At 36.7% G+C, this 72,089-nt stretch overlaps 3 protein-coding genes and 1 long non-coding RNA gene across 4 annotated transcripts in view; 3 read left to right on the top strand and 1 right to left on the bottom strand.

Moving 5' to 3' along the window:
* The first annotated feature begins 17,361 nt into the window (after window positions 1-17,361).
* Window positions 17,362-34,278, top strand: LOC140167374 (probable tubulin polyglutamylase ttll-15). The gene is made up of 12 exons (XM_072190681.1): window positions 17,362-17,547; window positions 18,722-18,901; window positions 19,930-20,055; window positions 24,479-24,569; window positions 24,906-25,141; window positions 25,318-25,399; window positions 25,941-26,064; window positions 27,780-27,849; window positions 28,872-28,990; window positions 29,323-29,395; window positions 31,964-32,083; window positions 33,382-34,278. Exons 1-12 carry the CDS (start codon window positions 17,365-17,367, stop codon window positions 33,499-33,501), a joined length of 1,524 nt encoding a protein of 507 aa, XP_072046782.1. The 5' UTR covers window positions 17,362-17,364; the 3' UTR covers window positions 33,502-34,278.
* A 6,705-nt stretch (window positions 34,279-40,983) lies between these two features.
* On the top strand, window positions 40,984-47,287 carry LOC140167865 (probable tubulin polyglutamylase ttll-15). Its single transcript, XM_072191156.1, has 6 exons — window positions 40,984-41,170; window positions 42,927-43,106; window positions 43,510-43,635; window positions 45,003-45,090; window positions 45,807-46,042; window positions 47,276-47,287. Exons 1-6 carry the CDS (start codon window positions 40,988-40,990, stop codon window positions 47,285-47,287), a joined length of 825 nt encoding a protein of 274 aa, XP_072047257.1. The 5' UTR covers window positions 40,984-40,987.
* A 926-nt stretch (window positions 47,288-48,213) lies between these two features.
* On the top strand, window positions 48,214-51,222 carry LOC140167373 (uncharacterized). The gene is made up of 3 exons (XR_011861053.1): window positions 48,214-48,289; window positions 49,354-49,453; window positions 51,152-51,222. It is a non-coding gene; the product is annotated as an uncharacterized lncRNA (long non-coding RNA).
* Window positions 51,223-64,824: 13,602 nt separating this feature from the next.
* LOC140168674 (carboxypeptidase B-like) overlaps window positions 64,825-72,089 on the bottom strand; it is a 15,620-nt gene continuing 8,355 nt past the window's right edge. Inside the window, exons 7-10 of the mRNA XM_072192086.1 lie at window positions 71,738-71,837; window positions 69,417-69,718; window positions 68,165-68,249; window positions 64,825-67,314 (exon numbers count right to left, since the gene is read on the bottom strand). Of these exons, the coding sequence (XP_072048187.1) occupies window positions 67,109-67,314; window positions 68,165-68,249; window positions 69,417-69,718; window positions 71,738-71,837 (693 nt within the window). The 3' untranslated portion in view covers window positions 64,825-67,108. The remainder of the gene's footprint in view (window positions 67,315-68,164; window positions 68,250-69,416; window positions 69,719-71,737; window positions 71,838-72,089) is intronic.

The following is a 72,089-nucleotide window of genomic DNA, read 5'->3' as shown; positions in this document are numbered from 1 at the left end:
ATCTTCTCGTTCTATTGGTGGCATCAGTATCAATGTAGCTTACATGCTTTTAAAGGTAGAAGCCAAAAGGTGGTACATCACTGATGTTTAAATTCACTTCATTTTGGAAAGCTTACTATCAACGGATTTCGTTAAAATTTTGGATTTGTGTTGCTAACACATTAGGGAAATAAAGTTGATGTAAAATGGGAATAAGTGGTTCCTGATTTCTTTTATGACTTCATGAACTTGGTGCTCCACACCTATCAAAAAACAAACTGGTTAAAATGCTTCTATTTTCAATGTTGAGCTATATTTTGTATTTTTAACTTACGACATTATTTCACTGAAAGTTAATTAAGCCATAGGTAACATGTTACCACATCCACACTACAGCAATGTTGAAAAAAATTGTATTTCTTGTCACCTATACCACCATATTAGGTAGTTTTCCGTAAGCTTCAGTTTTGTGATTTTGGTAACTATTTTATATTTATTTAAAAGACAAAATATCAAAATTGATGCCTCATTATGATATCACAGACTATCACATGTATTCAAAATGGATGCCTAAATTTGACCTGAACCAAGTGACCTATGATGACCTATAACCTTTTAAAATCCTAACAACAAATGATAGAAGGTACATATTATTAAATTGACTAATGCATCTATTGTTGAAGAGTTTATTTAATTTATTCAGTGTTATTATAGCATGTACCGCTGAATAAATTTTCTATAGAGAGTATAACAAAGGATTTATTGTATTCTATTCATGTACTCTATTTGAACATGTTGAATAGAATAAATCATGGTTTGTTATGAAACACACATCTGAGTAAACAAAAAATATATAGGGCTAAAAATGTTGTTACAAAATTTACAAAAATTGTTTTAAAGCACTTTATATGTAGAGATATTTTATAAGTTAAGGACATGAGGTGATGAACATATTTATGTACTTAAAATTTACAACAAAAAATAGAAGAGGGGTACTGATGAAAATCAGGGTATTATACCCCCTTAAAAGCACTTATAATTTCTTCGTAAATCACACTTTTATATGCAATCAGGGATTAACAGCTAAAATGTTATACTAATTCAGATTAATTGTGCATTTTTTGGAACAAACATATTACTGAACGCTACTGAAGATAGAATAAACGTTTGTGTCATGATGGTATGAATTTTCCCTCTTGAATAACTTTAGGTCAATAGGATTTATGTTTTTCTCACCCTAAAGTGAGCTGGTTGTTTATGACAAGTAGTCATGTATCATGAATCTTTTTATTGATAGGCAGATTTTCTTAACTTCTACACATAGGGTTCAGATTGTTATGCAAATGAGTTGGTTCCTTGTTCAGGAGTGGGAGATATCTGGTCTGGGCATTCAAATACAAGACAGAGGAGGGTTGACACCTAACTTGTACTCCATGTTAATGCGCTAAATGCATGTGCAGCAATAGTATAGACAGGGCTGCATTATTACATTTCTTTGTAGAAGTTAAAACAGAACCTTCTCAACAGTTGCGCTGCCTCGCCAGTGTAACTTGTTGAAGCCGAATACTTTGCCAGGATAGTGGTGCTGTTGCATAGTCAAACACAGCCATCTATCGGTATAAACGATGCACACCGACATCGCCTGGCTAATAATTATTTGGTGCAGCAGAGACATTAAAATGAATACACGGGATCGATACACGTGAATTGCTATGCACGATTTTGATATCAGACGAAAATCTTCGGATACTGGGTTAGAAAATGATGAATATCTCACGCAAATGTTTTTTTCTCAAGAAACCAGATGTGGTCTCATACACTTGAAAACACGTGTTGAACAGATATGATAGTCGTTAGCGTGCGCTTTGAAAATTGGCCGTGCGCTTTGAACTCAAAATTTGACCAAAACTCTAATTTTATATTGCGTTGGTCCTGTATGGACTACAGCGCGCAGCAGGCTATAGCGGCACTCACTCAATTAGAGACAGTATAACCATTGACCGCAATGTCGTATACAAGCTTACTCACACAGCGAGAAATCAATTACCCCGTCTATTGTCAGTAGCCTTAGTCAGGTCACTTCGCTAATTATGCATCTCATAAGGTCCGAATAAAATGGCCATGGGTGGCTGTGGATTCAACCTACCATGGCGATTTCTACCATGAAGATATCGGGGCGATGTCACTGTGCGATGTACATCTAATTGCCTTCAATCCATAGTTAGTGGTCGCTTATGATTACAACCGCGTAGAACCTTTTGTTACTTTAGGAAAGTGCTTTATATGCCTATGTGATTGATTGCAAATCGATAAATCGCAGCTTGGCGACTGATTGTAGATCACTATGAGCCTTTTGTAAGCTATTTGATACCGATCTTATTGTTAGAATACGTTTCTATATCAGGCCAAAAGGATGTATGCTTTGTGTCAGATGTATATATGTACTGTACTTTTGTTGTGGTACGAAATTAGAGACCAAAAGTCCCGAAGCTTTATTTTTTAAAGTACAGATAAAACGCATTCTTCTTTTAAATTTTTTTAAAGGGAAATTTAGTTTGGCAGAGGTGGGGCTCGAACTCACGTCGCACCGCTGTCGTGAATTCTGAATGAGCCTAGCGCCTTAGACCGCTCGGCCACATGACTTGTTGGTATCCATTTTGCATGTCTTGAAACTTTTTTTGAACATATAATCGCAACTTCAACATAGGCTTACCACGTGACAAGCAAAGACAGAAAATGTACCATATTTTGGAATTTTATTTGCTTAAAAAAATTAATGTGTATTAATAGCGCTCAATTGTTAATAACTGCGTGTTCTACATACAGAAATCCGACAATAGATGGGTCTCTCATACATGCACATTGCACAATACATTATTTCGATTTTGACTCGCCGCGCGGCTGCATGTGCTACTCCTATATACACGTGTCAGTATAATGGAGCCTACCATTTTTCGTGTATAAACGGTCTCGATTTTTGCAATTTAAAGGAGAATTCCACGTAGGTCCCCAAAAGTTTCGTCCAGATATTGGAGATTAGATTCCCATTGGGTATCACGAATCATCATATATGATTTACAGTTAATATCTAAATATTTTTTATACATTATGATGCTTCAGTTTTTACACAAAATATATTTCATTGAAAACCCTCCCACTCGGCTATTTTAAAAAAGGTAATCAGGCTTCCTCAGCATGTGCAAGAAAATAGCATAAAAAGTTTTCTTATTCTAGCAGCCTTTTAGAAATACTGGTGAACGGCGTCCACTGCTGTACATGGAGGCTATGGCTTTGTTTGCTAGTAACCAATGACAGAGCCGCTACGATATTAAATTGAAAACAGGTCACCGCTAGAGGCACTGCATTTAAGACGCGGCCTAAAAAGTTTATTACGGGACAAAATAAAGTCTGCACAAAAAGTAACTCAGCTGTTATAGGCGTATTTATAACAGCTGAGTTACTTTTTGTGCAGACTTTAGATGTGGCGTATGCTCTGCATGCAAATACGACGGCGATTTAGTACACTGATAATGCACGCAATTCAGTTTTCTGCAAAAGTGATTGAGTATAAATGCATCGGCGATTGTGTGTTCTCAAGTACACCACATTTCGCCATACTGCATTTTAGAAACGCTTGCTGTTAGAATAAGAAAATGTTTAATGCTAATTTATTGTACATTCTAGGGAAGCGTGGTTACCGTTTTGAAATAACTGAGTGAGAGGGTTTTCAAGAAAATATTTTCCTGTCAAAACTGAAGCATCCTCTGTATAAAAAAAAAAATATGAATATTAACTGCACATCATATATAATGATTTTTTTTAAATTTCATATTATATTAGGGACATGTGGCTGGGAGAATGTATGTATGGCGAAGAGTGGTGTGGTTCTTAAGTGGGTTTTATCATGTTTATTAGCGACCTGACACACATTTGCATAGAGGCCTTGCATGTGACGTATCATCCCGTAAATATGGCGGACTACTCAAATGCATTCAACAAAAGCATGATTGCAATCTACCGTGACAGTTCGTCTCACACACGTAACCCTGCACTACGATCAAATAGGTTGATAACAACATTTGATTGAATGGATTGCACTCCGCCATAACTACGGTGAAGGACATCGGTTTTAATCCTTTGTTTGGAGCCAATCGATAAAAGAATGCAGGGCCTCTATTGGTTCGATCAAGCATTTAAATGCTTCCAACTTTTGTACTAGATCGTTCAAGCATGGTCAACAAATTTTTCAATGTAAGTGCCTCTGGCCCTAGTAGAAGCATAGAAGAACTCCTAGAAGCGGCAGCTTTAATTAGCATGAGGCGAAGAATGGCTGCATATGCCGGGCATCATCAAATTATTGCTGAGTGAAGGCTGATAATCACCTTTCTGTAATAAGCTAGTATATTTCGTGTACCAGTTGGTTATAACAAAAAATTAGTATCATATTAAATATATTAAGTGTATAAACTTTGAAATTTACATACATTTGAAGAGCAGAGCTTCGAAATCTAGCTAAGTCAGGTGGTGTGACATTCTGCTGCGTGACCCCCTCTGCGTGGTAGGATTATATTCATAAAACATTGAATTTAACAGATATCATGGGCAGCCAACCACGATTTATCAGCATTTAAAATATATGTTAATTAGCAAAGATAAATAATAAAGAGTACAAATGGCAATTAACTGGTAAACAAGCCTAAAATCTTAAAATGTTGCCACGTGATTTCCCGAACACATCATATGTCAACATGTGACCACTATTCAGATTTACCGTAAATATTTGGAGTATTGTTGCACGGCTTGCACATACACTGTGCATTTCTTTACCTCCGTATAAAATCAATAATTCATGCTGGGAGCCAAGTAACATTCTGTCTGCTTAGTGCAGATTGGTATCTTATTTTACTTGAGAGCATAATAGAAATACATAAGACGAATAAGGCGCCATGATGGAAGGTCAGGTCGGGTATCAAAGGTTATTGTAACTTCTAATACTACTTGTATTTCACACCTTGCCTCTGTCACATATTTTCTTCATATTATTGACAGCAAGTCCTAATTTTGACTTTGCTATTGCAAAATGTCATTTCATATCAAATTAGTAGACTTTCTTTGAAAAAACATATCACTGGTGCCTGATGGGAATACCCGTCCGCCATTTCATTAAACTGGATCGTTTTCGCCTGGTTTGTGCCCAGATGTATTGGGGCGCGCTATACTCTCATTGAACAGGCAAAGTTCGCAAAACTAACAACGTTGTTATTTGCCAATATCAATTAACATGATCCAAGGGGTCGAACATGAATTATTCATAACGGATCGATAACTGGCCTCACTTTCTAGCTAGTAAACCAGCGGAATTTTTCATAGGTTTTGCGTTGCTAATAGAACAACCGTGAATTTAGTGTCACCCCCTTGGTAGAAGTGAAAACGGATACAGCTCAACTTACCGTACCTTGCCTAACCAGACAGTCCATGCCAAAATTGTTACTACACCTTTACATTTCATCGAATCTCTTTTTGATGTCTGTCATTTTGAACATCATACTTGAAAGATGTATGCTATGTAGAAACTTTATTTTGCAATTTCATAATCTGCATATTATTAGCATATTTGCAAGAAAAAACATGAAAATTAATAAATACCTATATTTTTCACAATTTCAATCTTTTATTAGAAATTAAGCATGTAGGCCGTTTGTTATGACTTGATGAATGAAACTGTTAGACAGATTTTGATATTTTTGCTTATTTTTCCTTTTTTGCCCCCAAAATGTGTAAAAATCACAATTTTTGGATGACCTATATTTTCTTTGAATATTTATCAAATTTCTTAATTTAGGTATAATACAGTGCAGAAAAAGATGTCAAAAAATCTGTTAAAACAGATTTCCAATAAATTGTTCCATTTTCATTTTTGGGTTAAATACTCAATTTTCATGCGCGGGATATTTGAAACATAAAATGAAAACATGTCCATTGCACTTTTTCCTCGAGATGTACTATAATATCAAGGTTACGGATATATTATAATCCCTTCTTATCTTCACTGATCCATCAGATACCTATCGTTATAAAATGATCAATGAAAAGGTTCAGAACTGGGCTACTAATGGTCTTGTCAAGTATCTATAGTTATTTTCATGACTGTGTCAACTCAAAAATCATGCAAGGTCGAATGTAGGAAAAGTATGATCAGTTGAGCTGTACCAAGGGGGTGACACTAAATTCACGGTTGTTCTATTAGCAACGCAAAATCTATGAAAAATTCAGCTGGTTTACTAGCTAGAAAGTGAGGCCAGTTATCGATCCGTTATAGCTCGTTATGAATAATTCATGTTCGACCCCATTGATCATGTTAATTGAGTTTGGCAAATAACAACGTTGTTAGTTTTGTGAACTTTGCCTGTTCAATGAGAGTATAGCGCGCACCCAATACATCTGGGCACAAATCACGCGAAAACGATCCAGTTTAATGAAATGGCGGACGGGTATTCCCATCAGGCACCAGTGATATGTTTTTTTCAAAGAAAGTCTACTAATTTGACATGAAATGACATTTTGCAATAGCAAAGTCAAAATTATGACTTGCTGTCAATAATATGAAGGAAATATGTGACAGAGGCAAGGTGGGAAATACAAGTAGTATTTAAGTTATAATAACCTTTGATACCCGACCTGACCTTCCACCATGGCGCCATGATTCGTCTTGTGTATTTCTATTATGCTCTCAAGTAAAATAAAATACAAATCTCCACTGAGCAGACAATGTTACTTGGCTTCCAGCATGAATTATTGATTTTATACGGAGGTAAAGAAATGCACAGTGTATATGCATGATGTGCAAGCATATACTCCAAATATGTACGGTAAATCTGAATAGTAGTCACATGTTGCACATATCATGTATTCGGTAAAACACGTGGCAACATTTTAAGATTTCAGGCTTGTTTACTAGTTAATTGCTATTTGTACTCTTTATTATTTATCTTTGTTAATTAACATATATTTTAAATGCTGATAAATCGTGGTTGGATGCCCATGATATCTGTTAAATTCAATGTTTTATGAATATAATTCTACCACGCAGAGGGGGTCACGCAGCAGAATTTCACATCACCTGACTTAGCTAGATTTCGAAGCTCTGCTCTTCAAATTCATGTAACTTTCAAAGTTTATACATTTAATATATTTAATATGATACTAATTTTTTGTTATAACCAACTGGTACACGGAATATACTAGTTTATTGCCTATACAGAAAGGTGATTATCAGCCTTCACTCAGCAAATTGACATGGCCGGCATATGCAGCCATTCTCCGTCTGGATAACATGACTCTTGCCCTCAATACGTCTGGGCGCAAATTTAAATAACAATAGGCTATTTACATATCAATGCGGCCTCATGCTAATTAAAGCTGCCCCATCCAGGAGTTCATCTATGGCTGTACTATGGCCAGAGTTCTAGGGCAAAGGGCACCTGTATCATCATATCACTCTAATACGTCTTAGAAAGTGACAGAGGTGTCATCGAGGTTGGAACAGATAATAATAATTTTCATTCATACACTCTAGATAGTGAGAATAAACCAGAGCAAACGTTAGTAAATTACTAGCCGTGTATAAATATTGTATAATTGCATGGGCGTGCACTCCGCGTAGTGCGCGCAGTGTTTTTTTATTAAATGTTGAATGCTGCACTCCCTTGGTTGTTCATTGCTTTGTCTCTTCTGCGACGAATCCATATTCAACCTCAGTCACATTTATGACCATTTGATCCTGAACAATTCTAGAAACACTACATATTCTAGAAACACCACCAATGTCGCTGGATCAAGTCATCACTCATGACTAGGAAACCAGACAAGTAAGTTTCGAAACGTCGAGTCTCTATAAAATGTGAGTACTTTGTACATGGATATGTTTTGTAGAACTTAGCTACAAATTAAACTATTTTTATGGAAATGTCACAATATTGCTTTAAATGCAGTACGCTTATTATTAAACATAGTATGATGCGCAAAGAAAAATTGTAACACATGGATATCAAAACAATTCCGATGGATTAAAATGTATACTATACTGCGCCAAGAAAGTATCATTACACTTGGAAAAATAATCACAATTTCAAAACTGAACCATATTGGGGTAAATTGGTTTTTGTAATAGATGCACGATATAATCCTGCACATCATGACACCACATTGAATCCAATGTGACCTCAAGAAGTAATGTTACAAGCAATTAAATAGACGAATGTCCAGTTTTAAAAGTGACAAATATTATTGGTCTATACAAGGCGCAAAAAGATTCCAACATGCGCAACAAAGGAACTACACAGTTTTTTCCAATGAAACTTTATTTAAAGCAGTATTTATTTCAGATTTCATAACTTGCATTTTATTTTTCAGCTCTTTTGTTTCAGTTTTCTTTTGTTCCTTTTGTTTTAAATTAAAGGCACACACAAATTAGCCATTTACCACTCTCAAACCAAATGTCCGTGGAGCTTTGAATAGGCTAGTGTGTCACTTTTAAAACTGGACCTTCGTCTAATCAAATGCTTGTAAACTTTGCTTCTTGAAGTCACATTGGAATCAATGGGGTGTCAAAATGTGCAGGATTAGATAGACAAGTGCATCTATTAAAAAAAATTTACCCCAATATGGTTCAGTTTTGAAATTGTAATTATTTTTCCAAGTGTAAGGCTACTTTCTTGGAGCAGTATAGTATGACAAATGTAATGACGGTTTAGAATTTATGTATTTATACAGTTATTATACTCTATTTATGATAACAAATCCATTTCTGTAACTAATACCATGACAACAAAATAAATTTTATTGGAAAAATTGGAAAAACAATTAAAGTGCATGTAACAATTAGCCATTCAATGTCATTGGGAAACTAGTGCATATAACAATAAGCCATTCAATTTAATTATTTGTCATTTCAAATTAAAATTGATACGGGTCATTTAACATATTATTTATGCTTAATCACTCGCTGTAGGTGAGTGTATGGTGTGCTTAAACGATAGTTACTTATAGTCCGGGGTTCAGCCAATGACACACTTTTTATCCGAGTCACTATTTTTTGCGCCCAATAACTCTTGTTTTCGACCATCTACCACCCAATTGCAATTTCTTCCGACACAAAAATATACACCCCCGAAAATTGCAATAACTGATTTCCTCTAAATATGCCCTGGACATTGTTTACAATTATGCATGTTTGCTGATTGAAATGAAAAGTAAAATGGAAGCTATTAAAATTACATAAACAAAGACAATAAAAAAACATATTGAAGACATTACCAGCGCCCCAAACAAGGTGGGTTAAGTCCGGAAATACTACATTTTCATAGCAATGGCTTTTAATTGAGCGAAGTCGAATTAAAACTAATTAAATTGTTATTGGTGATAAAAATGTCTGGCCTTGTTAAGTTATGTTTTTATACCCTTGCTTCCCTTGGCTGCACACCACAGTGACTTAAGATGTGCGTTCACGTGTTAACGCAAGTGGCTGTTAAAAATAATGGCTTGGGTAATTTGTTTTTGTCGTTGATATGGAATCAAAGCACACCACTCTTCGCCATACATACATTCTCCCAGCCACATTTCCCTAACATAAAAATTATGAAATTAAATAAAAAATTCCCTTTAAAAGGGAAAGCCAGCCTCAATGTAGAAGAGGTCTTGTAATTAGTTTTGGTCAATGTGAAAGGCATTGTTAGGATCACGGCTTAGGCCTACTACATCCATGTTACATGACAGTCCACCAAACCATCAACGGTGAGAAGATGTACACTGAAACTGCAGAAAACATTAACTCCTAATCTCCTGTCAACTCTTTAATTCATTATTGTTCATTATTATTAATTCATTATTGTTCTCTAAATTGTTCTGTTCTGGTTTTATTTGTCTTTTCAGCTTTAAAAATTATGAAATTAAAAAAAAGAAGGAAATTTAATTAGGCAGAGGCGGGGCTCGAACCCACGCTGCACTCCTCCGCTATCACGTATACCATATGACCAGCGCCTTAGACCGCTCGACCACGAAGGAGAAGGACTTGTCATCGTGAAAATTGAAACATATATAATATTAATAGATCACAACTTCATTACTACATCATATTTTGGAATTTTAATGTGTATTTATAAAGCTACCATTATTTATATTGTTGAATTCTCAAGCGCATAGATTAATACGAGGGTCCTATGAATAGGCCTACATACACAATACATAAAATCGATTTTGATATGGCGGCCACGTGCTCTGCTGTGCATGTGGTTTCCCGCAAATAGCGGAAGTTGTATTACGAAGTGCATCCGAGCTCCATTTTGAAGCAAATGCTTTTGACAAGGCATTGGATTGTTCCAGTTTGCATCCTAAATCCACATTAGACCCCTAATTTTATTTACGAAATCTAAAGATTAGATTATCAAAACAACAAAACGGTAATCTTTTGTTGGGTCTAATGTGAAAATTACATTAAAAAATTACAGCTTTTACAGAATTAATTTTCACTTAATTCCCCCCAAAAAAATGGCGTATATAAGATTGAAATTAATTCTCTATCTTCTATACTAGATTAATTGTGACGCAAGTTGTTATCAAAAATTGTTATGATAGATGTACAGTTAATATTCATATATTCCATTACCTATCTGATGGTACAGTTTTTACACAGAAAATATTTATTTGAAAAACCTGCCACTCGGCTTTTTCCGGAAAGGTCACAGGGTTGCCGTGACCTGTGCAATAATTACAATTAAAATTTTTCTTATTCTAACAGCAAGCGTTTCTGAAATGCAGTATGGCGAAATGTGGTGTAGAATCACAGATTGTTATGTTATGAAAAGCTAAAGATGTGTATTCGGGGTTCATTAAACTTCATTTTATGTTTGACCACCACCGATAGACCATGCGTATTAAACCCACCCTCCGCACGCAATGAATGTAATTGCTGAAAAAGAAAAAGTAATAGCTGAACATGTTTAAGGGTAGAGAAAATAGAAATTTTTACCAAAGGAACATATTCTTGTTTATACCATGATATTGTTGTATCTCAATACTATCACAACTTCAGCTGTGTAACTTACCTAAAAAGTGGTTCTTTTAATTAAAAATGCAATAAATAAAATCACTCTGCGCTTTTTAGTACTGACCAGACTATAGTAATATTTTTAAATCACTCTGCGCTTTTAGTACTGACCAGACTATATTTGTTCCGATAGAAAACGCTTTACAATGTTATGCAATACTAGCAGCTATTAATCATGCTTCAGTGGGCAAGTACCTCTAGCTTTAAATGGTATTGAAATTTGTCTTGTCCGGGGGGACTTCCATAATAGCTCAGTGGCGTTATTTTCTAGGATGGCGAATGTGACTGATGCGTAGTAGGCATATGTAGGGCTGTAAAAAGCCTGTTCAGTGATTTCATCCGGAGAATGTAGAAATCCATGAATCAGCAAAATTTAGATTTTAGCACCTTGCCCAGTACCTTTGTTAGTTTCGATGTGCAAACATTAAGCCCTGTATTAAAGACAAAATAAGTTATTTTACATGAATCTGTAATTTCTCTACGTAGTAGAGAAATCAGATATTATTATTATTATCGGTATTTTATTTTTCACATATCGTGGCCAAACGGCCAAATTACATGTAAAATTACTAATTTGAACATACATATAAATATTAAAAATATTAAACACTTTAAGAACTTTTAAAATACATCAAAAATTGCATCTATAGGGAAAAAGTATTAGATCCGAAAAGCACCATATTGCACGCAAATTTTAATTTGACCAAAATACTATTGCACTATGGAAAACATCAAAATATACTAAAATCCAAAATATGTCAAACATATTATAACAGTTGAACCAGACTATAAAAAGCAATCATGGCATTGGCAATGAAGAACAATCCCAAGAGGAGATAACTGATTTAAAAGATTAACAAAATATAGGACAGGGCTCAGCATTTGAACGGGGCTTAAACTTTATCAATACTGCTGCTTTCCTCGGTTCTTGCCAAAACGTTTTAAAATATCTAATGACAATTTTAGTGATTTATCCTTCACTTTTAGGCATTTTATATACAATTTAAATTTGTTTTACCATTTTATACTTTCGCTGGGATCACTGAATTAAGACCCCCCCCCTTTCGCTATCACCCAGATCACATGGTTTGTCATCCACCACCCTGCCACACCCCCCACCCACCCACACAGACTTGTTTCCCATTGGATCTATCGTCATCCTGATTCAGACGCTTTTATTGTTTCATTTACAACTTTTATTATATTTATCACTGATTATGTTGCCGAATAGTCTTTTGACATTAGTAGGCGTCATTAGTAGATCTCATATAATTGAAGTCTTATGCTTAGTTTTGACATGTAAGAATACAAAATGATTTCCTGAGTTCTTAATGGGGAGTTATAAGCTCCATTGCAAAGTGAAAGCAGAGCGAGGTGTGAGGATGTGAGGGGCATGTGTTGTGTTTATGGCCCGGGGTTTATGGGGGAGGGGTGGGTTAGGCAATTAACAGCTGCCTGGTATCATTCAACATTTCTGATACTGTTACGGCTTGAAATTTGAAGGCAGCGGGACTTAAGATGCTCTCAGGAACAACTTTTACCACCTGATGAACAATCTCAAATGCTCTACTTTGCACCAACATGACAGTATAGATTAGGCCCATGAAAGTCAATTCCGAGTTTATCGTCCCTTTTTTTCCAGGTTGGTGAGGTGACTTTTTCATTTTTCATTATTTCATCAGATTTCATTATTGATCTAAAATGCGTATTGATTTAAAGCCAAACTCATACATGTGATTTATAAGCATGTTTTTATATGGGTAAGGACTAGGAAAGTTAGAAAATAGCCTGGTTTTGCTTCCAAGTTATGAATATATGTTTTACAAACAAAAATATATGTTTCCAATTGCTAAAACTGGTGAAAACACTGATACTTTGGAAATAATGAATTATTTTGGAATTTTTGAAAATTTGACGCGGGTATTTTTGGTTTCCAAAAAGTGACGCGGGCGGGGGACGATAAACTCGGAATCGACTTTCACGCGCCTTATAGGAAATATATTCCATAAGTTAATGGTTTTATAGTTTATTATTTCGGTTTACCAAAAGTGAAGAAATAATATCAGTAATAACTGTAAAAAATGGTTTATGTCCATTTGAAGCCAAAATAATAGGATGAATTAAAAAAATATATATACTATATTTTGGAGCTGTGCATAGCTATAAACTAAACCAACAAACCTATATAGTACTCACGATAATAAACTCTCTTTATTTCCCATTCATTTATCTAATGTAAATAACAAAGATACGCTTATTATACGCCAGACTGAGCACAGCTGTTGCACAATTGATCAAGATCCAACAACTTCTGAACACATTACTGTAGGATCAAGGACATTGGTTCGAATCAATTGTATAAAATCAATCAATATAGGAAAGAATCTGAATTCCAATACGCTTACGGCATTCTGTCAAAATCGGAAAGGACAACCTATGACACGTTGTAACTGGGTGTTAAAGTATCGCTGGTGGAGTGCTCAGTTTTGCAATATTTTCGCCATTTTACAAAATACAAATATGCTCATAAGTTTGTCTGGAATAAGTCATAGTCGAACCGGAATATATTTGCCAACTATGTTCTACGTTGGAGGTAAGTTCATAATGTTCTTCATAGCAAGAACAGAAAAAACACTGGCAAAAATGCAACTTTTACTAAAACGCCATATTCCGCGATAGTCCATATTTACATGACTTTGGCGAACACTTTTACCGATAGCACAGTTGATCTAATGTTATCTGCGGTTAGAGGACAGTTTCGAGAACTCTTTTGGCTGGTTGTTTGGTTAAAAAAAACCATAATTTTTAAAATATCGGGATTCAAGCAGGTGACTTGCATGGTGTGCAAAAGATGTTGCAAATTGTCAATGAAAGAGCTTATAAATTAAAATCACGGACATTAAGCTCCACAATAGGCATCTACATTTCAAGCGGAAACGCTTTTCAGAAACATACCCATCTTTTTTTAGCAATCGCTGAAACCTAAATATGCAATTCCAGACGATTAGAAAAAAATAGCGTCAGCATATTTGACTATGAACTTGGGACATCGAAACAAATGCTTGCATTGGTCCCAGACCTATTATAATGATACGATAATTAGGCCCCCAATAATGGCTTTCATTTTAACTGTTATTTATTAAACTGAGATTTTTACTTTTTGAGAAATCAATGAATTTATAGAAAAACTTTTCGGAGATCATCACCTTAGTTGCTCCACCCCTTAAGCTAATATTTCGCAAGAGATAAACGCGGTTGATATTGTTCCTGACTCCGTCAAGTCAGGTATTTTAATATTATGGAGTCAAATACATAAGAGAAGAATTCCATAGGGAATATACTTTATGAATAAAACCAAATGATCTCTCGGTTGGTATAAAACGTGACCACCATTTATTGATTGTCTCCCACGTTTGTTTTTCTTTTAATCCATTAACAATTGGAAATATGATAAGTAGATACTGTCACTTCCAGATTTAATATTCCTTGCAACAGCACAAGGCATATCACACGTAGCATTGACCTGGACCTTCACCAAACTCAGAGCATTGTATTGACCAAACAATGACCAATCATGCATCACTAGTTCGGTCAACATGTACAAAGATTTATTAATAGTGACAGAATATATTTGCATTGTGACTGCCGGTGAGTACTAATTATATTATCTATATTTTGTTTTTCATGTAATATTTGTTTGTGTATAATCCAGGCTATAACCATCGAAATTATACATTCAAATTGTTGTCTCAAAGTTTAAAAAAAGAAAAGAAGAAGCACAGTGACATAATATTTTCTTTGTCAAACAAGTAATGTCTGCGATACCAGAGGCACTTACTGGTTTTTTCCAATGCTAAAAAAAGTATATCCGATTAACTATTGAACGGTTTTGATTACTTCATTCACGCTTGCCGGGTCAAGCGTTTGCATTATTTGGTTCAGGTAAGTCGTGTTCACACAATCGGACATAAGTGAGTTTTTACCGGTAAAAAGCGACTTATAACCGGTATTAGTGACTTATTGCCAGTATTAAGTGACTTAAAAGAAAGTCCACTAATTTGATATGAAATGACATTTTTGCAATAGCAAAGTCAAAATTAGGACTTGCTGTCAATAATATGAAGGAAATATGTGACAGAGGCAAGGTGTGAAATACAAGTAGTATTTGAAGTTACAATAACCTTTGATACCCGACCTGACCTTTCCATCATGGCGACTTATTCGTCTTATGTATTTCTATTATGCTCTCAAGTAAAATAAAATACCAATCTGCACTAAGCAGACAGAATGTTACTTGGCTCCCAGCATGAATTATTGATTTAAATACGGAGGTAAAGAAATGCACAGTTGACTATACGACTATGCAAGCCGTGCAACAATACTCCAAATATTTGCGGTAAATCTGAATAGTGGTCACATGTTGACATATCATGTGTTCGGGAAATCACGTGGCAACATTTATAAGATTTCAGGCTTGTTTACTGGTTAATTGCCATTTGTACTCTTTATTATCTTTGTTAATTAACATATATTTTAAATGCTGATAAATCGTGGTTGGCTGCCCATGATATCTGTTCAATTCAATGTTTTATGAATATAATTCTACCACGCAGAGGGGGTCACACAGCATAATTTCACACCACCTGACTTAGCTAGATTTCGAAGCTCTGCTCTTCAAGTTCATGTAAATTTCAAAGTTTATACACTTAATATATTTAATATGATACTAATTTTTTGTTATAACCAACTGGTAAACGAAATATACTAGCTTATTACCTATACAGAAAGGTGATTATCAGCCTTCACTCAGCAATTTGACATGCCCGGCATATGTAACCATTCTCCGTCTGGATAACATGACTGTCGCCCTCAATACGTCTGGGCACAAATTTAAATAACAATACGCTATTTACATATCAATGCGCCTCATGCTAATGAGTTGGGCCCTCTCCAGGAATTTACTCTATGGTACAACTACAAGCAGGTTTCACTAATCGCATGTGTATGTCTGCAATCATTGATTGGATACAATACCGCTTTTTTCAAAGAAATGAGATATTAATCGTTCTATTCGTCGGCGAAGTGACGTAATAATGTGAAAATCATTTTTGATTATACGCCGTTATAGAAGTGACGTAGTAGGTATCGATGCATTGAACCATAGATGTCAAAGAAATGCTAATCACTTGCACCTGTAAGATTAGTCTCTTTGAAAAGAGCGGTATTGTATTCAATCTATTATATGATTGAAGACAGGTGATGAGTGCAACCTGCTGCAGTGCAGCGCGGTATATTCAAAAATTTGATTCATCTATTGCTATGGTAGTTAATCCGATTATGACGTCACTTTTACGGCGTATAGACGAATCTCACGAGCCATGTCATGGTCAGGATTTGGTCAGCCATTCTGGGTCCCCGCTGCACCAAACTGGTGTTTAGACCGCCAAATTGTGCGAATAAAAGCCGCCTAACGCACAGAGAAGATGCAAGGACGAGGAGGGTTATTAATGGTATACATGGTATACGAGGTATTGTTGGTCCAAGCAGCCAAAATAGATTTTCATTATCTGAATCAATATATTATTGAAAAATAATACTTTGGTATTTTGCAAAAGTTCATTCTACAAATCATATACTTTGAAAACTTGCTTAATTTATTGTTGTTAATGAGTTATGTACGTTTTACAAAAGTGTTGTTGTTTCAGCCCTCTTTACAACATAATATAACTCAAGAACCACAGGACCTATAAAAGTAATGCATCAACACGCAAGAAAATTCAAGGGGTTCGAAATAGTCCTAAATCTTAAACATCATTTTCCGAGTCGTGGAAGTACACCAAATTGGTGTCGGGTGACCTTTGACATTCTTTTGTGGCGAGTGACATGGTCTTTCAATTCACGCCGAGTGTCCTTGACAGGCTTGACTATGCTTCAGTGGTCATCATCAGTGAAATAATTCAAAAGATAACCTCTGCCCCAATAATCCCAAGCTATTGTCTGAAACTGCACCTCGGAAGATGTATGGTAAGAACTCAGTCCTCAAATGATAGTCATATAACGAACAAAAGATAAGTGACTGACTATCATTGAGGACTGAGTTCCGCAGTCTAGGTTCGAAAGAACTGCGCGTAGAACGCGCAGTGTGCACCCGTGCATTTAGACACAATCAATGCATGGTTTCCATTTTTCTAACGCTTGGTCTGATTAGTTATCGCTATCTAATAGTGTATAAAGATAATTTATTTGTTTTATTTATTGATCATTATTGCCAGATTAACAAGATGAAGTTTAAGAGGACTCGACAAGGTGTCATTTGTACACTTGCAATAGCTATTTCCATGCAGGTGTACTTGTTGTATCGCCTGGAATCAGAGGAGAATCACTGCGTGGTTGTTCACTCAATATTCTCGTGTACTGTGCCTCGTCGACCAATAGTAATAATAGCAATGTCACGGAATGACGAGGTATGTGTGAAGGATGCACCTCGCTAAATAATAAGTTTATTTCTAGTAGCAGGTCTGAAAAAAGCAATGCACAATGCACAATGCGGTTTTTTATTTTCATTTTAAATACAAAAACCCCAATTCGAAAAATGTGATATGCGCACCCCCCCAATGAACAAAAACGGCCTCCTGATGCCAATGCGCGCGGGCTTCTAGATATAAACTTGTTTCTTTTTCTGTTGGTCTAAAGTCGTCAATGCCTGATCTTGTCAAAATGTCTTCACCTATGCAGGGTGTCCCATTAAAAATTACCGGATGAATGAATTTGAACATAAATCGAGAAATATATATATAAATCAAAACTTTAAAATGTAGTGCGTAGCTCATTTTTTCGTGCATCTGTTTGATTCGGTTGACTGGTTGCGAAAAATCAACGCAGTTCATTCCAAGTTTGATCTACAGGGACTTTTTACATACTCGCTCACCCCTTCTTAAAGTTTGTGTTCCTCATTTAATTTAGTCCTCTTTATCTATTCTATAATCCGGCGGTGTTATGTTATGCATGCTTTCACTGAAGATGAACAACAGTTTGTCCTAGAAAACTTTGATTTCTGCTATTGGAAGTTTCCAAGCTTTAATTCTTCAAGTTGTGCAAATATGATATTTTAATATCGTGCAGTTTTGCAAAAAAACACCCAAAAAAACATATTGTTTAAAAAGGACGAAAATGTTACGCCCCCATTGGTTGACATTGGTTAAATAAGCTGTATTTTTGCTTGAAATGTGCCGCTTTTTGTCCGCCATTTTTATTTTCAGACGACTTGACATTGTTATGTCATTTAGTAGACTTGCTTACCAGTCGTTTTTATTATCCTAACTACAGTTCATACATTGACATATGAACTCCGACGTAGGTTGTGAGAAAATTCTTTTGGGTTGATTGATATTCATGTTTCAGTATATGTATCACCACTTCCAGTTGTTATTTAATGTCCTTGTTTAGGTCACTCTTGCAGTGCAAAATTAAAATTTGCGCGTCACTGTGTGCGCCTTGAATTTATACGCACACACAATATTTACGCAAACAGAAAATACGCCATTGTAATTTTATTTTATTTGTAATGTAATTTTATTATTCGCATCTGACGATACAAATAATTGCAGTAATGCCAAAAAATAACCTTTCCTTTAACAGAATAGATATCGAGGCGGCATTCAAATAGCTATGGATACGTTTTCAAGACTGGGTTTTGGTATACATATATCATACGAAGAGACTAAACCAGACCATTGTGATATTCTGTGGTCTCATACTTACCCCTTTCAGCATGACAAAATAGTGCAACTCTTCACCAATCCGAAACACAATGTAAAGGTATGCATTAAACATACAAGCAAAATCAGTCGGAACACGGAAATTAAATGTTCAGTTTCTTATAGCATAGTAAAAACATATTACAAAGCTGCAGTTTGCTAAAACCCTATTGAAATTGAACAACCAGTTCCAAAGATATGAGCAATTAAAGACTTTCCAAAACAAGGGAAAACATAGGGAAATATTTGCTTTGTTTGGCTATAACTCAAAATCAATATTTCCGAGTTACGACTGATTTTGCTGTGTGCAATTTGTGTTCATTTTTATGGAGAGGATTTTAAGATATCACCTTGTGAAAAATTATAAGTTTCTTTTTGAGGCCAGTTTACTTACCGGGCAAAAATTCAAAGTTGATTTGCACAAAACATTACTTTACCTGGGCACGTGCATTATGGCAATAGTTAAGCGTTATTAAGAAAATATTTGTGTTCAGGGAAGTGGGATGGCTGTATCGATATTTTTCAAGCTTGAGCCATTAGATTAGACACAGATTGCTAGTTCTTGTTTCTTTAGAGAATGACAAGAGAGTAACATGAGTTTTAAAACTTTTCATGGCCTTTAGGCTGCGATCACATAAATTATACTGTATACGGTATACGGTATTCGCTATACGATATACGCTCATTCGATAAGGCTGAGTTCACATAGGAGTATACTATTTGAACTCAGCCTGATCGAATGAGCATATATCGTATAGCATACCGTATACAGTATACTTCAATGCGATTGCAGCCTTATATAAGCCGAAATATAAATGTTGTTAAAACGTTTTGAATAAACCCAGAGCGTGTTTATAACTCGTTTATAACCTTTTTAAACATTTTGGTGTTTGCTGGGAAGGCGCCCTCACACTCAACAGAAACAGGGAATGGGCCGGTCACATGATAGCCGTAGCTTATCACTGCCTATTAAAACATTTGCATATAGATAACATTTGGTCAAAATATGGATTTAGACGGTTCCTATATTCGTGTGTTAAATTGTGAAAATAATATACTCGTATAACCGTCACGAATTGTATTTTTCAGATCAATCATTTTCCAGGAATATTTTGTATATGCAATAAATTGTTTCTCAGCACTGCTTCACCTACCAGTAAATACATACCAACAACATTCAAAATGCCAGATGACAGGAAAAAGTTTAGAGACGAAGTAAGTGCTCCTTCTGCATGTATGAAAATGCTTTAAGCTAAGATATATACCATAATTTTCTGGGGTTCGGAAAATACCAGATTTCTTATGGTAACATTTCAACTCTTTACAACTTAGATACATATTGTTTTTGCATGCTGGCTATAACTTTTGTTTTGATTGTATTTGTTCACAATGTCAAGAGCTACCTCAAGATACACTGACTGAACAATTCTGGGCTTGCGTGTACTGATTTTAATGTATTTTTGTTTTTTATCGGGGCACAGATAGCACTATAGACGAATCCATTTTCACGCATTCCTACACCTCAATGGCAGCCATAGCTGGGTCCCCCCTTAGGTCTATCCCACCTAAAATGTGAAATGATGTGGCCTTGGTGGGGATATTAAACTGCATTCCATCACCCATGTTACACGTAGTCAAAAGAATGATGAAAGTTTACAACACAATACAATTCAACATCGATTTTTAAACGGATTTAATCCACCCAATTGGGCAGTAACAACACCAGTTTGGTGCAGACGGGACCCAGTAATGGCCGACTGAATTCTGACCATCACTTGGCTCGTTGGATTCGTATAGACGAATCCCACGAGCCAAGTGACGATCAGAATTTAGTCGGCCTTGATTGGGTCCCCGGCGCACCAAACTGGTGTTGTGACTGCCAAATTGGGTGGACCATGCACTTAATCCAAATCACAATACTAGAGTGTTGCAAAAAATTAACAAGAGAGTTAGTTGTCTGTTAAAATCAGAATTTTCCATTGTAAATAAAATCTCAAACGTCAAAAAAGTGAGGTTTCTGGCAACATTTAGGCAGAAATACTTGATACTCATGCACTACGGTTGGTAATGTCTTCATACTAATATCATAAAAATGCATCATCATCCCCTAGGTGGATAAAAGCCTTATTTTTCATACTATATTAAATTAAAAACCTGAAAATTGGGCAATTTTCCTGGCAACACTGCTCCCACGTATGAAAATTACTTTATAACAGCACCTGAAAAGGCAAAGCTACTGGCAACACTGGTTTTGAAACCAATGCAAATCATGTCACACCATGCACTTAACCCAAATAACAATACTAGAGTGTTGCATAAAATTAACAAGAGAGTTGTCTGTTAAAATCAGCATTTTCCATTCTAAATAAAATCTCAAACGTCAAAAAAGTGAGGTTTCTGGTAACATTTAGGCAGAAATACTTGATACTCATGCACTACAGTTGGTAATGTCTTCATACTAATATCATAAAAATGCATCATCATCCCCTAGGTGGATAAAAAGCCTTATTTTTCATAATATATTAAATTAAAAACCTGAACATTGTGCAATTTTCCTGACAACACTGCTCCCACGTATGAAAATTACTTTATAACAGCACCTGAAAAGGCAGAGCTACTGGCAACACTGGTTTTGAAACCAATGCAAATCATGTCACACCATGCACTTAATCCAAATAACAATACTAGAGTGTTGCATAAAATTAACAAGAGAGTTGTCTGTTAAAATCAGCATTTTCCATTGTAAATAAAATCTCAAACGTCCAAAAATGAGGTTTCTGGCAACACTTAGGCAGAAATACTTGATACTCATGCACTAGAGTTGGTAATGTCTTCATACTAATATCATAAAAATGCATCATCATCCCCCTAGGTGGATAAAAGCCCTTATTTTTCATAATATATTAAATTAAAAAACTGAAAATTGTGCAATATTTCTGGCAACACTGCTCCCACGTATGACAATTACCAAAACTTTTTTTTCATGATATTACTAGACCAACATCTTATCTACTTACCCTGAGCAGATAATTGTGAGAAAAGTGTTACTTTGGGGGTTACATCAATTTTCCCAACACAAGTTTTGGCATGGCCGAAAATAATGAAAAACACCAGTGTTGCCAGTAGCTTTGTCTTTTCAGGTGCTGGTATAAAGAAACAGCGAAACCAGTTTTGCTAGTAACATTGTCTATTCAATGAAGTATAGCGTGAAGTATAGTGGGTCATGGACTGCTATTATTCACATGTCAACAACAGTATTGCTAGAAAACCCACTTTTGTGTTATTGAGGTTAAATTTACTGTTTAAATTAAGTGTAGTATACTTTACTTTGCTCGCTGTGATTTTAACACCAGTGTTGCTAGTAACCTTTTCAGTTTATTTGCGACGGCGAATCTGATGAGTTCGAATTTCAACCAGCCTAATCATGAAGCTCCCGTGGCCAAGCGGTTAAGGTGTAGGTCTCGTAACCCTGAGGTCCTGGATTCAATTCCCAGGCGGGATCATTTTTTCTTCTTGTCTCCTTTATTATTTGCTAAGGCGAACCTGATGATGAATAACAATGTTTATTTATATAATTCCCGTCAATCCTGCCACTATTTTTCCGTGTAATATTTGTAAACTTGTAAAAACAAAGAGTCTGATCAAGCAAACTGTTTCAAAACTTAAGGACATACCGTATGCATATACCTCAACATCGACACCTAAACGTCCGTATATCAAGAAAATTGAAAGCTTTGTGGAAGGTTGTTTCTGTTTAGTTACAAACAATGTTTTGAACAATTTCAAAACATGTAATGTTTTTAAGCACTATGCATGTAAATGTCGGTTGGCAATCTTGTATCTTCCGTAATGTGAGTCATCAAATGAGATGAAAAAGGGTACTCTGCTGCATCATATCTAGTGTATGAACTGCAACAGACATAGCTAACCATGTCACCTCTTTAGATTCCTCTGCAGCTTTCTCAATTGTTTCAAAATAGCTGAAAATGTTACAAGCAACACAGGTGTTGAAATCACTGGCAAAGTAAGGTATACTACACTTAATAATTTAAACAGTAAATTTAACCTCAATAAGTGAGTTTTCTGGCAATACTGTTGTTGACATGTTAATAATAGCAGACCAGGACCCGCTATACTTCACGATTTGAAAAAATTGAGTATACTATGTATACCAGTGCTGTTAACCTCCTTTTCTGTAAGTTTGTCAGTAAGAGTGTCATTATCCTGTAAACTGACTTGAATAGACAATGTTACTAGCAACACTGGTTTCGCTGTTTCTTAATAACAGCACCTGAAAAGGCAAAGCTACTGGCAACACTGGTGTTGAAACCAATGCAAGTCATGTCACACCATGCACTTAATCCAAATCACAATACTGGAGTGTTGCATAAAATTAACAAGAGAGTTGTCTGTTAAAATCAGTATTTTCCATCATCAATAAAATCTCAAACGTCAAAAATGTGAGGTTTCTGGCAACACTTAGGTAGAAATACTAGATACTCATGCACTACAGTTGGTAATGTCTTCATACTAATATCATAAAAATGCATCATCATCCCCTAGGTGGATAAAAGCCTTATTTTTCATAATATATTAAATTAAAAACCTGAAAATTGTGCAATTTTCCTGGCAACACTGCTCTCCCACGTATGAAAATTACTTTATAACAGCACCTGAAAAGGCAACGCTACTGGCAACACTGGTGTTGAAACCAATGCAAATCATGTCACACCATGCACTTAATCCAAATAACAATACTAGAGAGTTGCATAAAATTAACAAGAGAGTTGTCTGTTAAAATCAGCATTTTCCATTGTAAATAAAATCTCAAACGTCAAAAAGTGAGGTTTCTGGCAACACTTAGGCAGATATACTTGATACTCATGCACTAGAGTTGGTAATGTCTTCATACTAATATCATAAAAATGCATCATCATCCCCTAGGTGGATAAAAGCCCTTATTTTTCATAATATATTAAATTAAAAAACTGAAAATTGTGCCATTTTCCTGGCAACACTGCTCCCACGTATGAAATTTACCAAAACTTTTTTTTCATGATACTACTAGACCAACATCTTATCTACTTACCCTGAGCAGATAATTGTGAGAAAAGTGTTACTTTGGGGGTTACATCAATTTTCCCAACACAAGTTTTGGCATTGCCGAAAATAATGAAAAACACCCCTATTTTACATAATAGTTTCACCCATTTCTGAAAATGATTTGTTTGTGTTTACACGATTTTTATAGAGGGGAAGGATATCTTATTCGGTGTATAAAAGAAGGGTACTGAACATTATTTCCTTCATCCTGAAATCTGACCTGATATTTCTACATTTTGCTACATGGGAAAATGCTGAAAATGCTGAAAATTGGGCAAATTGACATTTTCGCTGTTGCCATGGCAACCAAGGGTTTAGAGCCGATATGACTGTCACTCCTGTAGACTCTGACCCAAGGTGCATCCACACACAAAGTATTAAGAAAAATCATTTTTTGAAGTCTGCCAACATTTTTTGAAAATATCTGATTTTTACTGCATAGTGTTCTTAACGTGTTTATGCTGCGCTTATTTTTGAGAGGATATATCTACTTACAAATTATATCATAATTTTTCCAATTATATCCTTGCTTTAGGTATTGAACAAAACTAAAAATGGCAAGAATGAACAAGTATGGGTCGAGAAAAAGACTCTGCACAGGAACGTTACAATCAAGGACGCACACGGTAAATATTTAATATGAGAAATAAAACAAGGGAAAAAGTTAACCCTACTAGCATGCCTACGCCTTGCATAGGAAAGCAGAACAAATTAAGCATGTCGCAGTTCAAGCATGCTTGTTTTTATTTACTCTTATCGCTGATTTTGTCATTAATACAGCCTAAGGCTGATTTTTACACTGTATGTTTGTTAGGTCTGCTTTATGCAAGTGCAATCGTGTGAAAATCAGAAGCAAAATGAGGGCGTCCTCAACGGCCAATGTTACATTTCTGCTTTAACGGAACCGGTCAAGAAACCAGGAAATTCAGTAATCAATTTAAATTTTTTATTGTTTCTTCTAGAGATTGACCTTGACGGTAAAGGAATCATTCAAAAGTTTATTCACAACCAGTTTCTTCTTCATGGTCACGTGATCAGCTTGGGCGTCATGGTGATTATCACTTCCGTTTCGCCGTTGAGGGCGTATACATTAGACAATGGCTGGATGGTCAGGATCGCAAACAAACCATATCATCCCGTAAATTATAGTGATTTTGAGACGTTCATAAGCAATTCAAGGTCAACCAGTTTGTATGAAGTAAGTTTGTATGCTTGTTTAATAGGGTTACCCGGGAGCTCGCTTAGGTCGTTTAGGAGTAATCACGCACGCTTTTTTTTTAGATCTTAGGGGGTAGTAACGGGTTTGATGTGACCTTTGACGGATTATGTATATTAAAAATATGTGGTAAATAATGGACCTATTTTTGTTTACAGTTTGAACCCATGCGAAGATTCTTTGATAACACAGGCTATTCAAGAAGGCAAGCTTTGTTCGCCCATTTGCTCTCAGATCTAGGTAAGTTTGACTATTTTAATATCATCAGGAAAACTCTTAAAAGAGTTTGCCTGATGAAATTTGTGTCGTTATTTCCCGGCGTTATTTGCTATAATTATTTACAGATAATTGACCTTTATTTACATTAAATAATATTTTTGCCCAGTACTACATTTATTGACCTTTTCGGTAAACCCCATAAACCTTTGAAATGCGCAGTAACAATATTCAGTATTAAACGATGTGCACATCGGCATGACGTCAAATGACGACATCTCAGATCTACCTTAAAAGGCTTATGGGATTTATTATTACTAAAAAGGTCAAATAACATTTAGAGACATTTTGCCTATTAAATTTAATCGATATAATTTATTTTTGTACTGATCAAGACACTTTAGAACCAGAATTATTTACCTTAAATGGACAATCATAAGCAACATTGTAACTTCTGGACTTTCTTCTGCATTCTCTATTGTACACATCTAACATCTAAAAATAACACATAAACAATTGCACAAACTCCTTGATATCACCCGGTTACATTATACATTTGTTTCAGGAATAGAACAATCTAAGGTTCAATCCATCAGAGAACAAGTGTTCGACGCAGTACAGGATGTAGTGTATAACAGACGGGATATACTCAACACTTTGGGGAATGTAAAAATACGGATTGGAAAAGAGTATGTGATTCACCCAAGAGTACCGACTCAAAATTGCCATGTGTGTAACGCTATGGATAATCTGTCATTTTGGTTAGTCGATCAAGGAGGGCAACTAGTATGTCTCTGTCGTTTTTGGTTTTTTTTTGGCAGGAGCCAAAATCGAACGATGATTTGCATCTCCAAGCTGCGATACACGCAGAACGAAAAAAAAAAAAAAAAAAAAAAACCCTAAAAAAAGAACTAAAAACAGCACGGTAAATCAAATATTGTTGGGCGCATAGCGAAATTATCCGGAAGTACACTACTTTATTTGCCCTCCTTGGGCAACTAGCAAACACAGCGGAGTTGGTACTCTTTGGTTCTACCTCATTGAGTGGTACACTATTTGCCCTCCATGAGTGACACACAAACACAGCTGAGTTGGTACTCTTTGGTTCTACCTCTTTAGGAGGTACACTATTTGCCCTCCATTAGCAACACACAAACAGAGGTACACTATTTGCCCTCCATGAGTGACACACAAACATGGCAGAGTCAGTACTCTTTTGTTCTACCTCATTGGGAGGTACACTATTTGCCCTCCATGAGCGACACGCAAACACAGCGGAGTTGGTACTCTTTCATTCTAACTCATTGGGTTCACTTCAAATTTGGTAGTACACCTAGTATAGACCACTTGGCATGTGACGTCATTGACCGGCAGTATGCGCGCGAATTATGGCAATTTCCATTGTTCTTTGCCCTGCAGTGTGCGTACGCATCGTAGTTTGCTAAGGGCACGTGCATTTTAAATGAAATATGTGAGTTTTTGGGAGACTCCGGATGTCTACCCGAAAACTTTTGGATAACTTAATTAGGTATCCGCAAGGTATCCGCTAGCGGGCACTTTCGGATAACTCTGGAAAAGGTATCCGAAAGGTTTCTAATGACCACCGAATGGTCATCGGGCGGTCACCGGGAAACTTTTCTTTTTGCTATGGGTAGATGTCATGTTTGTTCCCATGCACAATATACGTCATTTCCATGATCATTAGGAATCCTACACGGATTTTACGGCAGAGTGTGCCAAGCGTTCCAAGTACTTATTTCCAAGATTGTAGTTAAACATTTGCGAAAAGTTTCTAAAATTCATCCAATTCACCTTTATTTTTAATTGAATCAATAATTTCCAAGTCCACAAAATTAGCATAATTTTGGCTTTGTTTTTTGTCAAAATTTGCATACTTCCCGGGTAAGTTTTTATAATCCCAGATGCACATCCCAGCCTGATCGAAAACCGGTTCTAATCCGGCTCGGTGGCATATGGATATCATTCACTATAGAATGAACTGCATTAAGGGGGTACTACACCCCTGGCCAATTTTTGCATTTTTCTCAAAAATTATAGCACATTGATGACAAGTAAGATATGTATATTATAGGGGCCAGGACCACAACTACTGTACTGAAAATTCAGCAACTCAGAGTAAGTAGTTATTGATTTATTGATTAAATATTGGTTTTCCCTCATTTTTGATTGTAACTCCATAAACGTTGTCTGTGCTGAAATAAAATTTCCAGTGCAGTAGTTGTAGTCCTTGCCCCTACAATATACATAGATTACTTGTCCCCAATGCGCTATAATTTTTGAGAAAAATGCAAACATAGGCACACAATTTGGCAGGGGTGTAGTACCCCTTTAAGGAACAATGTTCGTGCTAAAATAAATACATTTTCTTTTTCAACCGATATAGTACAAGCTTTTTCGAAGTGATGAGGTGGGACTTTATTATAGATGAGAACATGAAAGTCTACTTGATTGAGGTACGGTATAAAAGTATGACATAATTGTATTTATTTATTTCATTCTCTACTCAATTCACAAAGACAAAGTGCAGAAGGAAAGCTCAGATTTATAGCTAACATTATAGAGTAGCCACAAGTGTTCTATTTAACAATTTCGTAGGACAGATGTTTCAAATGGACAAATCACATATCACAATGTGCAGAAGAGTCTAGAGAATCTTTGTTAAATTGTCAACCCGCGTGTTATATTCCATTTCCATGGCAACGGTCATACATTTTGAGGATTTTTGTAATTTTAACCCAAAATGCCACATTTTTAATTAGCTATTTCTTTGCAACTTCAAAATTGGTGCGCGGAATATAAGATACACGGGCAAATTTATGAACAAAATCATTACTTATTTCAAGATATTTGATTTATGGGTAACTTTTATCCCGTGTTGCCCAAACATTTTACATGGGAAATGTTTTGATTTATGCGTTGTGAAAAAAATATGAATTTATTGAAATGGATGTTTGGATAAAAAATGTCATTACAAAATTTTTGCGGTGAACGATAATTTGTATACCGATAATTTGGTCTAAAAAATGGGCGAAAATTAAATTGCCTTCGCTGAGGCAAAGGCGCACCCGCAAAACCGTTCTTTTGTTGTGATTGTGGTTTTTGTGATGTGCATTCTTAAATTGTTATAGATTGACGTTGGGCCATATGGGTGCAGCACGTCACTAAGAAGACCCGGTAGGTAGAAGACCGCTATTCAGAAAACCCATTATTCAGTAGGCTCGCTAGTCAGAATTTTCTGATTTTCTGAGTAGCAATACCTTCTGATGAACGGGTTTTCTGATTAGCGGGTCTTTTGGTTAGCGGGTCATTTTAGATGAAAACAAGCTCGCTATTCAGAATTTGACGGGTTTTCTGAATAGTGGGCCTTGTGAATAACGGGTCTTAGGCCGTGCCGGCCGCTTGCGCAACAATGACACAAACTGTCACTATTACAATAACCAATTGTACATCGGTTCGTTTTGATATTTTCATACAGGCAAATATGTCACCAGACCTTTTAAGTTCACATTTCTTGATTCGAGCCAAGAATTACAACGTTATTTTCAACAGTATTACCACAATAGGCTACCGTTATGGCAGTAGAAATAACAATGGGTCAGTATGTAACGTCGAAAAAAAAAGAATAACGCTTTTAATAAAAACACGCCCTCTGGACGTTGATAATGTCGATGGTGTGATAGGCAAGAGATTATTTAATTCCCAAGTTTGATTAGGGTATCTTTGCAACTATAATTAAAGACCGAATTAAAAATACTAGTTTGCGTCTGACGTCAGGGCAAAGGCGCGACGTGATTGGTTGCTGACCTGCGCAGTACGGCACTTTTTGGTATGGTTGACATGACGTCATACGCAAACTAGTCTTTTTAATTAATCAATTATACTCACGTCTATCTATTTATTTATTTCCCTTTTGCATACATACAAAGCATCCGAGATACAGATATAAATGTGGATTCGAAAGTCTGTTTCACCGAAAGTTGTCAAGACTGTATGCTGAAGGTAAGTTTTCGGAAAAAAAAAAAAAAAAAAAAAAAATAATAATAATAATAATAAAATAAAATAAAATAAAATAAAATAAAATAAAATAAAATAAAATAAAATAAATAAATAAATAAATAAATAAATAAATAAATAAATAAATAAATAAATAAATAAATAAAATCTCCAACAAAGCCATTGTAGATTTTAAATGGAATCATTCATTCAGGTAACCGTATTTGAAATTACTGTCTGGAAGGTTACGGTCATGTCATTAAAGTGGTCTATAAATATGAATTGGAACAGCCCATTTGTGATGCGATCAAGCAAAATCAGTCGGAACTCGGTAATATTGACTTTAAGTTATAGCCAAACAAAGGAAATAATTCCTTTTGTTTCCTTTTGTTTTGGAAACTCTTTAGTTGCTCATATCTTTGGAACTGGTTGTTCAATTTCAATGGGGCTTTCTGCAAAATCCAGCTCTGTGAATGCTTTTTACTATCCTGTAAGAAACTGAAAATTTATTATTGCCGAGTTCCGACTGATTTTGCTTGATCGCATCTCATTTTAGTATTATCCGTCATTAATGCATGAAAGTAAGGCACAGCGTCTTTTTTGGTCCTATAGCGCTGTCGGTGCCCAGAGAGGTCCGATGGTACCTAACCCGACACCGATAGTTCTATAGGACCAAATCCGATGTGTTGCCTAACAGTTAGCTATTATAATACCTCATGTATAAGATATCGCAATCAGTTCAGAATAATACTAGTCATTCTACTAGTCATTCACTCTTCCCTGGTAGGAGAGTGAGAGTTCATAAGGCAAATGGTGAAACACGTGGTCACTTCAATGGTCACATTGTGTCACTGAGATGATATACCCACCAGACGCAATTGATTTATTCCATTTAACGTATGAAATATTTCAATTTAGACTTATTTTGATGTTTCAAAAAATATACAAAGAAAAAAAAAGATCTCTGAGGTACACGAAAATGATTCATACTGCAGTTACTGTCCGTTTTCCTATACACAATACACAGTGCTCTTACCATTGACGCGTGACCTCTACAAATAGCGTACGTTAGAAGTATGGGGATTTGCCTAGTTAACGTCGCTGTGTGAAAAATAACCGGCCAATATTAAAAGTATTCTTCTAAAATTCTAGAAAATATAGTTTTGTAACTGGTCCTAAATTTTTAGCTAATTTAGATGTTTGGAAATATTCGTACTTTGGTATTTTAGGAAGGATATGTAAACGACAGAAAACACCAAAAATATGAAGAAATTATTTCCAAACCGTGTTAAGTCAACAATCATTATGTTGCTCATTTTCAAGAATGCTGGTTAACAAAAAGCAGACCATTGTCTCATTTCGTGAACAAAGGTCCACATACCATTGTTTCCTTGCGTTTCCTTTATAATCGGTTACCCAACTGAAGCTATAATACCAGCTCATTGGGATACCGCACATATAAAACAGACACATGTGCACAACCAGAGAAGATCTGATTTAATCAGTTGAGCTGTTTTCAATGAGTGTTATCTTGGTTTAATAGCTTTTAATGGGGTTTAAGTCCTGCAAATGTCGTGGTGAATTCTACTGTAGACATGACTGCATCATGTTTGATGATGGTATTCATCATTTGCCGAGGCGCCGTATTTAGCGTTAGCTTTGGATATTTAATTATTTTCGTGATTTCCCCCTTACCTGGGTAAAAATGGGATAAAATAAAATGTTTCGAACAGAATCTTATTGAAAATTACCTTGGAAAATGTGTGGAAATGTTTCGAACTACTCTTTAAACGCCCGTTTATTCTATCATTGTCTCGCTAAGCTATGTCAATCTAGGTCAAGTGAGATGGTATACCAGAAATTAAATCCCATCTATAATTCCATAAGGCTGCGTTCACATAGAAGTATACTATTCGGGTATACGGTGCACGTTTTACAGGTGCACGCGTATATAATTCAATCGAGCAAGGCAATTTCATAGTACCGGGTCACTTAAGGCTACGATCGCATAGAAGTATACTATTCGGGTATACGATGCACGTTTTGCAGGTGCACGCGTATAGATTAAATCGAGCAAGGTAATTTCATAGTACCGGGTCACATAAGAGCTATTCGAAAAGGCCGTATACCTGCGTATAGTATAGTATAGTGGGAATCGCGCGTGTTCGATTTTAGTGCAGCGTATACCGTCCAAATTTTAAAAACCTAAACCATATGTGGGCAAATTCATTTTTTTAATAGATGCACTATCTAATTCTGCACATTATGACACCTCATTGAATGCAATGTGACCTCAAGAAGTAAAGTTACACGCATTTGATAAGACGAAGAAAATGGGTAAACTGACATACTCGCTATTCGCTATACGAAATACGCTCATTCGATCAGTCTGAGTTCACATAGTATACTCCTATATGAACTCAGCCTGATCGAATGAGCGTATTTCGTATAGCGAATACCGTATACCGTATACTTCTATGTGAACTCAGCCTAATGCAGAGATGTTCACTTATCCATAACAAATGACATAAACGTTACGATCTTTTGTTATACTGGTATATTTATTATTCACAGGATTGCCTCCTATGTTCAAAATGTTTAGACCGATCAGTGGAGATTAAACAGATGTTACGAACATCATACATGGAACATGTTAACAGACTTGCTCTACGAAGATTATACCCAAAACCTATGGTAAGCAATACGCTTGTCTTATATACTGCGCCAATAAAGTATCCTTACACTTGGAAAAATAATCACAATTTCCAAACTGAACAATATTGGGGTATTTTTTTTTAATACATGCACTATCTAAACCTGCACATTATGACACCACATTGAATCCAATGTGACCTCAAGAAGTAAAGTTACAAGCAATCGAATAGACGAAGGTCCAGTTTTATAAGTGACAAACTGGCCTATACAAGGCGCAAAATGTTTCCAACAAGCGAAACAAAGACACAACACAGTTTCTTCAATGAAGCATTATTTAAAGCTTTTTTTATTTCAGTTTTTTACTTCTATGTACTTTTCATAACTTTCACTTTATTTTTCAGTTCTTTTGTTTCAGGTTTCTTTTGTTCCTTTTGTTTTAAATTAAAGCCAAACGCATAAATTAGCCATTCACCACCCTCAAACCAGATGTCTAGCCTGTGGAGTTTTGAATGGGCCAGTTTGTCACTTTTAAAACTGGACCTTCGTCTAATCAAATGATTGTAACTTTGCTTCTTGAAGTCACGTTGGATTCAATGTGGTGTCATAATGTGCAGGATTAGATAGTGCATCTATTAAAAACAACAAATTTACCCCAATATTGTTCAGTTTGGAAATTGTGATTGTTTTTCCAAGTGTAAGGATATTTTATTGGCGCAGTAGATTAAATTTACACATTCCTATACCTCAATAGCAGATATTACCCCTCCCACGTGAAATGTGAACTAATGCAGGCTTGCCGGGGATTTTAAACTGTATTTCATCACCCACGCTGAAAGCTTACAAGGCATACGATATAAAATCGTTTTTAAGCGACTTTTATCCACCTCTACGCCATTTTGGTGCGGATGGGACCCAATATTTCCATCAAATAACTTTCATTTTGTAGCCTAGATTTAAAAGTATAATCATAGGTAATTTCAATTACCTGGCACGTTAGATAATTTAAATGTGACTATGGAGGTAGAACGTTTTGAATGACCCTCGTATAATCGTAATAAAGTGTTATATTTTCAAGAATTAAGCAGTCAAATTTCAAAATTCATAAAAGTATGAAACCTGTTTTTGTTGTATAAGTGCACAAATTATTCACTCTTGTTTGGCTAATTCAGGAAATAAAATGTAAAAAAAAATAATAAATTTAAAAAGAAGTGGTTTACAACTTTGGTATGTTCACTCTTTTTGTAAATGAACAGAGGACGTTCTGAATAACGTAAACATGTGTCATCAAAATCAAAAACTCATCAATGCCTTATTATGTTTGGATACTTATTCTCCAGATTCAGGACATGGTTCACAAGCGCCTGCAAGAACAAAACTTCAGAAATATTTCACGAGAGCTTATCAATGAAGCATGGATAACAGCAAAGTGCGTGAAAGATGAATATTGGTGCATGTAGAGACTACTGGTACTTGGCCAGCGACAAATAATAATAATAATAACTATTTGAAAGCTGCAACACGAAGACGAAGAAGAACAGAGAAAAGCAAATCTTGATGTTGGAGAAAATTCGCCTAAAATACAGGGAATCTATGTTTTTTCTGTGTACGTGTATAGTATAGTAGGACAAACCAGCAGATCAATTTATAGATATGAAATAACCTTTAACCGAACACATACAATAAAAACATTAAGCTTCGGTAAGAAAATGTTACTAACATACAAACGTTTATCCTTATCCAATTGTAATTTGCAACGGAGGCCATTGCTGCAATGCCGATAAGTACCCGGGCGAGTACTAATAACATAGATAATAATTATTATGTAAATGACAGTGATTATCGTTCATATTTGCACTCGGACCAGAATCTGGTTTTTTTTTTTGTCGGGCTCGAATTTGGACCAGCTCAGCTCGGACACAGACACAAATAACTGATTGCATCCATCATAGCTGTCGCTGCTAACTGAGTCGCTCCTGTGAAGAATACGGTTTTTTTGGGGGAAATTTAGTATATATATCGCTATATATGGGACGTTATTTAGTAGCGTGAGATTTGAAGCATCCTATGTATAAAGGAATATATGAAAATTACCTGTACATCATATACAACGAGTATTTATTTTAATTGAGTGAAAATGAAGACAGAAAAGATCGTGTAAAATCTATGTAAAAAATACATTAAAGGCCACAAAAGACTACTGTTTCATTTTGATTTGGGCGATCTTATCGGGTGGGGGTCCCGAGTAAAAAAAATCACACTTTGAAGAAGAAACCTTAAAAATAAAAAAACCGTGGTGGATTGGTATTTTACCGAACGTAAGAAAAGGAGTCCTATTCGGCCCTGATTTGGTAAAATTATCTAACTTGAAAATTGTTGTTTGGAGAAAAACAGTTTTTAAGTTTGAACACTTTACGTTTTTCTTTTTGAATAAGATACTCGTAAATTATTAAACACATCTAATATCTTAGAAAATATAAAAATCTTATTATTTACAAACAAATTGGCTAATTTGGTTGAGTAATTTTGAAATAACAACCATTTTAGGGGGTTAGATTCTTTTACATTGTTTTATGTCAAAATTTCAAGTTAGATCATTTTACCAAATCAGGGCCGTATTATGATTGGCTAGAAATCGCTCGCTAGATCGCTCATTGGTGAAGTACAAACTCAAAATGTATTATTATTAGGATCATTTGGATATTTTGGATATTATTATGGGTAATTAGGATAATTTTGATATTTTAGATATTTTGGATATTATTATGGTTAATTAGAATAATTTAGATATTTTCGACATTTTGGATATTATTATGCCTCATTAGGATAATTTGGATATTTTAGATATTTGGATATTTTAGATAATTTGGATATTATTATGGCTAACTAGGATAATTTGGATATATCAGATATTTGGATATTTTAGATAATTTGGATATTATTATGGCTAATTAGGATAATTTGAATATTAGATATTTTGTATATTATTATGGCTAATTAGGATAATTTGGATATTTCAGATATTTGGATACTTTAGATAATTCGGATATTATTTGGGCTATTTAGGATAATTTGGATATATTAGATATTCTTCATATTATTATGGCTAATTAGGATAATTTGGATATTTCAGATATTTGGATATTTTAGATAATTTGGATATTATCATGGCTAATAAGGTTAATTTGGATATTTTAGATGTTTTGGATATCATTATATTATGGGTTATTAGGATAATTAGGATATTTTGGATATTATTATGGCAAATTAGGATAATTTGGATATTTGAGATATTTTGGATATTATTATGGCTAATTAGGATAATTTGGATATTTTCGACATTTTGGATATTATTGTGCCTCATTAGGATAATTCGGATATTTCAGATATTTGGATATTTTAGATAATTTGGATATTATTAGGGCTACTTAGGATAATTTGGATATTTTAGATATTTTGCATATTATTATGGCTAATTAGGATAATTTGGATATTTCAGATATTTGGATATTTTAGATAATTTGGATATTATTATGGCTAATTAGGATAATTTGGATATTTCAGATATTTGGATAGTTTAGATAATTTGGATATTATTATGGCTAATTAGGATAATTTGGATATTATTCTGGATAATTAGAACCCAGCATTTCTGCACTTTTTGCTTCAATGTAACACCTTTAATCCAGCATTTTTGCACTTCTTGCTTCAATCCTAAACTTTTCAAATGTTACATGCTTCTCATGCATACAACTTCCCCATCTGTTATTAACTAAGACAACATGCTTCATGTAGGCTATTCATAGGTTGAATATCACGTTGTAGTGTATGCGTCGTTCTTTGATACTCTTTTCCAACTAAACTGAGCTCAAAAAGAAACTTATAATTTTTTACAACGCGTGAATCACAAGGTCATATCTTAAAATACTGTCAATCAAAATGAACCAAAATTACACACAGGATTACTTTAATACTCTACTCAAAACTCATGTCAGTAACCATGCAGTTGTCCAACTGACACAACAGCAAAATGCACTGTCATGGGATAGCTTCCTGGACTTCCTCCACTTTCACAGCCCAACATTTGGCAACCAGCACAAAAAATCTGTGAGAATGCACACAAGATCCTTGCACAGATGATAAAACGGTGCTGCTTTCTGCTTTTCATACATTTTTTCATGAAACAGGGCTGGGCTGTGAATGTGTTCCAGGAAGCTGTTCCATGTCAGTGCATTTTGCTGTTGTGTCAGTTGGATAACTGCTTGGTTACTGACATGTGTTAAGAGTAGAGTATTGAAGTAAACATTTTGGTAGAATTTGATAGATAGGATTTCAAGATATGACCTTGTGAAAAATTATAAGTTTCTTTTTGAGCTCAGTTTATATCCGTCGTCTAGGATTATGAACTAAAACACAACATGCATGAAGTAGGCTGTTCATAATATTGTTCAATATGCAATATCACTAGTGTATGCGTCGCTCTTTTAAACTCTTTTACAGCAATATTCATGGTTTAGGAAACTTGATGCATATGCAGCTGTAATGTACAATATAATATGCGTCGTTCTTTAAAAGTCTTTTCCAACTATATCCATCGTCTAGGATTATGAACTAAAACACAACATGCATGATGTAAGCTGTTCATAATATTGTTCAATATGCAATATCACTAGTGTATGCGTCGTTCTTTACAGCAATATACATGGTTTCGGAAAGCAAATATAATCTAAAATCGTCACAAGTTGTGAGCGATTGAAACATTTTAGTTCAGTTTATTAAAGCTAACGATTCAATGTTTTTATATACCAAAATCTATTTGATCAGCGTTTCAAAAATAGGAGGATTCTTCTTTTTTTTCGGGGCTATACCATACTGGCATTAGTTCTATAGCCATGATAGCGCCAATGTGTGCCATGAGTTCCTCTGCCAAACTAATTTCCTTCTTTGAAAAGTCCATCTTTTGGAAATGGGGCCAGGCGAATTTATGTATGGCGTAGGGGAGTGTGCCCCACAAGGTCATCATCCCTATATCTTCGTGTCAAAAATTGCCGTGATAGTACGGCGAATCCTCTCGTTTTTCAAAAGCTACGCATGGCGATTTTGTTCGAGATAGGCCGAGCGACTCAGGCTAAGCATACCATTTACACGATATTCTATTCTACACGTTTTTACGATTTGCGCCTGCTCAGTACCCCATATCGTGTTGCCATTACAAGACAATTCAATTTGTTATCGTGTAAAATCCAGGTTTTGTTTTCAATACACTAACTGGAAATTCAATACACAAATAGGCGATTGCTGTTGTCGTTATATACGCAGATAGTTTACTGCATTTTATACATAACGATTTTTAAATCGTACATTAAAATTGTGATATATTCAACTGTTTGAGAATTAAAATCAGATCCAGGTGCTCTATAGAATATTAAATCACAAGTCTATAAAACAATGCACTATATAGAGCTATCCAGACACTATGCAACTTTCTTTATCATGTTTATCTGCGTCGGTCAAATACCAATCGCCCGTCGCTCACCAACTGAGTATTAAGTTGCAGGGAAAAAATCTTTATAATATAGAGTGCACAACTTATAAGTTCCCCACTACATACTTTTTAGAATAAATTGAAAAAATACTTGACGAAATGCAACCATGTAAAAGGGTATCGGTAGCCGTATTTGTTTTACACATGTGGACCAAATTATAGCCTCACACATCATTGCATTCAGTCACAATGGGTTATTATGTAAAAGAAAATACCGTTTTTAACAGTGTTAAAAGTTACATCTGAGTCCATAGGAGTCAACTCTCAAACAATACAGTAGGCCAGGAATATTCATGTGTTTGTTAAAGAAAAACTCAATCTTTGGTTTTCAAAAGCAAAGCAGTTTTTTAAATCTTTTCTTTTTAAATGATAAATGGCTGAATTAGGCAGGATATGTACTGCAGTGAGAAAAGACCATACATCGCCAGTTCATCACTTTTAATCATGCCACGTTTGTCCGATTTCCTTCGCGGTCGAGCAATATGTTTGCTGGATAAAAATGTACCAGTGAAAGAGATTGCTCGTCGTATGGGAGTTGTGCCTAATGCAATTCGAAAATTGAAAACAAAATTTCAGGTGACAGGAGAAGTAAAAAATCAGCCGAGAGCACCTCGTTGATGTGTCACGTCTGTTCGTCAGAAGATATCAATAGTAAATCTGGCTGAAACCAACAACGGATCCGGACTTTCGTAGACAGCATGCGCTGACGTTGCAATGCACTTGTTAACAGTGTAGGAGGACACATTTCCTACTGCACATCTTAGACGTTAAGTGTTATTCCCATTACAAACTCATGAACAGGCCTGACATACTGTATTGTTTGAAATTTGACTCCTATGGACTCAGGTGCAACTTTTAAAACTGCCTATTTTTTTACATAATGAACCATTGTGACCGAACGCAATCATGTGTGACACTACACATTGGTCAAGATTTGTAAAACAGATAGGGTTACTCATATCTTTTTACAATTTTACATTTCGTTAAATAATTTTCGATTTATTTCAAAAAGTATTAGGGGAACTTATAAGTTGTGCACTCTATACATGGTGTCGACACAAATATCTGTGGTGCCCGGGTGTTGTGGTTGCGAGATATTGTTGCTGACCCGCAAGTAACGAGGTCAAGGTTTTATTATTGAATAGGGCACTATTGTCTTCAATACAGACGTGGCATATCATGCATATCATTCCAATTTAAATGACCGTGACAGTATAACACGTCACACTATGGACCACAATGCCCTCATCTCAATGGCATAGTTCAATAACCTCAATGAAACACCCATAGTGCAAAATTTGACCTCAAGTTGCAGAGTTTAAGTTTTTGTACCCAAATTTTCTAAGGTCATTCAATGAATGTACAAATGTATTGGGGTTAAAGAACTGTGCCCTAATAGATGAACATGTTGTGGATCCTAGTATACTGTTACATATAAGATCTTTAGTCGGATTTGTTATTACACTTTGCATAAACAACGGACGTTGACTATCGGTAAGTACCAAGCAATACATAATGATAAAATCTGGTCCACATGATATGATATTATAAAAATATTAACTGTCTATCTGCGTGTTTCTACTGATGGCCAAATCCCGCGCCGTGCCGGGTCATGGCGGGTAACAAGCCCAGTAGAAACGATCTGGGTAATCGGTTGCCGTGTCATGCCGGGTCATGTGCTCGCCTTTCGTGATCCACCTCTTGAGGTGGATCATGCCGGGTCAAAGCGTGTAATCCGCGCAGTAGAAACGAGCCGTGTGCTCGGTTGTCGAGGTCATGCGTGATGCAAAAATAACGCGATTTATATTGCATAATTTGAATTGCATATATCATTTGTGCCATAACTCTTTTAGTTTTTTCCTGACAAGTCGAAATGCAATTGTATACATTTTATTGTTACACCCTGTATAAGCAAGGCTATAGAGAGGATCTCTACTTCCTAGACATATTTTTGAAAAGTTATAACTGAATTTCAAAAAATAAAAATAAAATTGAAGAAACCTCAAAAAAGGAAGCGGGAGGGACATGAAACATGTTTATTTTTTTATTTGGCCTTATACGTTTATGAACATTAAGAAATAGATGTATAGAGGATGTTACGCTTATGAACATGATTTTCAACATTGTTAACAATTGCTAGTATGTCAACAAATGAAAGTTCTGTAATTTGTTTAAATTCTTAAATACTAAATTCTTTTGGATGTCATCAAATTGTAAATCTCTAGTCAAATTTTCGATTGTATCAAAGACGTTAACTTCATGTACAAAACATTAACGCTCTTTTCTTGTAAACATTGTATACCCATAGCTACTTTAATGAACAATAAATGTTCTGTAATTGTTCTTTATCCTTCATTTCTATTAGACTTTCAGTGTATTAGCAAGTCAAGTAGATGTATATGTATAACATATATTATTAGTTTGTAAACACCTTTTTTTTCATAAACATCATAGTAGGATACCCAAAGCTACTTATTATGCTAACAATGAACGTTCATTTAGAACTAGCCCTAGTTCCTCGGCTGGGATCGAGGCGCGTAGCGCCGAGAAGCGAGGCGCGCAGCTGGTGGATTTTGTAATGTCAGAGAGGGGTTGTCATAGTCCCATACAGGCACTGAACAAGTGCTACGTTCATTGACTGTTAGGCTAAGTGAACGTTACAGGATAATATGTATTCAGATTCTGCCTGAAGGTTCCTGCTTAAATCGTGTTCAAGAATCAACTAAGATTTATTTGGCCCCACCTTTTGCCAGTAAATTGGCTGTCCAGTGCATTTTTACTACGTGCCCGGCCTTATCAATTGGTACACAATAGCTCACCAATCTGAAAGCCTGTTTTAATCACATGGTCAGAATCAAATAATCAAAATGATTCGGACAAATAGGCTACACTGTCCATACACTGTACAGTCTCATTGCAAGATCATAGTCCTTGTCATTTGAGGCACGTAAAAACATACTCATTATGATCGATGCGAATTATAGAAACAGTTCAAACATTAAAATAACTACACCTTTATCTTGACACTTCCTCATTTGCTCGCCCTATTCCTTTTTAAAGGAATTTTTATTAACAGTTACTGTTTATTCGCCATAGAAGTGATGTAATATTCGGATTACCTACCATAGCAATACAATTATTGAATCGCCCTATGCTGCTACAACATTCACACGGTCCCTATGCCATATACAGGTTGTCCCAAAATGATCTATACGTACCGAGTTGCTTGCCAGGCCAGCGACTTTATACGTGTTAGGTTTAATTAATATATAAGCAGAACACCCAATTCTACTAATTTTTTTAAATTGTGACACCTGCTTTAGGCGCTTCATTTGAACTCCATGGTCGATAAGTATCTGTTTATTTCTCATGTTTATTGCAACTTTTCGCAGCTTGACAAGATGAAGTATAAGATGGCTCGACAAGGTGTGATTTGTACACTTGCAATCGCAATTTCTATGCAACTGTACTTTTTGTATGGCCTGGAATCCGAAGAGAGTCACTGCGTAGTTGTTCACTCAACGTTCCCATGCACGGTACTTCGTCGACCGATAGTCTTCTTAGCAATATCACCGAATGAAGAGGTATGATTGTGTGGCACGGCTGTTTGATGTGATCATTTATTAGTTTTTCAAACAAAACATCATGTACAACCTAAATTTGGGCTTATAAACAGCTAAAAGCGATAGCATGCTAATGTTAACAGATGCTTTTGACTCATATTCAACTTTAAATTTCCCATCTTTTACAAAATTATTTCACTTTTACAGCATTTTTTAAAGCTTTTCGAATATAAAATGTATCTATTTATGACAAAATTGGTGGCGCTATTTAGCTACTGGAAATTAGTACTCTTTCAAGCTTTTAATACAAACAATTTATCTTATTTTGTGATGAAATATGTTTATAAAATTTCTTTGCTGCTTGTTTCTCCTATTCCATCTGTTTTAAAGACAGTATTGATCACCTAACCTTGCAAATGAATATAATATGATTTAGGATAAATAGCGCCATCTATAGTTTGCATTTACTTAATAATGAAGCCAATTCTATATACATCAAACAATCGTGGTGGACTTGCTATTATATAAGACACTCAGTATGCCAGTGACCATCCTCTATTGTTGATCGATACATGTTGAAATCAGCATAATTCAGAAATACACCTTTTTGCTTTGCAATTAATTTTCTCGGTCATATAAAAAAACGATTATTTTATTTTATTTTCAGTAATGTCGGATAAAACATGGCACCTAGATTTGGATATAGGCCTACCTGTTTAAAAATATCTGGTGTTATAATTAGAAATTGTGTCTTTTAGTGTAATATTTTTAATTTTTATAGGCCCCAACTTCGCCCGTGAGCTTTTTTTTGGAATTAACTTTTTAGCGTTTCATAATATAGTTCGCTAAAGAAAGATTTATCTCACCTCTAAGCAATCCATGTCAACTCCAAAGATGTGCACCGCAGTACCTCTTCAATTTTTTTCTTTTTCTGTGTGGTGCTTGAAATTTCGCATTTCGCATCACATATATGGATTAGTGCAGATTTCGACCTCTCTGACCCAGATGTTGATTGTGGAACTTTCTCGAAAAGTTGTTTTTTCTTCAAAATCCATGATAATTGTGTCTGTTTGCTTGTAGTAATCAGCAGCGGAGGTCAATTCATGCATGGTGTTAATAAGCTGTGACTCACGAGAATGACGTTTCCGGAATCCATCTGGTTCCTGGCAGAGGAGATAGTGTTGGTCGAGATTATTCATAACTGTAGAATGCACAATATGTTCCATGAGTTTACAACATATGGGTGTGAGACTGACCGGTCTATAATTCAAAGGATGAGATTTGTTTCCTTCCTTTGAAGATGGGGCTGATGTTAGCTTGGAACCAACCCTTGGGGAGTATTCCTGTTTCCAAAGATGATGCAAAGATTATGTTGAGAGCAGGGTCTATCCATGGCGTTATGCCATCATGTCCAGCTGCTTTGTTGGGATTGAGATCATTTAATAGCCTCCAAAAACCTTCCTCCCTAATCTCTATCTTAGGGATCTTTGGGATGTCCAAAGATGGTGGTACCGGTACAACACCAGGAGGTTCCTCAGTGAAGACAGAGTGGAATTGGGTTTTGAGTAATTGTGCCTTCCCTTTGTTATCCAATACAAGTTGATGTCCATCTCTCAGAGCCTGGATGCCACTGTTATCAGTTTTTAGAGTGTTGATGGTGATCACAAAAATGGCATCGTGGTCATCCATGCCGGGTATGTTTCAATAGCTCTACCATTTATTGGTTTTGATCACTGCATATAGCGCTCTCTGATTCTTTGTATTTTACTATTCTCAGAAACGATACAAACCCGGCATTCAGCTAGCAATGGATACGTTTTCAAGACTAGGGTTTCGTACACACCGATCATACGAAGAGACTAAACCAGACCATTGTGATATTTTATGGACTCATACTTACCCCTTTCATAATTACAAAATAGTGCGACTCTTAATCAATCCGAAAAACAATGTAAAGGTATGTATAAAACCGAGAGTATTATTATAGTCGTCAGTGGAAACACAGGTAAGAGACATCCTCTGTCTTGGGGCACCCGCAGTAGCGTAATTAGCGGGGTAGGGAAGGGGGTGATGCAGGTGAGGCGGAGTGTGCGCCTGACAAAAAATGAAGAGAGAAGAGTGCTCTACTTACAAAAATGAAAGATAAAATCGGAAAGTCAGGCCGCTTTATGTGCCACAGGTACTAGGGAAGCACGGTGGCCCAATGGTTAGAGCGCGAGCTTCATAATCGAAAGGCTGCGCGTTCGAGCCCCACCACGGCCAGTGTGTTGCGTCCTTGAGCAAGATAGCTCTATTCCCAATAGCTTCACTCCACCCAGGTACACATGGATACTCCTAAATGTATGAATTTTATTTTTCAGATCAATCATTTTCCAGGAATAGGAAGCATATGCGTTAAATCTACCCTCAACACTGCGTCACCTGTCAGCAAATACATACCAAAGACATACAAGATGCCAGATGATAGGAAGAATTTTATAAAGGAAGTAAGTGTTGCCTTTAATGACACGTTCTACACGGACACAATTCTTTCCGCCCGACGAATACAGCGCTTAATCTTAAAATGTATTTTACGATTTGCCGCATACATCGTTACATTAATGTTACCATAGGGCATTAAATTTTGGTGTGACATTCCTATTACTGAACACGGACGAAAACTGCATGTGTGTAATTTACACCGCAAAGGCATCATAACACATGGATCCTTTATCACCATCGTTCAGCCGCGCTGTGCAATATATTGGCGGAATCCTTCATTCATGTATAGAAAATGCACCAAATTTGGCTTAGAGCTTACAACGCTGAATAATTCTTGATATGATACCGTATTTAGTGAAACATTTCCAGATGACTTCCGATATTTAGGTTGAAAAACATACTTTTTATGTGATTTTTACCACAATTCTTACCCAAAAAATGTCATTATTACAAAGGATATAACTTCCTCAAGGATCCTCCGCAGTAGATTTTAATCTTCTCCGTTACGTAGCTGTGAGTTTGCCGATATACTGTAGGCATAAATACACGCTGTGACACTAAGGACGAACCTTCTCTAGACTTTTATGAAAAATCCATCTCTGCCGGCATTTCAAATGATGAAACTCACACACCACAATGAGTGTCTTCAAGAAAAAATAGTTTAAGGTCACTCAAGCGTAACAAATTTGTCAAAAGGATTGCTTCGTAACATCATAAATAATCGCTAGATATCGACTATTTAGTACAAGCAAGAACAGGACACAACAAATATACTGCATAACATTTTCCAACTGACTTTGTGCTGACGGTTAGTAATTTTACAGATTTTCCAAATAGGGAGTTTGGTCAAAACTCTGAATGCACCATTTTTACGCAATATCTGTAACATCTATTAGAAACGTCCAATTTCTAAAATCTAAAATTCTTATGAAAGCTAAATATATGTACATTGTAGAATTTAAAACAATATAACCAATAGTAATGCTCTTCATACCTAAAAATACAAATTTTCCGGTATAAATAATTATGTGACACCCTGTACTTCCATCACGTGTCTACTTAGCCCATGAAGACAAAATTTACTGAGTATGCCTAATTGCCTATATGAGGTTAATCAAACTTCTTCAGGATCGGATACATAATCGACGCTGTTATTCTACATGTATATAAAACCCGATTCTAAAATCATATTTGCATAATCTTAATATCCTATTTGCGGACAATTATTGTGTCAAATAATTTTTCTCAACCAAAAAAATCCGAACTTGACACTCATCACGTCAAAAAATAACAACAATAGCACAATGACCTGTCACATTTGACCAACTAATTATTGATAATCATGCACAGTTTTTGTATGTATCCTTGATAGGTAAGCAAAACCAAAAATCTTGAGAAGGAGCAGGTATGGGTCGAGAAAAAGTCATTGCACAGGAACGTTACTGTGAAGGCCACACACGGTAAATAGACATAAACTATGAAAAGATAGGCGTTCTGCCTAAAAGACAACAGAGTTACTCCTATATTTAACCATAGTCTGCTATAATACTACGCAACTGCATTAACCCTAACGCCCTCGCTGTATCATCAACTGCAGAAGTGGCTCGTCTGCTCTTAGAAAAACAAGTTTGTGCTAATGTTTTCTATCAGAAACGAGTCTCCAAGTATTTATACTTTACAGTATTGTAAATCTCCTTGTATTATGAATGTGATATATACTCGTATATATTAATCGATATACCAAAATTGCTTACCCTCCCCTTTTGGCTTACGAACGAAAGGTTCAAAGTCAGCAAAAACATATGTATCCAGCGATGCCGAGGTCTTCATCAGTGCTTGAGCGCCGTACGCTGATTACATCATCAACTGCAGAAGTAGCTCGTCTGCTCGGGTTAGAAAAACATGTTTGTGCTAATGTTTTCTATCAGAAACGAGTCTCCGAGTATTTATACTTTACAGTACTGGGGCCCAAGCACTGATGAAGACATCAGCATCGCTGGATTTAGATGTTTTTGCTGACTTAGAACCTTTGCCATGTTCAAAGACTTTTGTCCGACACGGCGTTTATTTTATAGGTCTATTGGTCTAACGGCTCGCATCCGACACTTTACGGAAAACAACTTTTATCATCTAGTAGTTAATTATAGTTAATTATAATTTATATTATTTCTTCCAGAGATTGACCTTGACAGTGAAGGAATTATTCAAACATTTATTCACAATCAGTTTCTCCTTTATGGTCACGTGATCAGCTTGGGAGTCATGGTGATTATCACTTCCGTTTCGCCGTTGAGGGTGTATACATTAGACAATGGATGGATGGTCAGGATCGCAAACAAACCATATCATCCCGTAAATTATAGTGATTTTGAGACGTTCATAACCAATTCAGGATCAAATAATATGTTCGAAGTAAGTATAAGGCTTAAACGGATAAATTTTTGCTCTTTTCTACAACACGCGTGATGTGTTAAAGCCCAGGCCTTTTTTATCGAGAAAGAAAGAAAGAAAAGAAAGAAAGAAAGAAAGAAAGAAAGAAAGAAAGAAAGAAAGAAAGAAAGAAAGAAAGAAAGAAAGAAAGAAAGAAAGAAAGAAAGAAAGAAAAAGAAAGAAAGAAAGAAAGAAAGAAAGAAAGAAAGAAAGAAAGAAAGAAAGAAAGAAAGAAAGAAAGAAAGAAAGAAAAGAAAGAAAGAAAGAAAGAAAGAAAGAAAGAAAGAAAGAAAGAAAGAAAGAAAGAAAGAAAGAAAGAAAGAAAGAAAGAAAGAAAGAAAGGATCAAATAATTTGTTTGAAGTAAGTATAAGGCGTAAACGGATAAAATTTTGCTCTTTTTTACAAAACGCGTGATGTGTTAAAGCCCAGGCCTTTTTTGGCGAGAAAGAAAGAAAGAAAGAATGAAAGACAGACATAAAGAAAGAAAGAAAAAAAGAAAGACAGAAAGAAAGAAAGAAAAAAAAAAAAAAAAAAAGAAAGAAAAAAAGAAAGAAAGAAAGAAAGAAAGAAAGAAAAAAGAAAAGAAAGAAAGAAAGAAAGACAGACAAGAAAGAAAGAAAGAAAAAAGAAAGAAAGAAAAAAAAAAAAGAAAAAGAAAGAAAGAAAGAAAGAAAGAAAAGAAAGAAAGAAGAAAACTTAATTTCTTGGGTGCGGTTTTCACTTCCCTCGTGTTCCTGACATGGCCACAGGGGTCTCTCTTGGCTGACCAAGATTAGCGTGTCCTTATATGACTGTTTGCTTGATGACTCAATCGCATCACGTGGAGTCCGCGCTTACATATGCTCCATGAATAAAGGTTTTTTGATATTTGGTACGGTTAATGTTAAGTTACTCATGGGAGGAATATTAAGGTGTTATCAATACAGTACAAAACTAGTGGCAAATAGTGGTCATAGACCACAAACCTAGCTGGGGCATGTTGGTGTTTCGGAGGTATCTGACCCCTGCAAAATTTTCCAAAAATGTTCCTCTGGTCATCAGGTTTGTTGTCACCGAGTTTGAGCCCATGTACCTCTTACAGATGTCCAGATAACGCTATTCTAAGATTAAGCCCCAGATGACCTTTGACCTGACCCCTTCAAAATGTTCCAAATTGTTCCCCTGGTCACGAGGTTTTTTGTCAACGAGTTTGAGCCGTGTATACCTCTTACAGATGTCCAGATAATGCAATTCTAAGAGTTGACCTAAGCTGACCTTTGACCTGACCTGCATATGTTTCACAATTTTCCCCAGGTCATGAAGTTTGTTGTCACAGAGTTTAGCCCCATACCCCTTACAGATGTCCAGAAAATACATTTCTAAGATTTTACCTCTGTATGACCTTTGACTGTTCCTCTGGTCATGAGATTTGTTGTCACTGAGTTTGAGCCCCATACCCCTATTATTAATTATAAGTTTTGACCCCAGATAACCTTTGACCTGACCCCTGCAAAATGTTCCAAAATGTTCCCCTGGTCATTAAGTTTGTTGTCAGCGAATTTGAACCACGTACCCCTTACAGATGTCAAGAAAATGCATTTCTAAAATTTGACCTCTGCGTGACCTTTGACCTGACCCCTGCAAAATGTTCCCCTGGTCATGAAATTTGTTGTCATCGAGTTTGAGCCCCATACTCTTACAGAAGTAAAGATAATGCAATTGAAAGATTTTAACCCTTAATGACCTTTGACCCAAATTCTGTATGCAAGTTATAGGCGTGTGGTATAGCCGATGCATATATGCAAATGACATCATTGTACTATATAATATGTGGCAGAAGAAGCATTTTGAAGGTATTTGGTTAAATACCGGAAATGCCCCCTTAATGACCTTTGACCCCAATTCTGTTTAGACCTTATGGGCACTGGATATAACTGATACATATGTGCAAGTTACGTAATTGTAGGGTGTAACCTGTAGGAGGAGGAGCATTTTGAAGTTATTGCCAGAAAGAAAGAAGAAAGATCGGATAGCAAAACAGTACCTAGCTCGGTGGGTTGAAAACCCCCCAGCTAGGTAACAAGAATTATAACTTCACAAACATGGAAAATACACCACAGTTTTTGCCAAATAAAATGGCTAAACATGAATAAACATATTTCACAGTTTGAACCCATGCGAAGATTCTTTGATCACACAGGCTATTCAAGAAGGCAAGCTTTGATTGCTCATATGCTCTCAGATCTAGGTGAGTATTAAACTGGCTAAGTTATTATTATTATTGTTATTATTTTAGTGTTAGTGTTATTATTGGTATTATCATAAGACAGTCGTAACGCTGTTTACTGTTTTTGTCCAATTTCTTTCTATTTCTTTCTTTCTTTCTTTCTTTCTTTCTTTCTTTCTTTCTTTCTTTCTTTCTTTCTTTCTTCTTTCTAACCATTCAGTAATCAGCTCCTGACCAATCAGTAATCAGCTACTAACCATTCCGTTATCAGCTCCTGGCCAATCAGTAATTAGCTACTAACCATTTAGTAATCGGCTCCTGACCAATCAGTTATCAGCTACTAACCATTCAGTAATCAGCTCCTGACCAATCAGTAATGAGCTACTAACCATTCAGCAATCACCTCCTGACCAATCAGTAATCAGCTACTAACCATTCAGTAATCAGCTCCTGACCAATCAGTAATCAGCTACTAACCATTCAGTTATCAGCTCCTGACCAATCAGTTATCAGCTACTAACCATTTAGTAATCAGCTCCTGGCCAATCAGTAATTAGCTACTAACCATTTAGTAATCAGCTCCTGGCCAATCAGTAATCAGCTACTAACCATTTAGTAGTCAGCTCCTGGCCAATCAGTAAACAGCTACTAACCATTCAGCAATCAGCTCCTGATCAATCAGTAATCAGCTACTAGCCATTTAGTAATCAGCTCCTGGCCAATCAGTAAACAGCTACTAACCATTCAGTAATCAGCTTCTAACCAATCAGTAATCAGCTACTAACCATTCAGTAATCAGTGATCAGTGATTGAACAATCGGTAATCCGCTACTGACCAATCAGCAATTATTGGTTTAATAGTGATCAGCAATCAGTAATCAGTATTTTAAAACCTATTTTGATTCACCTGGTGTTGATCGGAGAAAAGAAATGGCAGAGCATGGCGAAAAAGTACGGTAGTTTCTAGGCATTCTTGACATGGTGACTTCAAAGAAAGTTTCCGATTACAGAGACTAAACTTGTTACGTAAACACACGTAGTCTCTTATGTTCTGTCTTCGACTATATTTTGTGCATTGGTTTCAGGAGTAGAGCAATCTAAAGTTCAATCTATCAGAGAGCAAGTATTCGATGCAGTACAGGATGTAGTGTACAACAAACGGGAAATACTTGGAAACGTTATGAAGTAGGTGTTCCAAAACAAGCTTTATTTAGGGCTAAACATTTTGTTTTGTTCTGTAGGTGGCGTGAAAACCTGCGGATTTATTATTATTATTAGTAGTAGTAGTAGTAGTAGTAGTAGTAGTAGTAGTAGTAGTAGTAGTATTACTATTACTATTATTATTATTATTATTATTATTATTATTATTATTATTATTATTATTATTATTATTATTATTATTATTATTATTATTATTTATTATTGTTGTTATTATTTTTATTTTTAAAGTTATCAAATTATAGTTATTGTCAAATTAGAATATGTTAGGTATAAAAAATATTTTAGGAAAATTATAGATTGATTTACTTTTATTGGATATTCAGTGATTTCAAATTGCTTTTAAACAAAATGTATGAGGAAATATGTTACCATGGTTGCCGTTTTAATCCATACACCCCTTATGGAAGACCTTTATTCGAATCAGCTCCCTGAAGGGCTGAGTCCAATTGAAATCTACACTTCCTGTATGGGAGATTAAGATCATGTCTTCAATATGGGGTGTATATTTTTCAAATGGTATTATAGCCCAATGAGAGATTCTGATTTCCAATTGTTTTTTGACTATAAAATACCGTAAGTGCCTTTGAATTAACGTACAGGCGCTAGTCCTCAGGTTCGTAATATACGTAGTCCGAAAATACGGTTCACTAGTTTGAAAACACGGTCCGATATAGCTGTATAGTTTGCTAGCAACATAAAAAGGGTTCGCTAGTCCGAGAGTTATGCTGGTTTCATACTTTCTGCCGCTTGCCGCTGATGAAAGACAATGTTGTCGCTCAGCATCGCCAAAAAAACCGTATCATGTTCTCATACGTCCGAGCGGCACCGCACTCGAGTTGACTTGAATTGAACTCCCAGCGATGCGGCCGCTTAGGCAAAGCGGTGGAATGATCGATATATCTTCTTGACGCTGCAGCGAGATGGTCACCGCTAGCGTTTCTGGTGCGAGTGCGCAGTAAAGCAAAATATTCATCAAAGCGGTAAGCAGCAGGAAAGTATGAAACCAGCATTAGAGTAGGGGTTATGGTTAGGGCTAAGGTAAGGTTTTGGATTTGTGTAAGGGTAAAAGATTAGGGTTATAATCGAAGACGCGTCTGACGTCACTGTCAATCAAATTCCCTACGATCCTTGATTGATTAATAGCGCGTAATTAGTAGATCGATTTATTTCGTGCCGATCGGAGAAAAGGAATAGCAGAAAATGGCGAAAGCGTACTTTTACAAGAAAGCATCTTTTACAGGCATTATTGACATGGTGCCTCGGGAAAGAACGTTTCCTACTATAAAGACCTAAATTTGAGATGGTTTGTATGTTTGAAGTTGCAAACGTAACAATAGTCATCATCACGACACCGTGCTCAAGTTTGATTGACAGATGACGTCAATTATAGAGTACTGGCAAACTTTACGGAGTAGCGACCCTTAAGACAAACGGATATGGATGTAGACCGTTGAATTCCATTAATATACTGCATAACAATGCAGGTCCAAAGGAGGTCTAGTCACCGTATGCAGTAAATATGAAAGAGTAGCCTTAAACTTCAAAACTGCTTGGTCGAAAATTTATATTCACTAAGTACAGAATGATTTGCGTCAAGAGCAAAGGTGTGTGTAAAATGGTAAAATTAAATTGAAATTCGTTCTTCTTTTTCAACCGATATAGTTCAAGCTTTTTCGAAGTGATGAGGTGGGATTTCATTATAGATGAGGACATGAAAGTCTATTTGATTGAGGTACGGAATAAACATTATGGCAGATATTATCTTAACATAAGTTAACAACTGCTATGGAATACGCTATTCTAACTGAAATCCATAACCTCTTTGGAAGACATAACGTTAACCTACCACACAGGAAGTGTAGATTTCAAATGGACTCTCCCATTCATGTAGACCCATTTGAAATTCACACCCCATGTGTGTTAGATTAAGGATATGTTTTCCATAGAGTGTGTATAGATTTCCACTGGATAAGCTCAATTGCTATTGTACGACTGTGTGTAATAAGTTACGAGTTCGACCCCCGAAGCGTAAAGTAATTATCTTTATAATTTATCGTGAAAATAAATTTTGTTTGGCTGCAGCATCCCTTCAGTATCTCCCAGGAGGTGCTAGACATATTGTGAGTACAGTGTGCGCGGCCGTCCTGGTTTTCTCTTCCAATGTGGTGGAATATAAAGGGCATATTCTTTCACAGGCTCGTCGTCTTCAAGACGCAGTATATGGCCGAGAAATTTGGCAACCAGTGGAGTGGTGTTGGTCAGATTGTAGATGGTTTGATGTTTAGCATGACTCTGTAGCAAGATGTTGCAAAGGCATTGATCTTGTTTTCCACGTCCTTGGTGATAACCCATGACTCATAAAGAAAGACAATAACACAAGTTGTATCAAACAGCTTGATTTTTGTTTCGATTGGCAGGGATGGGCTTCTCCAAAGGCGTTCCAGTTTCCAGAAAGCTGCCCTGACTAGTGCTATTCTTCTTTTTTAGGTCTCCAGCACTAGAGCCCATATTGGAACCCAAGTACTTGAAGTCTGTGACATGGTTGATGGTACTACCATAGACTTTAAGTGCTGGTTGGGCGTTACAGTTTGCAGTCATATATTGTTTCTTAGGTGCGCTGATGACAAGGCCTAGAAATGCTGCTGCAGTTGCAATCTGCGACTGGGCCCGGGCTGTGGAAAATCCAGCAGGGCAATATCATCAGCAAAATCCAGGTCATTCAGCATCCTAGCAGAATACCTGCTTGACCGACGTGGGTCGGTAACAATTCCAGCGTCAATTCAAGAGGTTGATTTCTTCCGAAGGTAATCTACCAGGATAATGAACAGGAATGGTGCTAACACATCACCCTGGAGCACTCCAGTTGTTACTTGGTAAGGCTCTGAGACTGAGATACTACTTCCATCTACCATAACGGCACAATTGGGGTCCTTGTAGAGCAGCTGGATGGCATTTACCACAACCTTTGGTATTCCATATTGCCGCAGCACTGAAAACACGACGTACCTGTTGATGGAGTCGAAGGCTTTTTTGAAGTCCACAAAAGTGACTGTCAAGGGAAGTTGGTACTCCTTGAAACCTTCCATGATCCTACTCAAAATGTGTATTTTGCTGAGCACAGCTGCGACCTGATCTAAAGCCAGCCTGGTTGCTTCTCAGTAAGGGATCAATGTGAGGTCGGATCCTGATCAAAATTATCTTGTTGTACACTTTTGCGGGAATGCAAAAGCAAAATACCACGGTAGTTTGTCATAAGAAAAAGGGGTCGCCTTTCTTTGGTAGAGGAATGATTACATTTGTGACCCATTGACGTGGCGGTGTCACGAGTTGGGGGCTCAGTGATGATAGGAAGATCTTCAACAGCTGGTGCAGGAAGTTCTGTGGCTGTTGTGCCACTGTCGTTGTTAAGGAGTGAGCTAAAATATTCCTTCCATTCCTCAAACCGTTCATGGTCACTGGTTAGGGCTGTTCGCTCCCTCTTTTTGACTTTCACCCCTTTCCTTGAGTTCTTCCCAGAAAGCGGGTGTATGATTTTCCAGGTGGTGGTGTAATTCTCATGGACCAGCTTCAGGTTTTCCATTTGCTTATTGAGCTCGTCAGCTTTATAAGAGTTGTTAAGGCTGGTGTTCAAATTCCTCCATCTTTCTCTAGCTTGACGAGTCTTTGAAATGGAGTACTACTCTTTGGCCTCATCCCTGTCAAGTTTAAGTCTGATGTTGAATCTGATACCCAACTTGGCAGTCCTCATGGCTCTTGCTTTCCAATAACTTTCTCAGCAACTTTACGAACCGCTGTTTCAAGGGTCTCGTACCTATCGATCAGAGATGGGTCTGGCGTCATCCATGCTCAAGACCTGGAATTTGTTTGATAGCTCCAACTGAAGTTCCTCCTTAGTATTAGGATCTTGCAACTTCTTCCAGTTGAATTTGGGTCTCTTGCAAGGTTTTCTTTTGCTTGTTCGCAGCTAGACTGGCAGCTAGACAGATGCTCTCAATACGATGATCGGAGTCCACTTCTACTGAGTTGTATGCTCAACAGTTAAGGATAGAATTTACCCGCTTGCTGTTTATTAGAATGTGATCTTACTGTGCATGGGTTTATCCAGCTGGATGGGTCCATGTCCAGAGACGGTCCCTGGGTTCGGGGAATCTCATTTGGGCCGGTCTGAGATTGTACTCCTGGCAAGTGTTGACCACTTGCTCACCATTGTCATTTGTTGAATCATGGTAGCAGTATGGACCAATGACTCAATGATGGGAAAGACGACTATCTGCTCCTATTCTGGCATTAAAATCGCAGAGGACGAGATGGATGTTGTCCCTTTTTATACCATCCAGGTGGTCAGATAGAGATGAATAGAATTCCTCCTTGTCAGAAGATAGATGTTGAGCACTCAGTGGGTGCATATCCAACAGTGATGCTAAGCTGAGGGTTACCATGGAATGTTACGAATAGTATCCTCTCAGAAACAGCTTCAACACTCTGACATCTGTGGCTGTGCTTGGACATGACCAGACCCACTCCTCCGTGGCTTAATAGCAGAACTGAATAATAAAACCCAGTTTCTATCGTCTAACCAAAGTTCATCAGTTGGGCTTGGTGTAATGAGACGATGCTCTTGAATTCCGGCAATGTCAATACCGATCAGCGCAGCCCATGAATAGCTGATGGATTTTGATTAAAAGTCCGTACATTATAAGTGTATAATTACAAAAGTTTGAAGGTAGACAGGCGACAATAATCAGGGCCAACAGTTCGTGTTCTTGATGGTGTGCCAAATTCCCGCTGGTCCGTCATGGAGTCAACAGTAGACTGCTGCTCATCTACCCTCAGTATTTTTTGAAGATTTGCTTGTGAATTACTTAAGTCCAGTCCCTGTTTCAGCTTTTTTTTCTGGACACACAGCAGCCTAGATCTACCAATAGAGTAGTAGTTCGTGCCTGATCCGGAACATGTTGGCCACTGTTGGAAGGTTGACCAATGATGACATATTCAACACCATCCTAATGACCGTTGAGAAGTAAATCTTCCTCTTCCGCTCTGAAGATATGGAGCCATTAAGATAGGCTACTCCAATATGAAGAGAATCACTATACCGTCCTTGACTCCCTAGAATACTCAAGAATATAAAGATGGAGCTTGATGTTCATGGCAAGAGACCTTGGAACTAAACTAGTCCTACCAGAAAAACAGCACCCAATCTTACTGCACTGTTCTCCAGCATGTTAAGGACAAAGCCCGGCCAGAACATAACTCACAAGTGCTCTTGAAACTCCTGAGGGATGTGAAGGTTTATTGCGGTGCACTTTGGGTATGCGCTTCTTAGCCCCTAATTTGATTATATTGTTAAATTGGGTATGGATTGACTTTGTGCCCCACAGTCCGAGTGTAATTTGTTGTGTGGATTTGTCCCACGGTGACTCGGCAAAAGATTAATATGTCTTCCCAGTGCAGTTGTTTCGTTTTTAGGTTGCTAGCGTCTATTTTTTTTCAAACCATCATTTAATTTTTCGGGCTATTGAAAGGGGCGGCAAAATTCATTTTCCTCCAGCCCCGGGTAAGAGCGGTCTATGGGGAATATTACCATGATTATCTATACTTACTGTACATCAGTTCATTTTGATTTTATCTTTTCCAGGCAAATATGTCACCAGACCTGATGAATTCACATTTCTTGGTTCGAGCCAAGAATTATAACACCATCTTTAACACTATTACTACAATAGGTTACCGACACGGTAGCTGGAAAACCAACGGGTCAGTATTACAGTTCCCACGTTAGTAAACGTTTCCTCGTTTCAAATTATAAGTTTTGTTGTCTCTTTTGTTCAGAAACCAACAATCAGGGGATTAAAAAGTGGAGCAGAACTGGTCTGCAATCAATACACTTTTTGTGCTGGGAGTGCACAGTAGGGTATATAACCATAAGTATATAATCGTCTGTTGTGCTAAGCATAATTATCATCAATGATCCCCGTGTATGCGATATGTATATAAATAGACATACTGCTTGTTTAAAAAAATTGTGCAAGTGGAAACTGGCATCTGTGGCAATTATACAATATTGGTGTGACATTATGCTTACATCAACGTCATGGGAGCAGTCCTAGCTTTTAAATACTGTTTGTTTCGTTCATGTTGGTTTCGTCAATCCAGAGATCTGCTTCACTGAACACAAATGTATGAAAACCCTTTTGTGCCACTCTTTAGAAAATGTACTAGAATGTTATATATCCAAATACCTGTACAGTACAGTTAATAAAAGAACATTCATTTGTAGGATTAGAAATGATTTTGTAACAACTGCACATTATAAATGTATTGAAGACGAGGGCAGCAAGATGGGTTGCTACAGGTGACGGTCATGGAAGGGGGCTCTGAGTGACCCATGTACACGAACAATAATGTTAAAGACCAAACTGTAAAATGGACTAAACTGTTGAGTTCAAGCAATGTCGGATTCAGCTGATGCACACACGGAAATATGCTTATAATTCACGATCAAAACCATCAATGTATAATCGTGCATTACGCACAATTATGTGCAATATTTCGTTGACACGATTTTAATTTTACAACAGAGTGTGCAATATTTGTCTGTCTTTTAACATGTCTTGAGTGACAAAGAAAACAGTATTTACCATCACAAAATCATTGACATGTACATGTATTTATCTTTACAGCAGAATGAGAAATATTTATTTGTCTTTTAATCTGTTTTAAGTGGAAAAAGAGTATAATTATACCTGTATCATGATAAAACAGCAAACACCATTTTGTATTGTTGTATAATCGATGCATTCTTTTGATTTCACGAAGGAACTCTTGATTAACTTGATGCTATCGTTGATTTACATGTACAGCCCTCTTCCCTAGTAAAAGTGGCACAGTTGTGATTTTACCCTTTCGTTGTTAACTAAACCTTTCTCTAGATTAAAACAAGCAAATTGAACAGAACAAACGGCATTCGAGAGCTAAGGCTCCGTCCTTGACGTTAGTGTAAGCATCATGTTACAATAGTATTCCCTATTTGCCAAAGAGGGCGCTTTTTACTTGCTCATTTTTTTTTTAGACGGGCTGTATCTCGATGGTTTATATTTGTTCACTGGGAAGGCTAATTTGGAAATCGAACCCCCACTTTCAAATGTAGATTGACTTGTTCGACTTCTCTGCTTGTGAATACTGCACTGCGAAATTTAAAAACTAATGTATACTTTGATCAAGGTATCTTCAAACCTGACATTATGCGGTTTTACGATTATGTAACGAACTGAAACGAAAACCGAAAGTGCTTTCTACAAATTTTAAGTTTCTAACCAAAGGGTAGAAACAAAGATATCGATAATGATGTCTGCCATGAGCTTAGGGAGGATACTAGGAAACCACGAGACCAAAACCAAAACTAAAACTCAATATTTGAAATGATTGGTTATCTAACACTATTACTACAATAGGTTACCGACGACACGGTAGCTTGAAAACCAACGGACGGGTCAGTATTATAGTGACCACTTTGGTACACGTTATTAAATACACTATTATACTACATTTAAGTTACCAATACGGTAGCTGGAATACAAATTTGTCAATATAGTTGTATCTACGTTGTTAATTCTCTATAAATTAATCTCTAACTTGACTATGCTAACACTATGAACTAACACTTTAAACTGAAGGAACCCTTCTGGAACAAAATGTCGTCCGCAACGTATGCTCCAGTACCACAACATGTATACAACATTCAGAGGGCAGCGATTCGTTGCTAAAGTTAATCTAAAACCTGCTTAATTTTGGAACTTGAATGAAAAGAGTCACAGTAAACCAGTGTAATCACTGGTGAGATTACGTTTGAAATATAGTTTGATGCCCTGATTAACGTTATAAGGATTCTATTTTTTTTTAATCTATTTTATATCTTTCATCCGAAGCATACGAGGTAAAGACATCAATGTTGATCTTAAAGTGTGTTTTACAGACATTTGTGAAGCCTGTGAGCTAAAGGTAAATTAAATCATATTTATGGTTTATTTACGGAAAAAAATCATGGCACTATTTTAAAAACAGCATGCAAATATATTTTCTTTTAAATTTCGAACTTGGCGCTTACCTTTGTGATTTAGAAACCACATTTAGTTTGGCCCTATATTGCTATTGGTGGTCCGATAGATCTTTCTATCGTACCATGGGGATGAAATGTATCGAGCATAATAATAAATATTTACATAGTGTTATAGTACCATGCAGGTTATGATAGAAAGAGCTATCGGTACATATCGACGGAGCACCGATGTCAATAGAGGACAAAACTAAAATGAGTGCCTAATACAGACTGCTAAAAACCTATAACATCTAATCTAAAATAAAACATCACAATTCTTTCCAACTCAGTATTGGTTGATCGAACATTTAATACTCCTTGGGATAATCGTAGCAAAAAAGTAAACTATTCCTTAACTGACAGATATAAGAAACGTTATACGTGTTCGGGTGTTTACAAGCCTTGATACTATATTCTTTGTTCATGTATAGGAATGCTACTTATGTTCAAAATGTCTACCGGATGAGATAAAGCAAATGTTACGAACATCATACATGGAGCATGTTAACAGACTTGGTCTGCGGAGAGTACACCCGAAACCTATGGTAAGTGTAAACTTGATTCATACTACAGTCGCTCGCTGGAGAGTACACACCCTAAACCTAATGTAAATGATGAACTTTCGTAAACATAAGCATCAGTAGGATTATAGATAAGATTAAGGGACCGATCGTTATTTACGGCAGGGTGGGAATGGGTGTTTTGGTAAATATATCGACAACAAATTTCGCGTTCCCCCCTCGCGTCAGCTCAAAATGTTCGCGTTCCCCCTTGTTTTCCCAATTTTCTCCATTTAAAAGTTAACAATCCCCCCTCCTGGTACAACTTAAAATTTCAGGTGCCCCCCTAAATTTACCCATTACCCCCCCTGCCATAAATAACGATCGCTCACTAATTTACTTTTTGTTTGACAAATCCAAATATTATCTACTCACACGATTTGAGCTTTCGCCATGATGCCTTGATCAAAAGTGATCTGCTTAACTGTAGTTTCCGCGGCGTTTGGATACAATCTCACTCCTCCGGATCGAAGTTTGTTTTGACAGTGGATCATGGCAAACACATTAAAACCTCCTGGGCGCCACTTTCAAAACATGTTATGTACATATTACGGTCCATCGAGAAAATGCTGTAATGCCATATAGGTTTAAGCACGTGCCATCAAAAATAAAAACGGGTTTGAAACTTGGCTAAGAAGTAGTTTTGATTTTAAAGATCAGATACAGATACATGTTATTTTGTGATATGTATAATTTGGAAAGATCTGAAATAAACGCTCTAAAAACTATTATTTTATATTAGGCCTATACGTGTAAAATGAGAGAAATACATCGGGTTGTTATTTCTGATTTTGGTCAAGCACGCCGATTTACACGCAACACAACCTCTAAATCACCATCAAAAATACTATTTTTGATTGGTAATTTTGACTCAAAAACGAATATATTACACCTGAATAATATCCTTTTGTACTATCCTGTAAAGTTCAATGTCGTTTTGTTTAATTCTGAAACTGGATAAAATCTGTATCTTGCCGCGATGCCGCTGTTTTCACACTGCACGAGAAGCATGCTGCTCTGCTGCTCATCAAACTACGGCAAGCATCTCAAACGAACTTCCGTGTATAGCCACTTTCCCTGAGCTTTTTCCACATAAAAAACAAATGTTGTAAATTACTACATGAAATAAAGCCTGTAGAAATTTGTTCTATAATACCAGCTATGAATTTTTAAGTTGAAAATGCATATGTTTAAATTTTATAATGGAAAATTATATAATGTAGACTGTATATTGTATAGGCCTATAGTACAACGACGGCCATCAAGGTCGTGCATAGAGCATTTCCAGTATAAGTGGATCGAGTCCACTTGTAAACGCGTTCTCACTATGCTGTTTAATACCACGTCCTAGGTACGAGACTACCTCAATGAGGTGGTCTCGATGCTACATCCTTTATGTAGGATCAAGACCACTTATTTCGCGTTCTCACTATGCTTGGAAGTGGACTCGATGTAGGATCGAGTCCACGTCCTGGTATCAAACAGGCATAGTGAGAACGCGCCCAAACCAAGTTTTCTCACTTAAAAATCGCAGTGCAAGACAATTGTTGGTGCGTTGGATGTAGATTTACATTTTTGTGTGTTTTTATTCAATTTTTTAGAATCAGTTTTCAAATTCTTCGTTTATATCCTTTTTACGCACCATGCAAAAGAGACCAAAAACGCGTTCTATGCTACTAAAAAAATGCCCCGTATTAGACCACGCCGAGTGATTGCTTTCTCCTTTTTTGTACTGTGCTACAAACCGATCAAAGAAATAATGTCACCATTTATTAGAACTAAATATAGTACTGAACAATATTATCTTCAGGTCTTAAGAATCATACTTTTTTTTTTAAATCCAGGGTAAGGAAGCAGCTCACAGGCGCCTACATGAACAAAACGTTGGAAATATAATATCACGAGAGTTTATCAACCAAGCGTGGATAACCGCGAAGTGTGTGGAAGATGAATATTGGTGCACGTAGCGACTACTATGGTCCACGACGAAAATCCTGCAAAAGTAAGCTTTGAAGGCAACACTGATTGGACGGAAGTCAGAGAGAAACACAGGGGAAATCTTTCACGTCAAACATGTAGTTCTGAAATAGGAATATTTGACTTGACTCTAAAGTAGAGTTCGCACAATACTTGTGGGTGTTCTTTTTACCTCTGAGACCTACTGGGTCAGAATCTGGCCGGTGTCACCTTGGGGACGAATATTTTGATATACTTTGAAGCGATATTTGAACTCTTTCAGTTTTTGACCCCTATATAAGCCCAAGTGGTCATTTTGGGGTCATGAATTTTAAAATATCGACACAATATAACTATATTAATAATAACACTGATAATTATAACACTGATAATAATAATAATAATAATAATAATAATAATAATAATAATAATAATAATAATAATAATAATAATAATAATATGAATATGAATAATAATAATAATAATAATAATAATAATAATAATAATAAGGATAATAAGGATAATACAAATACAGGGAATCTATGTAAAACTTTCTATATTAAACTATTTAAACTGTTATTTTTCCTGTGAACATGTAGAGTGTAGTAAGGGACGCACCATTAGATTCTCAGGGGGGCATGGGAGTTTGGGTCAGGCAGAATTTTTTTTTTCGCCTCCGAGAGCACAAAATTTTTTTTTTCGCCGCCTTCGGCGGCGAAGTATTTTATTTTCAATTTTAATGTAAATTTTTATACAAAGTTCGGTGGGGGAAATTTTTTTTTTACTTATCAGTGAGGCAAAATTTTTTTTTTCGTCTCACTAGTGGGAGAATTTTTTTTTTCAAAAAACTCCCATGCCCCCCTGAAATCTAATGGTGCGCCCCTAACTGTTGCAAAATATCAGCAGCCCAATGCATATGAAATAACCTTGAACCAAACACAAAACAACCACTGAATTAATGCTTCGGTAAGCATCTGTTGGGACCATATTGGAAATAGGCAAACAGCCTGTCTCAAAAACAATGTGCAAAGAAAAAGCGCCCTCTTTGGCAATTAGAAAATAAATTTGGTGACATAATGCTTACATCAAGGTCAAGGGCGTAGTCTTAGCTCTCGAATGCCGTTTATTCTGTTCAATTTGCTTGTTTTAATCTCGAGATATGTTTACTTAACAACGAAATGGTAAAATCACACACACATTGTGCCACTTTTGCTAGGTAAGACGGCTGTACATGTAAATCAATGATAGCATCAAGTTTATCAAGAGTTCCTTCGTGAAATCAAAAGAATGCATCAATTACACAACAATACAAAATAATTTTTACTGTTTTTACTGTGCAGGTATAATGATTCTCTTTTTCAACTTACGACAAATTAAAAGATAAATAAATGGAACAAATATTGCACACTTATAGGTTAATGAACTTATAATGCACACGCGCTGATGTTGATGCGTCTAATGCACGAGCCCGATTAGCCCCAATAGACGCATCAACATCAGCTATCTTCGATTTACATATGTACAGCCCTATTCCCTAGTGGCACATATTTGATTTTACCCTTTCGTTGTTAACTAATCATATTTCGAGATTTAAAAAAGCAAAGTGAACAGTCCAAACGGTATTTGAGACCTAAGACTGTGCCCTTAAAGTTGATGTAAGTATGATGTCACAGCGGTATTTGCTAATTGCCAAAGAGGGTGCTTTTCACTTGGACAACTTTTTTTGAGACAGGCTGTATGTAGCCGGGCTATCCATGGCTTGCAATTTTTGGTGATGTGCATGGCGCGTGTCTGGGATGAAACTTGTGGTTTGTACACGTATATTGTATGTTAAATTATTTGATGCCTTGTATTTGCTTAATCATTATTCTGTATTGTTTGGTGCTCTGTCTTTTGTATATGTTGTAAAGCTAACTAAAAACTTAACTACATATTTAACACGCAAACGTTTATTTTAAGAATTATTTATCTTTGTCTGACTATTGTATTTCGCAAATGAGGTTGTGGCTGCCGGTATATACCCGGGGTGAGTACCAATAACATAGATGATAATTATTATATAAATGCCAAGTACTCGGACTAGAGTGCACTTTTGCCGCACTCAGAGCACGAAAGAGTCTAGTCCGAGTCCACTCCAATGAAATGCATGTAAAATGTTAAAGTCTCTACCCAAAATTAGCTTTCAAACTAAAAATCAACAATTAGTTTGATTTCAAATCTGTTGACCATAACTTATGATATCGCACGCATCCACTTATATTAAAGGAGTATTTCGTGATCCTAGCATCCTCTTTTTCTGACATTTTCAATAGATCTCCACGAAAAAAGCTTATTCCCAAAATTTCGGTTGATTCCGATTTTGCATTTGCGAGTTATGCATGATTATGTGTATTGCACTGCTCCATAGACAATACGTTGTAATTTCGTTCTGGTCTACTTAGCTCAGCAATGCTTTGCTGTCTTCGATAATTGTTCATGTACGCTGGAGCGTTCGATAGGAACAAGCGAACAGTATACGAGTTTGCTGATATCTATCGGAGCGTTCAGCAGAGCAGCAGGATTAAAAACACGGTCGATGGTAAAACCATAATCCATTTCCTTTGTGTTTAGTAAGTACATAACGACCCACTTATCAACTACTCAAGTGGTCATTAAATAAGCATGTATGGGGTCGTGTTTTGCGGTCAATAGAAAGTCAATAGTGCAATTAGGTTTCAAGGAGTTGTTAATTCAAGCATGGTCGTAAAATAGATTCGATCGATATTTGGTCAAAGCGTGGTATCGGAGCGCTGTGTACAATTGAGCGGAGCCTGACAGAGTTTGCTACAGGCTTTTATGGGTTTGGGCTCTGATAAAAGCCAGGTACCTCTCCGATACAATGCGCTATCGAAGACAGCAAAGCATTGCTGAGCTAAGTGAAACTGTCCTCCCTAAGTTCGTGGTCATTGTGCATGTAGATTGATACACCAAGTACGCTTGAGTTCATTTTTTTCTGCATGGCTGTTTCTATTATTAACTTACGCCCCTCTGGAATCAAGCCTTGAAAAATCCATTATATAACCTTAATAATACAATAATAGACTTTTAAGCATTAACTGGAGAACAATGTAAGACAATTTCGTACGAATAAGTGTAATATGCTCAATTTATATCAAATTAACGAATGTCGCCAAATAAAGTTCCATTAATACTTCAAGCGTCCTAACAAAGAAAAGTTGCGATTTCCATACGCCGTGATATATCGATCGTCTTATTATTCAATGTCACTCTCCTGTAACGAAGCGAGGTCGTTTATGTACCCAGTATTGAAGATTCAGCACGTACGACATGAATGCGTGTACTACACAGAAAAAACACAACAAGTGTACGTCAAACACGATATTAAAGACTGTCAATGATATTGAACATGTATACAAAGCAGAGACTACAAATATGGTCGATTTTGTTTGTAAGAAATCATTATAATATAAAGCAAAAGTGAGGTGTGAAATTTTTACTTCATTCATATGTGTGGTTTATATGCCAAAATTGTCCAATGAAATGTGTGCAAGAAGGGTCGAATAAAAAAGAGGTTGCGATTTACATCTTTGAATACACACGTACACTTGTACGCCCAGAAGATGTAAAAATTTGGTGCAACTTGACTATTTTTCCTCACAAAAAAGTACAGTTTGGTAATTATATCACATGATATTGGGTCAACTTGTTTTATTCGATTTTTTCCAGCGATGTTGGAATTTTGTATAGTATGTAATATTATATTGTTTCAAATATAAATGAGATATCATTATCAAATTTAAGATTATTGATCGTTTGGTGGAGCATTTAAACAAAATATTTGTACAGAAAATATGCGACCAGATCTGGAGAATCAGGCTAAAGTCGGCAATGAAACAGAAATATAGGCAAAAAGTGGGGAGAAAAATACACAAAAAGGGACATATAAAAGGTACTTAAGAGACTAGTAGTTAGGTCAAAAACCTCAATTTGGTGACCACTCTCTGGCTAGTAAGGTTTGATGATTGATTCGACTTCTATGGAACATTTAGAAAAAAAATAGCCACCATATCCATCGCGAAAATCCCGGCATTTTTCGCTAGAGGCCAAAATCCAAAATGGCCGCCGCCACCATTTTGAAAATTTAAGTTTTGAACCAGAGCACCTATAATCATGCATAACGACACTTTTTCGGATATGTCGAGTACAAGGATTCCGATTCTGACGTTAGTTTGACATTACGGCATCATTTTCACCCAGAAATCCAAGATGGTGGCCGGCACCATCTTTAAAAATTTAGTTTTGAACCAGAGGACCTAAAATCGTGTACAAAGACACTTTTTTGGATAAGTCGACCACGAGGATTTCAAATTTGACATTACTTTGACATTACGACCTCATTTTTACCCAGAAATCCAAGATGGTGGCCGCCGCCGGCGTCATCTTGAAAAAATAAGTTTTGAACCAGAGTACCTAAAATCGTGTACAAAGACACTTTTTCGGGTAAGTCGACCCCCAGAAATCCGAATCTGACATTAATTTGACGTTATAACATAATTTTTGCATAATCCAAGATGGCCCCATTTGGTAGAGCGTAAATGTGATTTTTGAATGAGAGCAGAAGTATAAGTGTGTCATTTCCGCCTTATCTGGGGTTCATGTCCCTTATATGGGTTTAAACTGCCTTATCTTGGGTTTACATCCCTTATCTAGGATAAGGCACCTTATCTGTGGTTTAGACGGCCTTATCCTGGGTTTACGTTCCTTACCTGTGGCTAAGATGCCTTAACCTTAGCATATCGTATTCTAAACCCAGATAAGGCGTCTAAACCCCAGATAATGCGCCGTAACCCCAGATAAGGGACGTAGACCCCCGATAAAGCAGTCCAAACCCCAAATAAGGCGCCTTAACCCTAAATAAGGAACATAAACCCCAGATAAGGCATCTAAACCCCACATAAGGTGCCTTAATTCTAGATAACGGTCGTTAACCCCAGATAAGGGTCGTAAACCTCAGATAAGGCATCTAAACCCAAGATAAGGCGCCTTAACCCCAGATAAGAGACGTAAACTCAGATATGGCAGTCTAAACCCCAGATAAGGCGCCGTAACCCCAGATAAAGGACGTACACCTCAGATAAAGCAGTCACAACCCCAAATAAGGCGCCTTAACCCTAAATAAGGAACATAAACCTAAGATAAGAGAAGTAAACCCCAGACATGGCAGTCTAAACCCCAGATAAGGCGCCTTAACCCCAGATAAGGAACGTAAACCCCAGATAAGGCATCTTAACCCCAGATAAGGCGCCTTAACTTCAGATGAGGGACGTAAACCTAGGATAACACAGTCTAAACCCCAGATAAGGCATCTAGACCCAGCTAAGAGACGTTAGCCCAGATAAGGCAGTCTAACCCCAAGAGAAGGCACCTTCCATCAGATAAGGAGCGTAAATCCCAGATAAGGCATCTAAACCCCAGATAAGGTGCCTTATCCATAGATAAGGGACGTAAACTGCAGATAAGGGACGTAAACCGCAGATAGAGCAATCTAAACCCCAGATAAGGGACGTAAACCCAGATCAAGCTGAAATGACACACATATGCTTCCATATCCATTACTATTTTATAATTAGCCAAAAAAGGGGAGTTAATTCATGATCCTAGGTGCTCCCATTCAAAAATTACATTTACGCTCTACCAAAATGGGGGCCATCTTGGATTTCTGGGCAAAAATTATGTTATAACGTCCAATCAGGGATCTATACGAAGGGATAAGCATCCTAGGTTACATAACCAAACCGGAAGATGTAACCTAGGTCTAGACAATAGGCGCCATATTGCAGGAGGGTTAGAGTTCATAGAGGAAACGTTAAAGGTTAGTAGATTTAGGTCACCCAGGCACATCACTAATGTGTTTCACGAGTTGTAATACCGACAGGTAAAAACATTGATTTCTTAAAATTCTCCCGATTTTTAATTACTAAATATAAGTATAGTACTTAACAAACCATTCTTTGGTGAATCTATGCAATATGACGGTAATTTTTGAAATATCTATGAATCAATCTTAAACATCTTCATGATATTATTTTTTTGCGCATTGTCAAAGCATGCTCTTACGCTATCCACAGACTATCCGGTGGAAATTTCAAAGCAACGATCATGCGTTAATATTTACAAAATGGCGAATGATGTATCCTAGGGCGAACAATAGCGTGACGTAGTTTCCGTCATTGTTCCTATGCACTTTCACCCTCCTGGTCCAATTAATGTGAGATTCGGATTTCTTGGGGGTCGACTTACCCGAAAAAGTGTCTTTGAACACCATTTTAGGTACTCTGGTTCCAAACTTATTTTTTCAAGAAGGCGCCGGCGGCCGCCATCTTGGATTTCTGGGTAAAAATGAGGTCGTAATGTCAAAGTAATGTCAGATTCGAAATCCTTGTGGTCGACTTATCCAAAGAAAGTGTCTTTGTACACGATTTTAGGTCCTCTGGTTCAAATCTAAATTTTTCAAGATGGTGCCGGCCCCCATCTTGGATTTCTTGGTGAACATGATGTCAAACTAATGTCAGAATCGGAATCCTTGTACTCGACATATCCGAAAAAGTGACTTTGTGCATGATTATAGGTGCTCTGGTTCAAAACTTAAATTTTCAAAATGGTGGCGGCGGCCATTTTGGACTTTTGCCTCTAGCGAAAAATGCCGGGATTTTCGCGAGGGACATGGGGGATATTTTTTTTCTAAATGGTCCATAGACCTTACTAGCCAGAGAGTGGTCACCAAATTGAGGTTTTTGACCTAACTACAGGGGATTCAACATCAATAAATACAAGAAAGTTAGTAATGGTAGTAATTTTCAAAATTTCCACCTTTAACCTGAGCGGGTCAGGTCGAGTCACATATATAATAATAATTCCTTTTTATTGCTTTTATCCCATTGTGTGCCTTATTTATACCGGTACATCAAAATATTAGTTAATTCTTTAAGCAAATAACGTCGTGTTTTAGATGTGCTGAAATACGTATTTGCAAAGAGCTACAAGAGCAGCCCAATTTTCTTCACCGCTAGGCTGAATTTCAGTTGGTGGCGCAATAAATCCATACCCGCCTTCACCATTTTCATCTCCTTGATCTCGCCCTTCTACACCGTATGCGAATTTAACGTTCTGTACTTCATACATGTAATCACAGCTATCACCAGTTACTGGATCTAAAATAACAAATAAAATAATTTTTCGGTAACGACATATTTCTTAAAGTGTTTGGCCTTCTTCTTCCTCCTCCTCCTTCTCCCTCTATTTTCTTCTTCTTTTCATTCTTCTAGTTTTCCAACCTATGCCTCCCTCTCAATACTCAGTGGTAGCTCAAAGAGAAGCATAGTGGACACGTTAACGCTTACATTTTGTTCCCAGCTTCACCCAGCCAGAACCAATACTCATCCAACATCCCGCATTTTAGAAAATAAAAGCCCAATTTGCTACCCCATTACCTGCTCCCCAGACAAAAATCATGATACTGCCCTCCAAACCTTTGCTTCATAACCACTGACGTTACATGTAAAATTAATGTCCATTGGGCTATTCCATCTGAAATCCACACTTCCCCTGTGGAAGATTTTGGAAATATGTTCCCCAGAGGGAGTATGAATTTCAAATAGAATTAGCACATTAAGCAGCTCCATTTGAAACTCACACAACTTAAGTGAAATATTCAGGGCGAAGCTTTCTCAGAGGGTGTGTGAAATTCAAATGGAGCTGCCTTATGTGCTAATTCCATTTAAAATTCATACTGCCTCTGTGAAACATATTTCCAAAATCTTCCACAGGGGTAGTGTGGATTTCAAATGGAATAGCCCATTAAAAAGGACGGCTCCATCATAGAAGTTCGCAATCAAAGTGGCACAAAATGCTTATTAAGCCAGTATAATTATAATAATACAATACAAAAGTTTTCGAGAGGGGGCTATAGGCACGTTATGTATTGTATATCACTGGTATGTATGGTATTTAAATAAAAAATATTAATCTTAAACAGGTGTCATAAAAAAGTTCTAAACTTACAAATAGTTGTCATAAGATCGCCTACGTCGTAAAAAGTTCCATGTACTCTTTTCAATGCTTTAACTGCTCTTTCTGCACCACCTTGCTAAATAATGGTAAGAATGGTGATCAAATAACATTAGAATCTATTGCTTAGCCTGAGTGTGTTTACCCTATAGACTAATGCAGATAATTCACCAAGAGTCCAAGAGCTTTGTATGCTGTAAATTCTCGCATATACAGGTTTCTAATAATCACGCCAGACCGTAAAAATAGGCGATGTGCATATAATTAAAGACAGAGATAAAATAATTTATCGCGTCTGATGTCACTGTTAATTACGATCCTTGATTGGTTTACACAGGTTAATAGCGCGTAAAAGGAAGACCAATCTATCTGGTGCTGATCGGAGAAAAGGGATATCAACAAATGGCGAAAAATTACGTACTTTTACAAGGCAAAAATCAGCTTTTCTAGGCATTGTGGACATGGTGCCTTCGCCAAAAAAAGTTTCCTACTATAAAGACCTAACTTTTGAGATGGTTTGCATGTTTCAAAGTGCAAAATTAACAATAATGCGCCCGGTTAAAAATCCGCGTTCAGCAAGTCATCATCACGACACTTGTAAACAAGCCGTGCTCGAGTATGATGATGTCAGACGCGATAAATTCTTTTTATCTCTGTCTTTAATTATAGCAAGTTCTTCTGTCGCACTTCATGGAAAGATCGGCCCTCATTATCGGGCGATGCTGGCACTTTGGTTGTTTATAATTGTGGCTAGTCTGGATCTCTTTAGTCCATTAATTACCCCTCTAAGATCTCCGGATCCGTAACATAAGAAGCGTTTCGTGCAACGAATACCGTGCGTTTCGTGTTGGCATTGTACGCGTGTTAGTAGCCTATCGAGGTGTGTAAGTTTTAATACATTTTTGGAGAAATACAAAGAACTCCTAACGAGCACGGTGACGCTATATTTTATTTGTCTGATCTAATTGCGCAACTTATATTTAAAAAAATAAAATACACCCGTTTTATCTAACGAATTTCATAGAGTGACCCCTTACTATTTTGTGGTTCATGATTTGTGGTCCGTATCGATGAAATCGACTTTGAGCAAAATATCATCAGTAGGAAGTAGTTAAATTGAAATATCGTAACGATGCACAGTTTAATCTCGGCTTGAGAAACATTTACGTAACATTTGACTTGCCGGTTTCAACAGTTCGTATCTCTTCCCCGTTTGGGATAACTCCTGGGGGATAACTATACCTACCAGCAATACTCGATCCTTGTTACGGCCGGACACACCATTACCACCCACACCAACACCGGGTTTCCGCGGCAGGGCACGGGACGTTCTTTGTTCGTCCCATGTTTTATAGCCAAACGGGAACAGCCAACGTTGGCTGTAAGTATGGTAGTCAATGTACATAGCCACATTTCCACCGTGCTTATTATTCGTGCCGCCGCCGAGACTGATCACAAAATCACGAAGTGCTGCAACTTCAACCTCGGAAAACGGCTCTAAACCTCGGTACGTATCGCTACAAGGGATGGCACTAGACCCACCTACATCTGTTGCAAATTAATTTAAAGAAATTATTGATAAAATACAAATACGCATCCAAAAATCAGTGGCGTAACTAGGGGGCGGGGGTTGGCAACGTACTCCGGGCGCCACCCTTAGGGGAGCGCCAAATTGATCAATTCAGCATCGATTCTGCGCCTCTCCAAGCGATGAAAGTCAAAATTTTGCGCATTTCAGCACAAAATCAATATTCAACTTCTCGCAACCACAATTAATCGCCACTGCCCGCGTCTAAGATATTCTCGGGTGGGGTAGGGGCGCCAATATTATTTCTTGCCCCGGGCGCTGCCAACCCTAGTTACGCCACTGCCAAAAATGGGTATAAATAAGCTGGTATACAAGTATGCCTCCTATGAGATTTAAAAAGCCAATAAATAAAGTTGAACATTTGATGGACCTATGGATCTATTATTATAATCATTGGATTTGTTTCATAAACAGTCGTGAACAATATATTGGGTTTTGTTCAACGATATCATATTATTGCTGCGATCCTGTGGTTTCGTACAACAGTAAGCGATGATTAAAAACGCACGAAGGAGCGTACAATCGCATCGCGTTAACTAAAGGGAGAAACGCGTGCTCGAGCGATCGTTGACTTGCACTAGATAAATGAAATGCAACAATTTGGACAAAGGGAGAGTGAAGATAATGCAAGCAAGAAAGAAAAAAGTAAACCCTTTCTATGTGTGTGGGTATTGCTTATTTCTTTGAAAGTGTTTCTTCTTTGCGAACATATTGTTCAATCTTCGAGCATACATGATTATTATTGCGGCCGCCAGCACAAGTAGCACATCGCCAATGTGCCTGACTGGTGCACAAAAAGTACCTACATAACACCAATGCTGCTACTGCACAGCAACCATCAGCAGTAGGACTGCACAGGTACTACACTTTTACTATACTGGTACTACACATTCCCTGCAAAGTATCTTGGCGGCGGTGTATTTGTGCCTCCGATAGGAATCTTATAGTATACAAATACTATATGGTTTGAAGGGAAATAGGGGAAATTATTTATCCCGAGGCACTTGGTGGTAGATCGGTAGGCAGTACCGAGGTAAAAATAGTGACCCTGTTTCCCTGAAAATATCACGTAGTATTTATTTTATTACACCTAATATACATATATGAGAGAATAAAACTAATTCATAACATTTAATAAGAAAATAGGCGCTAGGCGTTTTCCAATTTACGGTGGGCCTATCACCTGTTTTAATTTGAAGTTAAGCTTCAGATTCGAGAGCTCCTCTAGGCTCTGCACACAGATTCCCTTCTCCCGCAATATGCCTACGTCTTGAACAGCTTTGCGGCTTTACGAATCATAAATTTGGTGTTTCGAAATCGAGCATCATAGTTCAAGTGCAAAATTAGATCTGCAATATCTGCTTCGGACAACAAAGCACACCATATAGAATGCCTTCGCGGATCAAAAAACACGCTAACGATAGAGCGTACGAACTTTTGTCTCTAAGGATGATGATATCGTGAATAGAGGGGAAAACTGTCGTCCGGTAAGATAGGTCATATCAATTTATAATGAAAGACAGAGATAAAAAGAATTTATCGCGTCTGATGTCACTGTCAATTACGATCCTTGATTGGTTTACACAGGTTAATAGCGCGTAAAAGGAAGGCCGATTTATCTGGTGCCGATCGGAGAAAAGGAATAGCAGAAAATGGCGAAAAATTACGTACTTTTACAAGGCAAAAAACAACTTTTCTAGGCATTGTTGACATGGTGCCTTCGCGAAAGAAAGTTTTCTACTATAAAGACCTAACCTTTGAGATGGTTTATATGCTTAAAGGTGCGAAATTAACAATAAGGCGCCCGGTTAAACCGCCGCGTTCAGAAAGTCATCATCACGACACTTGTAAACAAACCGTGTTCGAATTTGATTGACAGACGCGATAAATTATTTTTATCTTTGTCTTTCATTATACTTGGGTTATGTCTTGTTGCGAATGATCAATGAATTGGTATGAAGTGTAATAACGTAGTTTACCTTTCGAATCATCCCAATCAATGTCAAAGTTCCTGTTTGGGTCCACTCCTATACAATACGTGAAATTATAGTGTGAACGAGTCGTCCGCCACATTCTGTTCTGTAATGCAATAATAGACCAATCAAATTAAGGAATCACACACCACTAATTGCAACAGAAATCATTCAATTACCATTAATTTACGAAAATTATATTAACCCTAACAGTAACACCCATAGCTACCACAAAATACCACGATTAAATCCAATGCGTAAGGTTTTCTCCAAATTCATTTCATTAACTTAGTATATCTCCGAAAGGTGCTGGATTCTCTATACTTGAAGACATTTTTCCAACCCCACCCCCATGTCA

The sequence above is a fragment of the Amphiura filiformis genome, chromosome 13 (genome assembly GCF_039555335.1).
Source record: "Amphiura filiformis chromosome 13, Afil_fr2py, whole genome shotgun sequence".
Taxonomy (NCBI): domain Eukaryota; kingdom Metazoa; phylum Echinodermata; class Ophiuroidea; order Amphilepidida; family Amphiuridae; genus Amphiura; species Amphiura filiformis.
This window is presented reverse-complemented; position numbering and strand designations above follow the sequence as displayed.

Excerpts from the sequence above, each read along its gene's own strand:
- LOC140167374 (XM_072190681.1), top strand. The coding sequence starts at position 17,365 with ATGAAGTTTAAGAGGACTCGACAAGGTGTCATTTGTACACTTGCAATA. Across the intron at positions 25,400-25,940 it reads CCATTTGCTCTCAGATCTAG|GAATAGAACAATCTAAGGTT; the intron begins GTAAGTTTGACT and ends CATTTGTTTCAG. Across the intron at positions 27,850-28,871 it reads TGAAAGTCTACTTGATTGAG|GCAAATATGTCACCAGACCT; the intron begins GTACGGTATAAA and ends ATTTTCATACAG.
- LOC140167865 (XM_072191156.1), top strand. The coding sequence starts at position 40,988 with ATGAAGTATAAGATGGCTCGACAAGGTGTGATTTGTACACTTGCAATC. Across the intron at positions 41,171-42,926 it reads CAATATCACCGAATGAAGAG|AAACGATACAAACCCGGCAT; the intron begins GTATGATTGTGT and ends TACTATTCTCAG. Across the intron at positions 43,107-43,509 it reads ATCCGAAAAACAATGTAAAG|ATCAATCATTTTCCAGGAAT; the intron begins GTATGTATAAAA and ends TTTATTTTTCAG.